The sequence below is a fragment of the Urocampus carinirostris genome, chromosome 13 (genome assembly GCF_059441175.1).
Source record: "Urocampus carinirostris isolate Australia breed hairy pipefish chromosome 13, RoL_Ucar_1.0, whole genome shotgun sequence".
NCBI lineage: Eukaryota > Metazoa > Chordata > Actinopteri > Syngnathiformes > Syngnathidae > Urocampus > Urocampus carinirostris.
This window is the reverse complement of record NC_142361.1, coordinates 1908779-1980867: the sequence shown is the minus strand read 5'-3', so window position 1 is coordinate 1980867 and position 72089 is coordinate 1908779. Positions and strand designations below refer to the sequence as shown.

The 72089-nt window shown below is 41.1% G+C and overlaps 1 protein-coding gene across 1 annotated transcript; it reads left to right on the top strand.

Annotated features, from left to right (window-relative positions):
* Nucleotides 1–24946: 24946 nt before the first annotated feature.
* mrps5 (mitochondrial ribosomal protein S5) lies at nt 24947–64631 on the top strand. The gene is made up of 12 exons (XM_088351411.1): nt 24947–25038; nt 29887–30015; nt 35509–35634; nt 35709–35822; nt 37318–37437; nt 40021–40055; nt 49324–49414; nt 53343–53389; nt 53588–53645; nt 59680–59742; nt 63392–63528; nt 64245–64631. Exons 1-12 carry the CDS (start codon nt 24990–24992, stop codon nt 64467–64469), a joined length of 1194 nt encoding a protein of 397 aa, XP_088207537.1. The 5' UTR covers nt 24947–24989; the 3' UTR covers nt 64470–64631.
* Nucleotides 64632–72089: the final 7458 nt, after the last annotated feature.

Below are 72089 nucleotides of genomic sequence, written 5' to 3'. Positions count from 1 at the left end.
ACAAAGAAAGAGAGAGAGAAAGAGAGAGAAAATCTGAGAAACAAAAGAGATGAAAAGAGAAACAGTGAGGGATGGGGAAGAAAGAGAGAGAAACAAAGAAATCCAAAGAGAAAGAGAAAGATGTCAGGAGGACCAGAACAGAGCAGGAGACCCCAGAGCGTTCGTACAATTCTTGTATTTGGGGAAGTGTAAAGGGTTAGCGGGAGACGCGATGACTGTCGAACGTCAGCAGCAACGCCGTGAAGACAACTCCGGAACACGTAGCCAATCGTAGCGTGGGGCGGAAGCAGGTCGAGTTTACCGGGACTGGAGAGAAGATCGTAGCGTGGGACGGAAGCAGGTCAGATCGGAGGCAGGCAGAATCAGGTAAACAGGTCAAGAAGGCACAGGTAATCGGGAGAGTCATACGGGGTACAGAAGTAATCCTCAGACGAAGAGGTCTCGGCATAGCGTGCTTAAAAAGGGAACATAAACCAATCAGGAAGCGCATTCCAGCGCACCAGATGATTACCCCAGGTGGCTCCACTTAGGTAATCATGACAGAACCCCCCTCCCCCAAGGGACGGCTCCAGAAGTCCCCCAGTAAAAAAAATTAATCCAAGACACGTCACAGGAAAACAGAGGTAATCCAAGGGAACAAAAAGTCATAGGCAAGTCACAAGTAATCCACGAAAAAAAAAAAAATAATACGTCACCGATAATCCAAAATAGTGCGTCCAGTAGTCGTCCGACGAGCCACAGAGCGTTCGTACAATTCTTTTATTTGGGAGACGCGAGACCGTCGAAAGTCAGCAGCAACGCCGTGAAGACAACTTCGGAACACGTAGCCAATCGTATCGTGGGACGGAAGCAGGTCGAGTTTACCAGGACTGGAGAGAAGATCGTAGCGTGGGACGGAAGCAGGTCGGATCAGAGGCAGGCAGAATCAGGTAAACAGGTCAAGAAGGCACAGGTAATCGGGAGAGTCATACGGGGTACAGAAGTAATCCTCAGACGAAGAGGTCTCGGCATAGCGTGCTTAAAAAGGGAACATAAACCAATCAGGAAGCGCATTCCAGCGCACCAGATGATTACCCCAGGTGGCTCCACTTAGGTAATCATGACAGAACCCCCCCCCCCCAAGGGACGGCTCCAGAAGTCCCCCAGTAAAAAAAATTAATCCAAGACACGTCACAGGAAAACAGAGGTAATCCAAGGGAACAAAAAGTCATAGGCAAGTCACAAGTAATCCCCGAAAAAAAAAAAAATAATACGTCACCGATAATCCAAAATAGTGCGTCCAGTAGTCGTCCGACGAGCCACAGAGCGTTCGTACAATTCTTTTATTTGGGAGACGCGAGACCGTCGAAAGTCAGCAGCAACGCCGTGAAGACAACTTCGGAACACGTAGCCAATCGTATCGTGGGACGGAAGCAGGTCGAGTTTACCAGGACTGGAGAGAAGATCGTAGCGTGGGACGGAAGCAGGTCGGATCAGAGGCAGGCAGAATCAGGTAAACAGGTCAAGAAGGCACAGGTAATCGGGAGAGTCATACGGGGTACAGAAGTAATCCTCAGACGAAGAGGTCTCGGCATAGCGTGCTTAAAAAGGGAACATAAACCAATCAGGAAGCGCATTCCAGCGCACCAGATGATTACCCCAGGTGGCTCCACTTAGGTAATCATGACAGAACCCCCCCCCCCAAGGGACGGCTCCAGAAGTCCCCCAGTAAAAAAAATTAATCCAAGACACGTCACAGGAAAACAGAGGTAATCCAAGGGAACAAAAAGTCATAGGCAAGTCACAAGTAATCCCCGAAAAAAAAAAAAATAATACGTCACCGATAATCCAAAATAGTGCGTCCAGTAGTCGTCCGACGAGCCACAGAGCGTTCGTACAATTCTTTTATTTGGGAGACGCGAGACCGTCGAAAGTCAGCAGCAACGCCGTGAAGACAACTTCGGAACACGTAGCCAATCGTATCGTGGGACGGAAGCAGGTCGAGTTTACCAGGACTGGAGAGAAGATCGTAGCGTGGGACGGAAGCAGGTCGGATCAGAGGCAGGCAGAATCAGGTAAACAGGTCAAGAAGGCACAGGTAATCGGGAGAGTCATACGGGGTACAGAAGTAATCCTCAGACGAAGAGGTCTCGGCATAGCGTGCTTAAAAAGGGAACATAAACCAATCAGGAAGCGCATTCCAGCGCACCAGATGATTACCCCAGGTGGCTCCACTTAGGTAATCATGACAGAACCCCCCCCCCCCAAGGGACGGCTCCAGAAGTCCCCCAGTAAAAAAAATTAATCCAAGACACGTCACAGGAAAACAGAGGTAATCCAAGGGAACAAAAAGTCATAGGCAAGTCACAAGTAATCCCCGAAAAAAAAAAAAATAATACGTCACCGATAATCCAAAATAGTGCGTCCAGTAGTCGTCCGACGAGCCACAGAGCGTTCGTACAATTCTTTTATTTGGGAGACGCGAGACCGTCGAAAGTCAGCAGCAACGCCGTGAAGACAACTTCGGAACACGTAGCCAATCGTATCGTGGGACGGAAGCAGGTCGAGTTTACCAGGACTGGAGAGAAGATCGTAGCGTGGGACGGAAGCAGGTCGGATCAGAGGCAGGCAGAATCAGGTAAACAGGTCAAGAAGGCACAGGTAATCGGGAGAGTCATACGGGGTACAGAAGTAATCCTCAGACGAAGAGGTCTCGGCATAGCGTGCTTAAAAAGGGAACATAAACCAATCAGGAAGCGCATTCCAGCGCACCAGATGATTACCCCAGGTGGCTCCACTTAGGTAATCATGACAGAACCCCCCCCCCCAAGGGACGGCTCCAGAAGTCCCCCAGTAAAAAAAATTAATCCAAGACACGTCACAGGAAAACAGAGGTAATCCAAGGGAACAAAAAGTCATAGGCAAGTCACAAGTAATCCCCGAAAAAAAAAAAAATAATACGTCACCGATAATCCAAAATAGTGCGTCCAGTAGTCGTCCGACGAGCCACAGAGCGTTCGTACAATTCTTTTATTTGGGAGACGCGAGACCGTCGAAAGTCAGCAGCAACGCCGTGAAGACAACTTCGGAACACGTAGCCAATCGTATCGTGGGACGGAAGCAGGTCGAGTTTACCAGGACTGGAGAGAAGATCGTAGCGTGGGACGGAAGCAGGTCGGATCAGAGGCAGGCAGAATCAGGTAAACAGGTCAAGAAGGCACAGGTAATCGGGAGAGTCATACGGGGTACAGAAGTAATCCTCAGACGAAGAGGTCTCGGCATAGCGTGCTTAAAAAGGGAACATAAACCAATCAGGAAGCGCATTCCAGCGCGCCAGATGATTACCCCAGGTGGCTCCACTTAGGTAATCATGACAAAAGAGAGAAGGACAGAAAAGAGAAGGAGAGAAAGAGAGAAGAGGAAATGAAGAGAGAGAGAGGGAAAGAGAGAAAAGAGAAAAAGAAAAAGAAGAGAGCAAAAGAAGGTAAAAAGACACAGTGAGAGAAAGAGACAAATAGGAACAAAGAAAGACAAAAAGAGAGAGAGAAAGAGAGAGAGAGAGAGAGAGAGAGAGAGAGAGAGAGAGAGAGAGAGAGAGAGAGAGAGAGAGAGAGAGAGAGAGAGAGAGAGAGAGAGAAAGAAATACAACTACATCGTCTTTGTAAGAGGCACCTGGCTTTAGCAACATCAAGTAAACATATTTCAACCGGCAGCTTATTTTCCTCTTGCACGTCCCTGAGCGTCGTTAGGCGGGCCGGATTAAATTCTTTAGCAGGCCACCTGTTTGACATCCCTGGTTTAACTTGTGTGTGATATAAGCTACTGTGAAAATTAACTGGTCATTTGAGCCACTATTTTCGTCATTTAACTTGCTCACACTAAGGTGTTTTATTTATTACCTACCTGATATGGAGTAGTGTTGTATATGAATTGAAAAAAACACACACAAAAGCTCCAGAAAGTGGCTCACACAATCTACATGTAGCCCGGATCAAAGGAATGTTTTTTTTAGTTGACTTTGACCACTGATATGGACTTTTTGGACTATGTTACAGGCTTGAGGTGTGGTTGCTGTTATGCACTTTCCGGACAAATTTCAACATGTTACCTATTGTTCTCTTGTATTAATATTCATTATGTTTGTATACTGCTACCCAATGCTAAATCTATCCCACCCTGGTCATCCTGGAAGGGTTAGAGTTTTTCCGTTTTTCCTTGCCCACAAGTTGGTTTAACAACATGCGATGGTGTCATTGTAAACATGTGATGAAGGGATATACAAATAAATGTGACTTGACTTGACTGAAAAAAAAGTGCTGCTTGCGCATTAATCATGCTTATTTTATTTGGATCGACGATCTTTTTCTGGCAATCCGCTGGTTTAAGCTGCCATGAAATTCAGCTTTCTGCCTCAACAATGCGCACGCAGCTAGTCCCACTTCACCCCCGGGTCTACTGGCTCCCGCACCCTGATTATAGCTGACTCCATCACGCGTAACATAATGCTTAGCACCCCAGCAACAGTAATATGTATTTCTGGGGCCAGAGTACCCGACATTGAGGCTAACTTGAGGGAGCTGACATGCAAACCTAGATACAAAGACAGAGCTCGCTACACCGATATAGTCATTCACGTCGTCGTCAATGATACTAGGATAGGGTAATATGAGATTAAAAAGAAAAATATTGCTAGGATCTGTAGTCTCGTCAGAAAGATGAGTCTGCATTGAGTAATTGTCTCTGGGCCCGTACCTGCGAGAGGCAATGATGAGAGGTTTAGCAGACTAGTCTTGCTCAACCGGTAGCTGGCAAGTTTCTGTAGTCAGCAGAGATTTAGGTTTGTGGATAACTGGCCCTCTTTCTGGGGCCGACCTGACCTGCTGAGGAGGGATGGCCTTCACCCGAACTGGGAAGGCTGTCTCACTCTTTCTAGGAATATAGATTACTGTTTAAGCCTTCCATGACAGGGCCTGTAACCACGGGTGTGGAGCCTGTAATGTTAGAGCTAACTAGCGCTATGTTAGATTCATGCAATCCACATAGTTTTTTTAGTTTAGAGTCTTCCATTGCCTGCACCACACACCCTGATCGATTCTCGTCTGTAACATCTTCTGTGTTCCTAACCTCCGATTCTCCATTGTTAGGTGATAAGAAAGAAGAAATAACAAATTATTTTCTACTGTTATTCATCCTGTCGACAATATTCCTGTGGAATGTATCCGGGCTGCACCTGCCGCCATTCAAGGCACAAGATCGGTGACTGGCAGAAAAATCCAAAAAGGTTCTTACTTCCTTGTAAGACCCGGGAAAAGAGAGTACGCTGTAAACGCAGCTGAAAATGTGTTTGCCTTTCACACTGTTGAATACCATAACAGTTACAGGTCCAAGGATTGCACGAATGCCTTGTTGAAAACGGCAATTCAAGACTCAAACACTGCCAAAAAGTTCAATAGTGCTTGCACTAAGACCGAAGGCATTGTGAATGCTGTAACAGCGCTCCACTCAGTTGAAGTCGTTCATGAAGCCATCAAAGATATCCTCTACTGTGGTGTTTCTACAGACGGGAGTAAACCTAAAGCTGTGAAAATATTCCCTGTTATAATCCAGTACTTTGACTTGAAGAAGGGTGGTGTACAAGCAAAATTAATTGGAATTAAACACAAACCAAATTCGACAGCAGAAACCATTGTACTGGGAGGTCGGTGGTTCGCGCCCCGGCCGAGTCATTCCTAAGACTTAAAAAGTGGTCGGCGGCGCCCTCTGTTGGCTGCGGCTGCATCGGCTCGCTACAACGGGTCAGGTGCAATCGACATTTCGTTCTGTGTACATTGTTACACAGAATGACAATACAAGGAAATTATTTATTTATTTATTATTATTTACAATAACTCATTGAAACATTGGCAAAAAAAAAGTCTGAAAAATGTATTGTATTTACTGGTGACAATTGCAACACAAATTTCAGAGGAATCCAGTGTGATGAAGGGGGAATGAATGTGTTTGCATGTTTGAAGAGGATGCTGCACAACCAGACTCAGATTGGTGTGCGTTGCCCAGGCCAGCACACATACTCAATTCAAGTCAATTCATGTCATGTTTATTTGTACAGCCCTTAATCACAAGGAGTTTCAAAGGGCTGCGCAGACCTCATATTATTGCAAAGTACAGACTATTATTACACTATCCCCTGATCTAAAATCTGCACAAGGGCAAGGAAAACTAAAAAACCTCAACATGAGGAAAATGAAGAAACCTTGAGAAGGGACCACACATGAGGTAATCCCCCTTCCAGGATGACCAGGCTGCAATGGATGTTGCAATACTAAATAATACACAGATATTGTCAACAGGAAATATAGGTCATTCATAAGCTAGAGAATAGAAGGGTTTTTTAAACCTAGATTTAAACAGTTCCACTGAGATTGCAGATCGAATCTCAGGGGGCAGAGCATTCCACAGCACCGGGCCCCGAATGGAGAATGCTCTCGAACCTCTGGATCTCTTGTTGGCTCTTAGGATCACTAGTAGACCAGCATTTAAGAGCAAAGGCTCCGGACCTGAACATAGGGGGGTATTAAATTTGAAAAATATGAGGAAGCAAGTCCATGCATGATTTTGTAAAATACCAAGAGAGCCTTAAAATCATATTTTAAGCGAACAGGGAGCCAATGCTGGTGAGCTAAAATCGGGGTAATGTGATTAAACTTTCTTGTCTTCATTAAAAGCTCGCTGCAGAATTTTGTACCAGTTGCAGGCTCTTGATTTTGGACTTCAGAAGACCCACGAGTAGTACATTACAGTAACAAATAATTGTGTTCATCATGGGGCAGACACAATAGATGTTGACCTTAAGAATGTCATGTTCAAAATCTACCAGAACTTCCAGATTTACACAGTGCGCACTGAGAACCTGAAGGAGTACTGTGACTTTGTTGACATTAAATACAGATGGATGCCTTCTCACAGCAAGACAAGGTGGCTGACATTCTTCCCAGGCATTGAGAGGATGGTACAGATGTTTCCAGCTTTGTTTTTTTGCACTACTAGGAGTTCTTTATACCTAGCCACTCCTTTGCACATCATACTACACTATCACTATCATACTACAGTGTTATTGTTACTGTAAAGTGACTTGTTTACCTGACTGTCCATTTTGCACATCTGGCTAGCTACTACTCTTGCACTCTTTGCACTATTGCACAATACTTTACATAGCCACAATTATTTAGTATATTATTAGTACTTCAATACTCCAACTCAATACAACATCTTATTTATATATGTACATTCAAGGAAACTGTGCGGGTCAGATGTATCGACATTTCGTTCTGTATACACGTGTACTAGAATGACAATAAAGTATATCTGAATCTGAATCTTTAAAAGCATTCTTTCTGTCTCAGCAAATGCCAACTGTGGTGATCAGGAAGCTTTTTTTAAAAAGACTTCAGTGAGTTCTACCTCCAGCACATGCACTCACTCATGTCTGTGTTCCAGACACACATTTAAGAAATGGAAAAAAGAACAATTCCATTATGGAGTCAAGTCAAGCCAAGTCACAATTATTTGTATAGCCCTTAATCACAAAAATATCTCAAAGGACTGCACAGGATTACAATGACTCCATCGGCTGATCTTAAACCATGGAGGTGAAGAAAATCCTGAACAGCATCCACACCATTCTTCTTGAACTCAAAAACAGCAACTTCTTGTCTCTTGAAGTTAAGGGACTACTAGCACAAAAGCGCAGCAATGGACTTGATATATGCTGTGACCAGTTAATTGCCGATGTGCAAGGCCTGTTGAGTGCATGTCTGGACTATCTGGGGAAGTGGATGACTCCCATGGAAGAGTTCTCAACATTTATGTGGATGGATCTGAGTGAGCCACCAGATTGGAATGATGTGGAGGCTTGCATCCAGTACCTAAGAGAAAAATGGGTTTCAATTGATGATGTGAAGTGTTTTGACCAGACCACCAATCTGAGTTCAGTGGCTTGCAGGTGCACCATAAGTGGAAAAAATATTTTGAGAAGGCCAAAAGCATTGCATGTTAGTCAGAACTCCTGAATAATGCAGTTTGTCTTTGCACTTCCTTCTCAAAATGCCAATGTTGAGAGGGTTTTCTCATTGATACCGAGCCAGAGGACCAATGAGAGGAACAGGCTCTCTGTTGAGTCATTAAAGGGGATTCTATTTGTGCATTAAAAATTTCAAAGACACTTTTTGCAAATACTTTCATACTTATTTGTTTAGCAACTGAAAGCTGCTGGGAAAGATCAGCTCTGTAGCAAAATATGGATGGGCATACAAGGAAGATGAGGAAGAAAGGCAAGAAAAATAAAACAGGGATGAGAATGAAAAATTAAGACTTAGGTGAGGGGTTTTGTTTGTTGATTTAGAATCGTTGTGAGGCCACTGTTTGATTTACATAATTTCACTGAAAAGAACGTTTTGTTTAAAGCTGGATATTCTATAGAAGTTTTATTTACAACATTCATTTTACAGTCAGAATTCAAAAGACAGTTACTATTTTGTTCAAGGTTGGTTGATCTGCTAGAGGAGGAATTATTTTTTATCAGTATTTCATTCCAGTTTTTATACTTTATGATTGTTCTACTATTTTTAAAATAATAAAGTCTGTTGAGGCAGAACGGCGGCGCAGTGGTTAGCGCGTGTGCGGCACAGTTCTGAGGTCGTCGGAACCTCCTGCGTGGGTTCAAATCCAGCTACCGACCTTACTGTGCGGAGTTTGTATGTTCTCCCCGTGCTTGCGTGGGTTTCCTCCGGGCACTCCGGTTTCCTCCCACATTCCAAAGACATGCAATTCAGGTGAATTGGCCGGTCCAAATTGTCCCTAGGTGTGACTGAGCGAGTGAGTTGTCTGTCCCCGTGTGCCCTGTGATTGGCTGGCAACCAGTTCAGGGTGTCCCCTGCCCACTGCCCGGAGATGGTTGGGATGGGCTCCAGCCCCCCCGCGACCCTAATAAGGATAAGCGGTACAGCTGATGAGATGAGATAAAGTCTGTTGAGAAAAATCATTATATGGGTATTATTTTGTTATAAAACTAGTTTCAATCCATATGGAGGAGGCTGACTGTAAATATATTTATGTGATGAGGCATCTTTGAGTGAACTTCAAGTATAACTTAAGTATCCCGAGGCCGGGTTGAGTGTTCTCTTTTTTTGGAAATCAAAGTATGGTCACCCTACTTAATTAGGCTTTAAAGCAACTAATTTAAAGCTGAATCCTAGCTTGAAACTAAAATGGGTTTCAAATCCTCCTTTCATCCAAAACCCTAATTTGAAACCCTAACAGAAGACTCCTGAAGCGTGTTTAAATCCATAATGTCAAGGTAAAACCCTAATTCAAAACTCAAATTTGAAACCCTAGCTGAAAACCTTAAAAAGGCTGTAAAATAACTAATATCGAGCTAAATCCGCGTTTGAAATGATAACCAGAAACCATAAATATGATTTGAAACATACATACGAAGTCAAAAACCCCTAAATTAAAACCCTAGTATCAAAAAATAGCAACCCTGTGTGTATTTATATATCCCCTAAGATTGCGGAAATAATCAGGCTACTGCTATTAAGCACGACTTGGTGCCTGTTACGGTTAGCAGCTAGCCACTACTAGTTATTCAAATGTGTGGACTTGACAAATGGTAACTGCTCTGTATTCCTGAAAAACTAAATCAGCTTTTGCATCTACAGGGAAATTGAACTGTCACATCTGCTAAACTGATGGATTAAAACTGCCCATGTGTGTAATGCAGCATATACGAGGATTTTATGCATGTTGGATCTGTGTGTGCTTACGCTTGTTTCTATAAATGTATCTTGTTCGTATGTTGTTTTAATGTCAAATGGAAGAATGGTGATAACAAAAATTTGATTTATTTCGATTAATGATGCAAGATTAAAAACACTGTATGGATAAAAAACTGTGATTTTCAATTGTTTTCATTAGAACTTCTGAAAATTTTTTTAGTATCCAAGAAACCATGGCTATATAATACTCACCGATGCCATATCACCAAAAAAACACACATTTAAAAAAAAGCTTATGAGAACCTTTGAAAATGTATCCTGCTTAGTATACCAGATATTCTTCAGTAATTTACAGGGATATGTTTTACGATTAGCTTTTTTTTTCATTAAAATTTAAAAAAACCTGTTAAGTTTATTCTTGTATTTTGTAGTTTATCTGTTGATGCACTGAAGTCAATACGTATTTTGAGTTGATATTTTGTTATTTCACGCACGGATTCCAGTTGCTTAGTATAAAATGGTTCCACGTTTAAATGAGTTAAAAGTTCACTGGAGAGTAAAAAATCAAATGCTATTACAATTTAGTAAAATGATGGGTTTTTTTTCATTAGAAAAAAACAATCATTCATTTTGTGCATAATACCACAATATTATTGGTAATATTCTGATCAAGCGACCCCCCAAAATCTGTCTTTTTTTTCTTCTTTTTTGTTGATTTTATCTTCTTTTTTATTTCATCTTTCCTTTTTTCTTCTCTTTTGTGTATTTATTTTCAATTTTTGGGGGTCAATGTTCCCATTAATCTTCCACGGGTCTGAGCATTCACGCAAAGTCTGTGGGCGCCACTTGGAATAACGGTGAGCAACATTAATCCAAAGCGTGGCAACCAAATCGTTAGCAAACACGTCCAAAACCTGAATCAAGGTACACTTTGCTGAGTTTCCGGTAAAGGTAAATTATTTTTCACATTATAATAAATTGGATAATATACTTTGGGAAAGGTTATATGCCCCACAAACATCAGCTGTTTTTTCAACAACATTTACATGATATTTCCATTTTTTAAAAAGTATCTTTTGTCACATAATACTAACTGTTGGAGATTTATTTTGTTTGGTTGCACAATACAAAACTGCATTTAATCACACTTTTTAGTGTAAGTACAATGTTGGCAACAAGATTGATTTTATATATATTTGGAAATTATTTGAACGCAAAACAAGACCAATCAAAGAGACCCCAAAAAACAATTTTTCCTCTCTTTCTTCTGAAATTGGTCATCTTTATTTCCCTGCTTTTTTTTTTTACTTTTTACATGTTTTCCCCTTTTTATGTATTCTTTCCCATTTTATTTATTTATTTTTTCCCCAGAAGATAATAATTCTGAAATCCTTTTTCTAGTAAAAGTATTTTATTTTTTTTATACTGATAACATTTACATAGTAGTTATGATTTTTCCACAACAGAGAGGATCTGTACGATATATTGTATACTTTATATTGGCCGATACTACCTTATGTTTAATCGGTATCTGATCGATACAAAGAATCCCAGTATCGCCAAACCCCTACTGAATACAGCCGCATCACCCACATTAATTTTACTTCCCCTTAACAAAAATGAGGGTGGGTTATCAAAAACCACATTGGTGGACACAGGTTGAAATAATGTATTTCTTACTACCTATTATTGTTTATATCTAAAAATATGATCTTTGAAAAGGGCCGTCGGCTTTTGCAGTTACTATAGACCTCTTTCAGTGTTTGTAAATATGTGTGGCGTAGCCAAGCTGCGAGCGCATTGTTGAGGCAGAAAGCTGAATTTCATTGCAGCCTAAACCAGCGGATTGACAGAAAAGGATCGTCGATCCAAATAAAATAAGCATGATTAATGTGCAAGCAGCACTTTTTTTTCTGTCAAGTCAAGTCACATTTATTTGTATATCCCTTCATCACATGTTTACAATGACACCATCGCATGTTTTTAAACCAACATGCGGGCAAGGAAAAATGGAAAAACTCTAACCCTTCCAGGATGACCAGGGTGGGATAGATTTAGCATTGGGTAACAGTATACAAACATCTCATCTCATCTCATCTCATTAGCCTTACCGCTTATCCTCAGTAGGGTCGCGGGGGGGGGCTGGAGCCCATCCCAGCCATCGCCGGGCAGTGGGCAGGGGACACCCTCAACTGGTTGCCAGCCAATCGCAGGGCACACAGGGACAGACAACTCATTCGCTCATTCACACCTAGGGACAATTTGAACCGGCCAATTCACCTGAAATGCATGTTTTTGGAACGTGGGAGGAAACCGGAGTGCCCGGAGGAAACCCACGCAAGCACGGGGAGAACATACAAACTCCGCACAGGAAGTCTGGAGCTGGATTTGAACCGAAGCAAGAGGTTCCCATGACATGAACTGTGCCGCACAAGCGCTAACCACTGCGAGAACAATAGGTAACATGTTGAAATTTGTCCGGAAAGTGCATAACAGCAACCACACCTCAAGCCTGTAACATAGTCCAAAAATAAATAAAACACCTTCGTGTGAGCAAGTTAAATGACGAAAATAGTGGCTCAAATGACCAGTTAATTTTCACAGTAGCTTAGATCACACACAAGTTAAACCAGGGATGTCAAACAGGTGGCCTGTGGGCCGGATCAGGCACGCTAAGGAATTGAATCCGGCCCGCAAAACAACGCTCAGGGACATGCAAGAGGAAAATAAGCTGCCGATGGAAATATGTCCACTTGGTGTTGCTAAAGCCAGGTGCCTCTAACAAAGACGATGTAGTTGTATTTCTTTCTTTCTCTCTCTCTCTCTCTCTCTCTCTCTCTCTCTCTCTCTCTCTCTCTCTCTCTCTCTCTCTCTCTCTCTCTCTCTCTCTCTCTCTCTCTCTCTCTCTCTCTCTTTCTCACTCTCTACTCTCTCTCTCTTTATCTCTCTCTTTTCTCTCTCTTTTTGTCTTTCTTTGTTCCTCTTTGTCGCTTTCTCTCACTGTGTCTTTTAACCTTCTTTTGCTCTCTTTTCTCTCTTTCTCTCTCTGTCTTGATTTCCTCTTCTCTCTTTCTCCCCTTCTCTCTTTCTCTCCTTCTCTTTTCTGTCCGTCTCTCTTTCTCTTTCTCATTCTCTTTGGATTTCTTTATTTCTCTCTCTTTCTTCCCCATTCCTCACTGTTTCTCTTTTTATCTCTTTTGTTTCTAACATTTTCTCTCTCTTTCTCTCCCTTTCTCTCTTTCTCTTTCTTTGTCCCGCCCTCCCTCTTTTTCTCTCCCTCCCTATTTCTTTCTCTCTCTTTTTTTTCTCTCTAATCTACTAGTCCGGCCCCCAAGAGAATGTGTGTTCCATCGTGTGGTCCCCGAGTTTGACACCCCTACGGACGCCGACTTTTATGCTTCACTGAACGAAGCCACCTTTCCAAACCTACGGAGGACGGCACAAAAGATGCTGGCCTTGTTTGGCTCGACTTATGTATGTGAGCAGACATTCAGCGTTATGAACATGAACAAAACCCGTCACAGATCCAGGATAACTGACCAACACCTCGGATCTATTCTGAGAATCGCCACAACAAAACTTACTCCAGACTTTGATGCACTGACAAAAAAAGGGAGATCAACAACACTGTTCCCACTGAAACTGATGGTGAGTTTTCCTGCTGTGTTTATTCAACTGAAATTAAGTTAATCATTAATCATTAATAGGTCAAATCCTGTATGTAATTTATATAACACTCAATTCATCTGTTCTTGGCTCAGCCCCTCTGTCAAATTTTAGAACACCCCTGATCCAAACCATCCATCCATTATCTGCACTGCTTATCCTCACTAGGGTTGCGGGGGTGCTGGAGCCCATCTCAGCCAAATTCGGGTAGTGGGCAGTGGACGCCCTGAACTGGTTGCCAGCCAGTCGCAGGGCACACAGAGACAGACAACTCACTCGCTCATTTAACTCTAGGGACAATTTGGACCAGCCAATTAACCTGACATGCATGCTCTTTTGGGAATGTGGGAGGAAACCGGAGTGCCCGGAAGAAACACATGCAGGCACGGGGAGAACATGCAAACTCCCCACGGGGAAGCTGCGGTAGCTGGACTTAAACCCTGGATCTCTGCACCATGGGGCTGCATGCTAACCACCCAGCCGCCATGCCGCCTTTTTCTGTCTAAACCAGAAAACACAAAAACAAACCTCAGAAACACTGATAAAACTCACAAAAGGTGATGGTGAAAAACAAAGGTGGAAATGAAAATCACTTGAGACCAAAATGTCCCTAAGAAGGATGAGGCTATTTAGGGACACAACTGTCCCAATTACAAAGTCATTAGGCACCTTCTGGGGGACAGAGGCACGCCAGACCCGAACACATTTCTATAGTAGGCATTGGTAGCAAAACGTTCCCAGACACTTATTGTACTTACATTCACTAAGGCATTCTGCATTCAAGTAAATCCAAACCAGATAGCCACGATAACTTAGCAGATTTGAATGGACACTGCAAAAGCGGAATTTCTTATGATGTCCTCGGCCCAGTCAGTTCTTAGAATGACTTGCAGCTCCTACAGTGCTTTTGAAAATCCCAGATTCCTCTAGGAATTGCAAAACAAGTGTCTGTGATTTTTTTTTCACCCATGAACAGCTGGAAATTTTCTTATGGTAAATTGTGACTCTAAAATAAAATCTTCTTTCACTCTATTCAAACTCATACTCCTTCTGCCTATGTTTTGTGTCAATAATGCGCACACATCTTGTGGTGATCTGGAGATGACGTAGGCAATAAAGTGGTCAATATATACTGTGTTTCTAGATGTGAAAGCACGTACATGATCCCCTGACCAGCTTCCATGGCACTCAGGAGCACGCACCAGTGCCTTTATAAGCAGTTAGTTATGACATTGATTTACAAAGTGGCGCCTGCTCACACACACTCTCCGCAGGCTATTCCGATGGAGAGATCAGCATCATTGCACCAATATCTTCTGTTACTGACTCTTGAAACTGCCCTGAGGGTGAGAAAAGAAGGTACACACACACTCACACACAGGACCACAAATCACACAAACGTGCTATGTGAACAAACACGTGCAAAAAAACACACTACTGTTGCATGGCCTCCTCCTGCACTGATAAAATGATAAACTATGTATCCTGGGAGATTGAATCAATCATGGACATTACCATTCATGCCAACCTTTTGACCCTAAAAATTGTGAAATGCAATCTGTTAGGGTCTGACATACTTCTTACCACGAGAGGGCCCCAACTGGGGTTTGAACAGGGCACAGGTGAGTCTAATTATCACACACCTGTGCCCAATTATTCAGAACCCTTTAAAAGGACGGTTTGAATATTACATTCTGTTGGGTCATTGTCGTTCAATTTCACAACCATGCCAGGTTTGTTTGTGTTTGTTTCTGATGTGTCTTTGTTACTTTGCTCAATGCAGTTTCTGTTTTTGGTTTTGGTCCTTGTTTCTAGTTTAAATGTTGTCAAGTTTGGTTATTGTTTCTAGTTTCTTGTTTGGACATTTTGTTAGTGCTTTGTTACACTTCTTTGTTTGCTACTTTGGTACTGATTTGTTTTTAAATACAACCCCTTGTTTTGAGCACCTCTGCCTCTAGTTTCTGCCTCCTTCACATGGGCCTATTATCCACAAACAAAATGTAACACTATCACGCACTCTATTTTTTACACACGAAATACAATCCGTCTCCAGAATATTAGATAAATAGATAAATAAATACATAACATGTTCTTGTTGAGGCAGCACGGCAGCGCAGTGGTTAGCCCATGTGCGGCACAGTTCTGATGTCATGAGATCGAACCTTCCTGTGTGGAGTTTGCATGTTCTCCCCGTGCTTGCGTGGGTTTCCCCCGGCACTCCGGTTTTTCCCCACATTCCAAAAAAACATGCCTGTTGGGTTAATTGGCTGGTCCAAATTGTCCCTGAGTGCGAATGAGCGAGTGAGTTGTCTGTATTTGTGTGCCCTGCGACTGGCTGGCAACCAGTTCAGGGTGTCCCCTGCCCACTGCCCGAAGATAGCTGGGATGGGCTCCAGCACCCCTGCGTTCCCACTGAGGATAAGCGGTGCAGATAATGAATGAATGAATGTTCTTGTTTAAATCTGGCAATCTTTTCCTAAAACATGCGATTGTTGGAGAAGTTTATTCACACACAAAGAATTAATCTCGCTTTAAGAAAAGCCAGCTTTAGACTAAAATAATAAAGTATATTCAAAATTGTAAATTTAAAAAAAGAAAACGGAAGATTTACAAAAATGAGTAGATGTTATTAAGGACACAGAGGGGTAGTCAGATGTGGGTAGTAAAAATGTTTGCTTTTTCAACAGAAAACTTCCGAATGGCATGTCCCGAAACTGTTGGAGTAGAAGTTCAAGGTTGCGGGCGCTAATGTGTAAATGTGCGATTCAAAGTGAAGAAGAAGGGGCCATAAATCAAAGTGTCACTGCAACTGCCGCCTTCACCTAAAAGCTTTGCAGTCCGAGGAAGCAGGCCACTGGTGTGATTTTCCAGGGAAATTGGAGGTGATGTTGCTTGCTATGCCAGGAAACCTATAGATTGTTTTCTGTATGTTACGGTTACAAATTTAAGGAGAAAAAAACATTACTAAGTGCTAAAAAAATACATTAATCTGTTCACATTAGGTATGAGAGCCAAGATTGTTTAATTATCCTTTAACTACTCTAAAGCTGCCAATTTTGTTTGAGATATTCATAAGCAGATATACTAATCAGGCCTGCTTGATTTGGGAAACAACAATAATTGCAGTTTTTCAGACCAATATTGCAATTATGATGTGATTTTGATGCGAGAGTGATTAGCAACAAGAGTATGAGTATGAGTATGTTGTATGGTGCAGAGACTTGGAGCCTGAACGCAGATTTGAGAAGGAAATTAAACGTTTTTGAGGTGAAGTGTTTGCGGAGTATGTTAGTAGTGACAATATTGGATAGATTGAGAAATGAAATTGTGAGTGACAGAACTGGAGTAGTAGTGGAACTGAGCATGTGGATATAAGAGTACTCGGTTGGTTTGGACACATGGAGAGGATGGATGAGGAGCGAATTTTGAAGAGGATATACAGTGGAAGCTAGAGCTCTTGTTGGTGATAGGAATGAGTGGAGAGGTGTTGTAAAAGGATAGTGGGATGTTTTAAGGGTACCTGTATGAGGTGGCAGGGGTAAACCAGTGAAAGCTGTCGGGCCCTGCTGTTGAACAGAAGAGTGTGTTGTGTCACCCTGACCCAAGTGACATGGCCGCTTTCTTGTGTCCCGTTTCATCTGGAGGGACGAAAGCATGACCGACATGGGTGCTGAGGTGCTTAACTTGTTTGGGTGTTTGGGCATTTGGGTTGGCCATGGTCCAAAAGCGTTTGTGTGTGTTTTTTGCTCCTTTTTCCCATTTTTTATTTTCTTTGTTTTTGTATGTATTTGTCTTGCTGTCGGTCACCCCTCTCGAGGGATATAACCAGGGTAGATAAATAGATAAATGATGCGATTTGCGATTTTAAAAGAAAAGTGCATTTTCCATAATAGTTTTTCTTTGTGAGTTCTTAACCCTTGGATGCATCACCTTCTAGTACATATACTCTTCCATGAGTTGAGTTGAAAAATTTAGTGGGGGGAAATAAAAATACGTCATAAACTTGGTTTATAAGGAATATCTGGAAGATGACAATTTAAAACTTTTTTTTATTTTTAAAGATGTTGAAGAATAAGATACCATGAGGTCATTTTTGATCTGACTTATGCATCCTAGTATTATTACTAGTGACATACTTTAACCTGTTAACCTTCCGTAGCCGAGGCGTCAGACTTTTAAGAAGCAAAGAGGTATCTGTATGATGTCACAAGTAACTGGTCCTTTCTGAGTTTCCAAATGGCCACTTTTCAAAACACCCAGACATGTGCTTAAAAAAAATGTGTAAAACCCTCGAGGTCAGTTTTTCAGAATGTTATCAACTTTGACCTGGGACCAGGTAAGGCTGTTTTCAAACTAAGATGCGCATGCTACACTCAACTGCAGGCGTGTGGATGCCAAAGGAAAAAAAATAGGTGAGAAAAACAACCTTCCTTTTCTGTGTTTTCCAACTTAGATTACTCAATGTTAAAAGTACTTATTTCAGTTGGAGGCCAAACTTCAGAGTGTTAGCTTTCAAAATAAACCAAAACTGTAGAGTTTCTCCAAATGGATAAAAAACAGCATTAAATTTATTTAGGTACGTCTTGGATTGGGATTCTAGGTGAACTTTACAGTATCATTAATGTGTTTAAACTTAAGTAAACAGCACTCTCTTCTGGGGAGCTTTGTTAGGGTTGCTGTCTATATATAATGCCTTGTAAAAACTGTTTTCACAATTACCATAAAATTCTGATCATGGAGCGTACCTGATTATAAGCCGCACCAAGTACATTTTTAAGGGAAAAAAACATTTGTACACACATGAGTTGCACCTGATTATAAGCCGCATTTGCCAACATTGAAACATGAGATATTTACAAAGAAAGACAGAACACAGAAAGTGTTTTATTAATACATGATTGCTTAATCCCTTAAGATTCCTACAGCCCACCAGTGGGCCGCCGGCCTATTGATAAACAAAAACTTGTCTCTACGATGTCACCTGTTACTGAAATATGTCATGCCACATATAATTGAAAACCTTAAACTCTTGGGATTCAAGATATAATTAAAACTCACTCATAAGCGAAACATCACAATCAGTGTGAAACAAGATAGCTGAAAACTATGAAGCCGGTGTAACTCACCATTACCTCCCCTGGCCGTCTATAGCTTCTTTGAATATCCTAAAAATGGTTTCCTTGCATCAAGGACACTCCATAGATTCCAAGCACGTAAAATATGTATTCCCAAAAACATGATAACACCGACAGATAACTAGAAATCCGCCTAAAATATTTTTGCTATGCTGGACGTTGCTTCTTGTAATGCGTTCGTTTCGCCACATTTTTTCCTTTTGCAAATAAACACTCGTAAAATTATTCCCAATATGATAGTTAGGGCTCCCCATTTCGATTGACCCCTTTTCAATGATGGGCATCTGTTCATGCTAGTTTTATTCACGCACAAAGGGCAAAGTTACAATAAACTTGCGTCTTTCTCAAACACATCTTCCATGTGTCTTACTCTTACACTGCTCGAGCGCCCCTGGCGGCCGTTAGAAAGAAAATGCATAAATTAGCAGCATCATTGCATAATCTGCAGGGTTGAAAGCTTGGGAGAAAATCGGTTTACAGTCCGAATTCTACGGTATAGAATTGCTCTATGTCACATCACATAATCGATTAAATTTTGGTTAATCGTACTGCCTTAGTACGAGTGATTGTATTGCATTGTACAAACATGCGCAAAAAAACGTAGTTAGAAAGATAAATTAATAACACTTATTTGGCCAAGAGAGTAATGATCCTCGGCTTTGGTTAATTTGGCCCCAAAGTCCGTTTTTATTAACAGAAACCTTCAAAATAGATTTAGCTTTAAATGTGCTGAGCTGGAGCTGCTCATACAACAAGAGTCGATCAGGAAAATGTATCACAGCTGCACCTTTAGTCGCCTGGCCAGTAAAATAAAATACACAATGCCCTGCTTGAGGAAAATGGATCGCACCCGAACAAGTGCAGGTAAATTTCCGACTGAAAAACTTCAGTTTCCCGGCACGCCCTAAAAGTGCTAACAAATAGAACTGGGGAAAAATGAACGCAGGCGCATAGGTGCTGGTCATTTGCGCCTGGTTCAGAAAGGTAAACTTAAAGGAGCTGTCTGCAGGGTTCGTATGGGTGCTTGAAATGCCTGAAAATGTTGCCATCGCCGTGAAGGGCTGCAGTTTGACGCTATAGACCACGCAATAAATGAAGAAAAAAAAATGTGTGAAAATGACCCCGACACGACTGCTCTGGTGACTGGTCATTATGGTGTTGTCATGTGAAGCGTCACCATCCCCTACTGGTTGCACCAAAGAGGGCACCTCATTTTTAAAAAATGACTTTTTTTGCACCCCAAAAACTCAACCCAACAGATTTTTTTTTTTTTTAAGAGATATATTATAAATAAATAAAGAATATTATACACCAAAATATTTAGCAATTTGTCATTTAATATTTTTTTAGCAGGGGATCCCTGAAAAACACATAAAATATCAATTAAAATATTCACAAATCTACAAAAATATTTGTAAAATACAAAACAATTCTAGCTTTCTACACACCGAACAGTTTTAAAGTTGAACACAAACACAGAATCCCCGAAAATGCAAAACAATTGTATTAAAATTTGAAATATGAATTCTTCAGTGCTCTAAATAAATGATAAAATCCCCAAAAAAAGACCATTTACAATTATATTTAAACCAATTTAGACCCAGATACTCTGAAAAAACACATAAAATAAACCATAAATGTAAATATGTAATACAAAAAGCAAAAGATCAGGAGTCTCGAAAGTTGAAAGGTTAAATGCACTCTGCTTCTGAGACATCAATATATACCATTAGAATGAGTCCAAAATTGGCTCATTTTTTCTGCTTTTTATACAGATAGTATTTTTTTTTGTATTGAACTCCATTATTACCCAACACCTATAGAACCCTTTCCGTTTTTGTCGACTAATGCGAGGTATTGAAGCTGTGCTTGAATTGTTGAAGCAGAATGGCAGAATTCATGTCAGTTTATAGCGGCCCATGGACAAAAAAAATTGTAGATCATAGGTAGGTGCACCACAAAATATTACAAAGTACGTGCTAGCAGGAAGATAGTGATCAAAGTCATCAAAGCCAACAACAACAACAATCGCGGACCGTCAACGATGGGCAGTTGGATCCGAATTCGCGGAACTCGTAACACAACCGAAGCGTTCCATGTCGTTCCTAAAGATCATCTTTAGACGACTTGAAGCGATCTAACAACAACAACAACAACAAAAACATTATTTTGACCGGTGCTGGATTATTTTCATTGACGGTACTGGAAAAATTTAAATATTGGGCTTGAAAGTGCTTAAAAAGTGCTTGAATTTGGCCATAAAAAAGTGTACGAACCCTGTATTCAAATGCAGATGAATTTTGCACTGGAAAACCTTGGTTGCCCGGCACACTTTATTATGCACCCAGTGCTCACAAATAGACCTGGGGGAAAAGGATCGCAGGTGCATGAGTGAATGCAATTTTCTCCTGGTTCAGTATGACAAAATCAAAGCAGCTTTCCAGATTTTGTAACTTTTTTACTCTTTGCCATTTTCTCCTGGCTTGCAGCCTCAGCCAGCTCATTCATGATGCGTGTGGAAGTGAATGCATAGATGGTAGGGCGCCCGCTTTGAGACTGGGAGGTCGCTGGTTCGCGCCTCGGCCGAGTCATACCTAAGACTTATAACATTGGTAAAATGGCGGCGCCCTCTGTTGGCTGCGGCTGCATCGGCTCGCTGCTCGCTACAACGGGTCAGGTGTATCGACATTTCGTTCTGTGTACATTGTTACAAGAATGACAATACAAAGGAAATTATTATTATTATTATTATTATTATTATTATTAGATGCGCTCTGATAAACTCTTTTTTTATGTATATCTTTCTTGAGATTTGCTTTGGTGTTTGGACTCCACTTGAATCAGGCTTTCTTACTTTCACCATTTTTATGCTGACAGATATGAGCATTGAGCATGATGTCACTCTATGGTACTCCCCCCAGCCCCCATTACTCAAACTTAAAGTGTTCCGCCCCAAACGGCACTGCTTAGAGTAAAATATAACCAAATAAGCGCAGTGGAAAATAAAGCATTAGGGCTCTTTTAATTCAGTTAGGCACTGTTAACACATACTTAACCCACCCCTTGTGTTAGGGTCACCACTAAACCATTTTTAAGGCTTGTTGATGTAACCATTTTTCACTGCATGGGCTGCCTGCACACTTTAAAGGTCTGTGTTGTGTTCTGGGTCGATGTTGGTAGTGTGGAGAAAACAGGCCCAGAGATCAAAATAAGGCTGCATTTCTATAGCACTTTTCAAATTACTTCCCTTGACAAATCAAAAAAGAAACATTGCTTACATCTTTGACAAATAATGAACAAACAAAAACGCCTAACGTTCTTAGCTCAATTTACACAACAGGACATGTCAACATTGCTTAGCAGCACAAAATTATTAACATAAATTGGACTGCAATTGGCGCCGGTCATTGAGTTTGAGAACACCGTTTTAAATGGTTCACCTCACAATTTTCACTATCAAAACTTAATTTAAACATTCAGCAAATGTTTAGCAGTCCTTATGGCTGCATTGTGGTTGTGTTAAAACACTACTAACCTGTTTTTACAGGGTGAATAAGAGATCAAAGTCATGTCTTGTGTTCTCAATGGCAGCTGATAGTTGTTTGAAAGTATTATAGCGCTGCATACCATTGACGGGTGACATGATATCTTTAGCAGTCAAGTTTGCGACCTGCACAATCCAATCAATCAAATTGGCATCTTCGTAATACAAAAAAAAAAAATCACAAAAAATAAGACATTCAAATTCATGACCAGAAACAAAAATGTTTTAGGCATCACACTGTCAGCCAACTGCGACACACATAGATGTACTGTTTACAATGATGGATATTAAGTCTATGAATAACCTTTGTAATTTTTGTTTGTCGTTGTTTAATTTTTCATAATGCGGCAGTAAAAAGAGTAATTGGGTATAAATAAAACTTACACAGACACTTAATAAATCTATTCTACAATTAAAACTAAAATTGGTCGGTCGGTCGCTCAGTTGGTTATTTGGTTGGATCCCTTGACCACTACGGTTATAGGTGTAACCGCGGTGTGCTTGTCCCACCAAAGATCCACATTCACGCTGGACTGGATGATGAGGTTTTTATTACAGTTACTGCAAATGAATGAGTCACAAGATTAGCTTTTCTGCTGGCTTTGATCTCTTTGATCTCAGTAGCAGTTCTCTCTGAAGACTACCCAACAAAGCATATCAAAGAGCTTTCTTTTCAATTTGCATGAAATACATTTTAGAATATCACAATACATTTTTACATCCATTTTAACAGGATACTTTTAACCAGAGATCGTATAGTAGATTTTTAACGTTTACAATGAATTCAACATATTTTTCTTTAGTCTGAATTTTAACCAACATCATCCTTTTTAATATATATGAGAAAATAGAAATAAGAACAATAATGAGTATAAAAACTGGTACAATTTACCTGCAAATGAATGAGTCACAACATTAGCTTTTCTGCTGGCTTTGATCTCTTTGATCTCTACAAGGGGAATTACATTTTAGTAAAACAAAAACAAAACGAAAATAAATCTAAACAGCTTGACAATATCAATCACATTACTGTGCATGTTGAGAGATTTGTCAGCTGGGGTTATAATGTTTAAAATTAACTTCTTTTGTGGAGCACCAAAAGATGTGTCTTACCAGTAGCAGTCCTCTCTGAAGACTGCCAACAAACCCCGCCTCCCGGTCACATGTCAGAAGCCAAAACCAAACCCCACCCCATACCAGCAGGTGACACTGTTGGACTCATCCTTGCAGGACACTTACCAAAAACTATACACATATTTCAGCAGGAATTTCAATGAAACAAAAGTTAATATTACACCCGTTACATAGGGGCACCATTTCCTGTGGTGTGTCTTGCGAAAGTATAGCCTGGTGGTGCCCATCCCTCTCCAGGTCAACATATGTTTCTACTAAAACTTCATTTTCTTAAAGGCGAAACTGTGTTTGATTAAGCACCTCATAGTAGTAAAAGAAAAACTTATTTCATTTTCTCTGACTATCTCTCTTTACCTCTTTTCTCTTTCTCCCATTCTCTTTTCTCTTTGTCTTTTCTCTTGCTTTCTAGCTCTCTCTGCCCTCAAAGATCTGATTGACAAACTCAGTGAAACCTTTTGAAATCTAATCTTAAATTAAAACACACTTATATTCTATAGCTTATGAATGACCTATATTTCATGTTGAAGATATCTGTTTATTGTTTGTCGATACCCTTGCAACATCTATTGCAGGCTGGTCATCCTGGAAGGGGAAATAGCTCATGTGCGGTCCCTTTTTAAGGTTTCTTAATTTCCTCATGCTGAGGTTTTGAGTTTTTCCTTGCTTGAGGATTCAGATAGTCTGTAAAGCCCTTTGAGAACTATTGTGATTAAGGGCTATACAAATAAACATGACTTGACTAAAAAAATGTTGATGAATAGTAAGCCAAAATATATATGTAAACCATCATATAAACATGAATTATTTTGAATATTTTCGGTCGAAAAATATGTATTCATTTTACGTGTCATGAGGCTTACCTAGAGGGGGCAGACATTATTGTCAGCCATCTTGCTGCTAAGCGTACCCCAAAAAAAAAAAAGCTTGTGAAAGGCTGCGCAATTAAATTGGAAAAAGAATGATGCGGCCTGTTTATTTTGAGTCTCCGTAGTTTGTATTTTTCGTATCATTCTGAAGCACATATTTTGAGTTGCATTTATTAATTACACATTCACACTATAGGGACATCTTGTGGTCACCCTTTAAAATAATTCAAACAATTATCATAATTCTGAGACATTGTTTTTTCTCAATAAAGAATTAAATTATGATTAAGTTACTGTCGAGTTACAAAATAGTACGGTAATATGAAAATTGAATATAGTGAATAAAACGATAAACTGTATTTTTTAAACCGGCACTTAACTTTCGGGTTTTGAGGAACCCCTCAGAAAGCCAACATTACAGCCAGTAATATTTATGTATTTCTGTATTCATGTTTTTATGGATTTTGTTTTTATTTGTTTGTTTTTCATTGTCAATGTCAACTTTTTTTGTCAAATATGCTTTATGCATAACATACAGCACAAATGAAATTACTTCCTCTCACCCCGCGTAAAAACATTAAATAAATAACAACTACGATTAAAAAAGTGCGCGGATAAAAATGTGTACGTTTTACAATAAAAAGTGTGCAACGTACAAATCATAAGTATGTCTTGTGTGATTGTTTGTTAGTTTATCCCCATTATATCAACACTTACCATAATTCATAATTTAGTTGTGTGAGATAAATATTAAAATATCGTAATAAATTACGATTATCAAAATGAAAATTCAAGTAAGTTCATAAAATAAGCAGGCATTGACAACTTTTAAACAGGCGAATCAGAGCCACCTTCCCTCCGCCCTAAGTGGACCTGTCAGAAATCCAGCATGGCGGTGGCCGTACGCGTTTGTAGTGCCCTCCGCGGCGTAGTTGGGGGTAAAGTATTTCTCGTACATGTTATTTTGGAATTCTTGCAGATCATTTTTCTTATTTATTTTATGATTGCGTTTTGGGTTCGCAGATATGACGGCTGGTTTTTGATAATCTCAAATACTGTATTTTAAATCAGCATACCAGTCAACCTCAGCCAATTGCTTCCGTTGTAAATGATCGCAATCCCCCCTGTTGAGCGATAATAAACCTATCAAACACCACCCAGCACCTATATACTCACAGTTGCACCGAAAATGTAGAATTCCACGGCGATATTAACAATTTCCGATGACGTTATCGATTGCTACCCGTGACCGAGAAGATTCAGATTTTAACCTAAATGGGCATGACGAAATCGGTCTGACAAAAATACTATCGATAATTATTTTATGCCCGTTCAAAAATTGTTTTACGACGTACCCAATTTGAAATGTTCCCAAAAATATGGGTAAACGTATAAATTGAATGGTATGAATCAGTCTGGACTTGCAACTTAACTGTCTTCTGTCTGGATCCACATTATTCTCCTCGTCATTAATCTCAAATGATAAGGAAGCTTTTCACACTGCTACTTGTTATAGATTATTATGTGATTCATACTGCATGTAATACCGTGTTTTAATCCTCTGATTGCATGATTTGATTACTGTGAAAAGTGTTTGGACTGTCAAAGGGACAGGATTTAGATCGGCTCTGGATTTTTCCTTTCAGCCCAGTTTTTCCTTCTGTTTTGTCCATAGTTTATCAAAGTTGTTGATTTTGAATTCATTGTAACATCCGGTTTGAACAAATGTATTGATGCTAATAACATAAAACAAACGGTGTGAGGTTTGAACAACCCCTCTTGACAATCTCAACAGCAATCAAGCACATTCACAATATTATATTTCAATATGACGTTTAACAGCAAACACAATGTGAGGTTTGAACAACCATCTTAACAGCCAAGCATATTCACAATTCCGTCATGTTCGGCAACACGACGTTTTAACATTTTTTCTGACATTTTTAACATCTTTGTTAGTGTCTTTTTTTGGTATGAACAAATGTATTGACACTAATAGGAGCAAACAAACAATGTGAGGTTTGAACAACCCTTCTCGAAAATCTTAATAGCAATCAAGCATATTCACAATTTCGTTATATAACATCTTTGTTAGTGTCAATAGATCCGTCCAGGCCAAAGTCGATTGTTTTTTGGTCTGAACAAATCCACCGACACCAACAGCAGCAAAACAAACACGACAATCTCAATAACAAACAAGCATATTCACAATTTTGTTATATCTGACTATATGACGTGACAATATGATGATTTAACATTTTTTCCTGACATTTTCAACATCAATTAAACAATTTCAGAGTTATTATCTTTTAACAATAGTTAACCAACGTGTAAAGGGCAATACTATTGTGCAAGGGCATAGCTCTGCCATCCCACACTCCCAAGCAGCATCCTCCAGTCCTCTGTGTGGGTCCTCTCCCTTCTTACTTCTACTTTCCACAACCCGGCCGTTGCTGCTGCTGCTAGATCGCTTCAAGTCGTCTAAAGATGATCTTTAGGAACGACATGGAACGCTTCGGTCGTGCTACGAGTTCCGCGAATTCGGATCCAACTGCCCATCGTTGACGGTCCGCGATGAAGGCGGGGCAATCGACCCATAGGTGTTCGGCCGATTCCTCACTCTCCCCACAAAGTCGACAGATGTCGGTGGCCGACTTGCGGAGGAGGAATTGCCAGCGTCGGAGCAGCGGATGGTGGCCGCTCCGAAAGCGGATGAGGTCTGTGCGTTCAGCTTTGGGCAGGGATTGTTCCTCTGTTAGGTTTTGTAGCACATTCAGGAATGAGCGGAGGCGAGGATGGCTGGGAGCAGTAGGTATGTAGCTATGTGTTATGAGAGCCCTCGTAGTGTGTTGGTCCAGCGGGTGGTTCGGTTGTGGGAGGCTGGAGCCTAGGGAGGCCTCTGCATCGGCTCGTTCATTGCCAGGCAGTCCGCAATGTCCTGGGATCCACAATAGCTGTATTCTTTTCCTCTGGGAGAGGGTCGCAATTAGATGCTGTGGATCGTAGATGTCTGCATCTGTCGAATGCGGGTTGCCTAATGCCTCAAGTAGTGAGCGCGAGTCACTGGCGACGGTAGCAGACGTCCAGGGGCGATCTGTAAGTTCGGTCAACCATTTTATGGCTGCATGCAGGGCCGTCCTCTCGGCTTGGAACGAGCTAGCCCATTTACCAGTCGGTGAGTGCCATCGTCTGATGAGTTCATTCTCTGCAGTATATACCACTATTCCTGCTCCACCATTTTTTTAGCCCTCCACAGCTGAACCATCAGTGTAGATGATTAAGTCTGATGTGGGTAAGTCTTTAAAGGCTTGGTTGGCTTTCGTAAGTTGCTGTTCCAGTGGATCCGATTTCTGGGTGTTGGTGAAACGGACCTCTAGTGGTTGGAACTGTAGCCAAGGCGGGGCTCGTCTAGTGGTGTTTAGCATCGGTGAGATTTGTAGGCGTTGCAGTTCGGGGATGACTTTTGATCGCCAATCTCCACGTTGTAGTCTCTGGTGTACTTTAGTTTCCAGTAGGTGTCGTCTTGGGTCTGAGTCAGGCAGGGCTTGCCATTTCTCTGCCATGAGCGTGCTAAGTTGGTCGAAACGGTATTTTATTGGGGGTACTTTGGCTTCATATCGGACGATGTCTGCAGGGGTCGAGTATAGTTGTCTTGTGATTGCCCTGACGGCATGTAATTGGGCAGCTTCCAGTTTATCTAAGCCTGACTGTGCCAACCATGGTGTCCAGGCTGGGGCGGCATATTCTGCTATGCTACGGACTAGCGCGAGGTATAGTGTGCGTAGGTCTTCGGGATACCAGCCCCAGGAGCTTCCACCTACCATTCGGAGGAGGTTTGATTTTCGTCTCATATTAAGTGTGACTTTTTGGGCGTGTGCCCCGAATGTGAGGCGTTGATCATACTGAACTCCCAGGAAAACTGCTTCCTTTGATGTCGGGATAGGAAGGCCATCGATGCGAATGTCAGGCTGCCAGTTTGTTTCGGCTGAGTCCAGAGTGAACAGTACCGATTGGCATTTGGCTGTATTAAGATGCAGTAGGGCGCTTTTGCTCCAGGTGACTACCTTCTCCACTTCCCCTTGAACCCTTTGTACTACTTCTTCTTTGCGACGGCCCAGACAGGCAATAGCCAGGTCGTCTGCGTAGGCGCTGACTAATGTGTTGGTGTCGAAGCGGCCTAGTAGGTCGTCGATGTAGATGACGAAGAGGAGCGGTGATAGGACTGAACCTTGTGGTAGGCCTTCTTTGAAGCAGCGAGTGCGGCCGGTGGCTCCGTTAAGTCTGACCTTTGCAATACGATTTGTCAGCCAGGTAGAGACCCACTCGATGAAACGCCAGGGAAGGCCGAGGCGCAGCATCTTGTGTGTCAATTGTGTTCGGTTGACTGTGTCGTACGCCTTTGAGAAATCAAACAGTGTTAGGATAGTCCTCTCTCGGGCTTTCGATTGCATACCGTCGCTGATGAATTGTGACAGTCGTAGACATTGGTCTGTGGTGCATCGACCTTTACGGAAGCCTGCTTGCCATGGACTCAAAAGTTCTTGGTCTTCGAGCGTCCAGCTGAGGCGGTTTACAATCATGCGCTCCGTTAGTTTAGATAGAGAGGAGGTGAGGGCGATTGGTCGGTATGAGGACACATCTTTGGGGTCTTTACCCTTTTTAAGGAAGGGTACGATAGTTGCTCTTCGCCACGACTGTGGACACCAGCTCTCTATCCAACTATAATTGATGATGTTGAGGAGGACGGGCATGATTTCATTAGGTATGTGTCGGAGATGATCGGGGGCCACTTTGTCTGGTCCCCCTGCTTTGCTTGCCTTTATCATTTTGATAGCCGATTGTAGCTCCGGGAGTGTAAAGGGTACTTCCGAAGCCTGCCTAGGTGTTCTTCGTAGGGCATTTAATTGTCTGCGGACCTGCTTTTTCATCACCCTTATTTTTCTGTCCGTTGCTGCCGGGACCCCCACAGTGTAGCTCCGGTTCCCCCCTCCGGGTGGGTGCAGACAATTCTTCTTTAAGGCTGCGTCCTAGGCCCGCCGCTCGCAGATTGTATGGTATCTGCAGCCATTTGGAGCACAGCCACGGGGGGGATCTGCCTGCACCTCCATACGAGCAGGTTTCTGGAGGTCCAGATGGCGTCCTTGATGGCGGCGAGAGTGAGCCAGTCCCTGGCAAAGTCATTTCGTGACCTCCTCGACCGACTCACCCCGTAAAGCACGTACTGTGCGTCAGGGACCTCCCCTGCTGGCAAGTCCGGGAATTTTCCTAGTTGGTCGGCCATTGTCCACAAGTCCTCGGCAGCGCTGCACTCACAAAAAAGGTGCCCCACCGACTCCTGGGCGCCACAGCCAGGTCGAGGTCATGTCGAAGTCGCTGACATTCCTCGGTGGTGCATTACGGCTCTGACTGGGAGAACCTCATGAGCCACCATCCATGACAAGTCTCATAGTCTGTTTGGGAGGGCAGGATGATTCACGTTGCTCCAAACCGTTGTAGGTTTGCCAAATGCAAGCCCCCGCACAGGACTCACTGTTGCTCGCTCTTGCACAATAGCAATAAGGGCCCTGTGGTTTTGTAAAGTGTGACATTCTTGTGTTTCTAAGTCAAACTTCTTTAAAAAATCCCGAATAAAGAGATGTGTTGATGGCAAGCTAAATGAAACTGGAATCAAACGATTGTTTGGTTCAAGCTTAACATTGTCTCTGACGGTTTGTGGGAAAAATGCAAATGTAAAAATAAAGTTGCACACGTGCACTTATGTTCGTATAATGTCTGCTTTTCTCCAGGTTTGGTTCCCTTCCGGCCTGTAGGGGGCGTCTTCCATGGATCTCAGCTACTCGGCCGGGCAATACCCGCTCTTCATGGACCTGAAAGGTTCAGGCAGCCAAGCAGACATGGCAGCTTCTTCAACAAGCGTAAGGTCAAAAGTCCTGTTTTACTCTATGATGAATAAAGCTGCAACGGATGACTACTGATCTATTCCTGTCAACTGCACCCAAAAACTCCCCTTATTAATGATTGCAATTCCCCCTATTAAGTGATAATAAACCTTAAAGACATAACCATGCACTTTTTTTCTCACTGACAGACGGATTATGTATAGTGAAACAAAAATAATTTATGAAAATAGTTAAGTTTGTTAACTCAATAAACAACACAAAAATTCTTTCAGAACATTTCATACAAAAAAAACGCCCTATTTAGAACCAAATAGGCACAGTACTCGGTTAGTGGAGACATCCATAAATAAACCATTGTCCCATTGTTTAGCCATTGGAAACTATGTCATGAATTAAAATCAAGTAAACAATTTGTTTTATCCCTGTAAACCATGAACAGACTCACTAGCAGCAAAATAACAGTAAATAAAAAATGTATTATGTGCATTTTGTTAAGTACATTCAGTGATCACTTGCCAAGTTTGTAACAAAAGCCCTAATGATGAGTCCCCAAGTTCACTGTGCAGTAGAGGTAAGATTGGGCCTAAAAAAAAATGCTGCCCGACCCGGCCCGCGGGTATATAAGCCCGAAACCGGCCGAACCGGACTGAAAGCTTGGTTTGAGGGGCCGAGCCTGGAGTAATCCCAGGTCCTAAACACGGTCCTTACCTAACACCTCCACATCTTTGAGATAGGAGGAGGTTACAGAGCGTTCTTTTAAAATGTCATTCCTGATTAGTCTAATCTTTTTATTAAAAAATTCCATAATGTCATTAGCAGAATAAGTAGAACTATTTGGGTTAAGTTGTTGTCTGGTAAGTTTCGCCATTGTGTCTAACAAAAATTTCAGATTATTCTTATGTTTAACAATAATCTTAGAGAAAATCGATTTTTTTAGCTGAGGCAAGAGCTACTTTATATTTCAGCAAGCTGTTACACCAGGCCAGTCGGAGGACCTCCAGCCTTGTAGTGCGCCATTTTCGTTCAAGTTTTTTGCAACTTTGTTTGAGTGACCTCGTTTCTTCAGTAAACCAAGGTGTATGCTTCTTAGGTCGAAATCTATGCCTTAGGGGCCCCACAGAACCAAGAACATTAACCAAAGCAGTATTAAAGTGGTTTGTAAGTGAGTCAACAAACCCAGTGTACAAAGAGAAGACTGCAGTTACCGTTTAAAGCCAATGCCGTGTAGGGCGGATATTTCGACTGCTAAAGCCTAAATTTTCCTTATTACATTAAACAGCACCTCACACTTAACAAGATAGTGATCAGAGATGGCATTAGGATACGGTAACACTGTAACATTTGAGGCTACTACGCCACGGGTCAGAACAAGATCTAGAGTGCTCCCAACTTTATGAGTGGGCACATCAACTATTTGATTGAAGCCAAATGTATCAATCAGTGACTTAAAAGCAATTGCAAGTGAATTTGATGGGGAGTTTATGTGAACATTAAAATCACCAATAATTACAACATTGTCCGCATAAGTTACTAAGTCTGTTAACATTTCTGAAAATTTATCCCAAAAATTTGTGTATGGTCGAGGTGGGCGATACACAACAACTACATAAATTAGTGTCGACATTAAGGACCTCATAACAAGTGCTTCAAATGTTTTCGTGCGAACTCACAAAGTTCCCCCAAAGTTAGGGGGAGAAGCCTCATTTAACACTACAAACTCATTTGGTTTTGACCAGGTCTCACAAAGGCCAATAAGGTTAAGATTGTGTTCATTAATAAGGTCATTGACAAGTAAAGCTTTGGAGGCTAGTGATCTAATATTCAGAAGGCCAAGCTTCAGCACTATGGACTGAGCTGAACCCTTTCCAGAGTTTTGAACCTTAATGGCAACCTCAGTGGTAACCTCCACAGGATTATACTGCCAGTCCCGGGTCTTGTGCCTTGCATGACGGCAGATGCGGCCCGAATTCCATACCACAGGAATATTGTTGACAGGTGGAGTAGCAGGATGACTAGTGGTAGAAAAATATTGTTATTTCTTCTCCCTCCTCACCTAACAAGGGAGAATCAGAGGTAAGAAGCACAGAAGAAGATGCTATAGAAGAGTAGAGATAAGGGTGTGTGGTGCAGGCAATGGAACACTATACTACAAAAACTATGTGAATTGCATAAATCTAGCATATCACTAGTTAGGTCTAGCATTACAGACTCCAGTGCTATATTTTGTATGTTTAAGGTTCGTATAAGTAACCTGTTTTGTTTTGGACTTAAAATTTAACATTTCATAAAATAATGTGCTCGATAAAGATAAATAAAGTTAAGTATCACTGACTTTTGGAAGATAAGCATCAAGAGGTCTTCCTCCGTGTTAGAGATTGGCCGAAAAAAAACGATCCAACCATTTTCTCAACCGAATCAAGCTTTCTTATTCCACTTTTGTTTCAAAAGAAACGGCTCGCCTCTTCTATACACTCTACACCAGGGGTCAGCAACCTTTTTGGTTTGGAGTGCCACTCTCAAATTTCCGTGTAAATCAGTGTGCCACGCCTAGATTAATGACTCGCTCAACTTTTTTTTATATAACTAACAGAGATGTAATTTTACACCAGTCCAAATATACAACATGAAATACATACATTGAGGAAAGCACGGCGGTCGAGTGGTTAGCGCATCCACGGCACAGTTCTAAAGTCATGGGATCAAATCCAGCTACCAGCCTTCCCGTGTGGAGTTGCATGTTCTCCCTATGCTTGCGTGGGTTTCCTCCAGGTACCCCGGTAACCACATTCCCAAAAATATGCATGTCAGGTTTATTTTGAAATCGAACCTGTGTGGAGTTAGCTTGTTCTCCCCGTACTGGTGTGGGTTTCCTCCGGGCTCTCTGGTTTACTCCCACATTCTAAAAACATGCATGTCAGGTTAATTGGCTGGTCCAAATTGTACCTCGGTGTGAATGAATGAATGAATGAGTGAGTAAATTGTCTGTCTTTGTGTGCCCTGCGACTGGCTGGCAACTGGTTCAGGGTGTCCCCTGCGCACTGCCGGAAAATAGTTGGGATGGGCTCCAGCACCCCCGCGAGCCTACTGAGGATAAGCGGTGAAGATATTGGATGGATGGATGGATGGATTGAAATCGTATAACCGACCAATTTATCCTTCACTATTCTTGTTCATCAATAAACTAAAAAATGAATGTGAGCAACATGTGGAAAGGCCTGTAGACATCCATGGCTTCAACTTTTTACCACAAGAATCTACCATTCTTCATTAACAATGAATTACAATCAATAAACAAGTAAGATGGACAGCTACCATACCATTCATCAATGAAATCTTATTGCAGAAGAAATCAAAATTTGAAACAACAACAACAGCAGCAAGGCAATACGTGCAACAGAAATAACCACTGAACAGCATCACGCGCGTACGTACGCACCCACACACGTGCGCTTCTTTAATATATTCGCCATCAGTAAATGGTTTTCAGTGCTTTGCCATTCAGTGAGCAATGTGATAACTTGTGTTTTTAGCAGTGAAAAAGGTTTTCAGGGTTTGCTTGCCGTACCTGGACACAGCGCATGTTAATGTCTCCTCGTCAGACTCATCCTTGAATTCATGTTTCGTCTCGTAATGACGTTTAGCACTTGGCGTGCGAGGTACAACGCTCTCGAGGCAGCGGCAGTAGCTCAGGAGGTAGAGCGCTCGTCTTGGGATCAAGGGATCCCAGTTCGAATCCCGGCTCGTCCGTGTTACATGTCGAAGTGTCCTTGGGTAAGACGCTGAACCCCTAATACCCCCAATAAGCAGGTTAGCGCCTTACATGGCTGCAAGGCCGCTATTGGGAAATGTGGAGCACATTGTAAAGCTCTTTGGAAAGTCATTGACTTGAAAAGCGCTATATAAATGCGGATCATTTCATTTAATGCACAAATGGCACGGTCATTTTTGGGGGAAAAAACCCCAGTCATCCGTCCAAGCTGGTTGGAAAGGCCAATTTTTTTTTCCGCTGGAGGAGTTGTCATTATTCATTCTTTTATCGCACGCCGATGTTTCTGTGGCTGGGTTAAAACACGGATCCCTCTTCTGCGAGGCGCCGCGCAGGCACACACGAAGCAGAGGAGGAGGGGCGCTACAGTAAAGCCCCTAAACAACACGCCGCGCAACTGAAAATGTCTAACTATTTAGGTAAAAACTTGCATTCTTTAAAATCGTCATTATTTTTATTATTTTGCTGTGCGCTCGCTTGCCACTGGTTAACCCCTCGCGCGCCACTGCTGGAACGCGTGTCATAGGTTGCCGACCCCTGCTCTACACCAACCATATTGAATGGAATAACGAGATATTAAACAATAAAAATTTCAAAGTTCTTAGCGCGCTGGAGATAGTATAGACATTGTATAGACAGTATAGAATGTTTACACACGAACTAGAAAGAGGAAGCGGATTTTTTTTCTTCTGGGTGAATGCTGGGTGACTTCTCACAACGCCACACGACAGAAAGAAGCACTACAGTAGCGTCCTGTAATCAGAAAAAGCTGCACACAATACAAAATCTAACTTACAGCAACGTCCGGATATTTTTCGACTTACCGAAAAAGGTGTTCGTATCTACCATTTTTCGTCAGTCGAACGGTCGTAAGTAGAGGAGCGTATGTACTGTTTCTTCAGAAAAATATTGCTCAAGTAGAAGTAAAAATCAGTCACTTATGATTAAGTGCATGCTGTGCAGATAATCCGTGATGGGGGAAAAAGTTAGTGAGAGAAGCCTGGCCCGTCCTGACTTAATGATGCCCTGTGCAGTGTTACAAAAATGTTCTAGGGCTGAAACTAACGATTATTTTAACAATTGATGAATCAGTCCATTAATTTTTCGATGAATCCGAATTTTAGAAGCCCTTTTTAATTGCATCCTTAAAAAAATAGGGCGCGAATACAAGAGAATATTCTACAAGATAAAACAATATTAAGTGGAGAATATACGAGCTATGGACTATTATCTCAAAAACAAAGCCACAGAAGTTAAACGTTGTGGATTTAATTAAAATTAAGTTAATTGGGGAATACAGTTATTACTTGAGGTCGTTTTGGTTATGCTGATTATTTTTTAAATGAATACTGTATTTCTGTTCTTTCAATCAATTTGAGATGTGTTTTTTTTCTTTAATTATTATTTGTAGTGGAGCTTGTAATTTGTGTATGATGGTGGGTTCTGATGTCAGACCAGTTGAAAACCACTTATCTGTGTGCATCAAAATAAAAGTCATGGAGCTCCCTGTGCCAGACCAAACTGCCCACCAAAGAGGAACTTCAATGCTCTTTCATTTGCTTTGAATTACCGTGCTAAGTAAAAATAAATCCGCGCTACACAACAAATCCATGATTAATCTGATTGCCAAAGCTTTTAATAATCAATTTTAATTGATTGTATCGATTAAATGTTGCAGACCTAAAAAAATTTCATAAATCCATTGGCTGAATAAATGCCTGCCATATCTGCATTCTACTCAGTGACAGCTGAAGAGCTCTGGAGAGGCGTGTTGGCCGAGTCGGGGGCCGGTGGCAGAAAGGGCAGAGGAAAGAGAACCAAGAACAAGCTGAGACGGGACCTGAACCGTGGCCAGACTATAGGCGAAGGTGAGGAATTAATATTTGACCTCTGAATTGTTTAAAAGGGTTCTTCAAAAAACTTCTTTTACTTGATTGCATAGGTCAAGGAGGCTTCATGTGGCCGGGCCTGAATGCGCCAATGTTAAAAGACGGCACAGTGCAGAGTATGAGCCGCAGAGGCCAAGCTGAACAGGTAGAAGTGCAAGCGGAACTAGGTAAGCGCAACAAAAAACAGATACAGCTTGCAATGTTTTTTACATGCACACAAGCCACACACAATTATGTTCTTGATATAAGAAATAATTAATGTGGGTGTTGTTGTTATTTTATGTGGTTTCCACCCTTAAAGGATACTCAAATTCTAAAACATACACATTTTGGAAAAATAGTACATCAATATATTTATATATTTTATTGGTATATACTAATTATCTTCCAAGATAAGGCATTTGAAGACTCATCTTTGACTTCCTGAGCTGTGATGTCATGTGAAGAACACCAACACCCTAGCAAGCCAGTCACCATGTTTGTTTACATGTTAATTAGTAGAAAAGGTTTTGAGTGTTAAATACAACGTTTTAGTAGTTTTTGTGGGGAATACCTAGGCGTTGTGTTGCGAGTGATTGCAGCACTGATACAGCAAATGGCAGACAGACAAAATGGGTCGAACTGGCAAAAATGACACAGAGAGCTAACTGGGGCAAAACCAGCCAGGACACAGCAGGTAAGCCGGCTGCAAAAAAGGCTAATCGGGACAGATCGTTAGAAAAACGGGAGGCTGGCTTACCAAAAGTGTATAGTAAGCAGCCAGGATAACCAGGAGCCAACAACAACAGAACGGCCACGGCAACAAACGCCAACCCATCTGTAAATATACCATATGATAACGGCAGGCTAGCCAGCTAGTTGACTGATAACGGGGCTAACCTGGACCAAACAAAATGAAATGATCTGAAATGATCTGCATTTATATAGCGCTTTTCAAGTCAATGACTTCCCAAAGCGCTTTACATTGTGCTTCACATTTCCCAATAGCAGCCGTGATCTGTGCAGCCATGTAAGGCGCTAACCTGCTTATTGGGGCTTCAATGTCTTACCCAAGGACACTTCGACATGTAACACGGACAAGCCGGGATTCGAACTGGGATCCCTTAATCTTAAGACAATCGCTCTACCTCCTGAGCTACTGCCGCCCCGATAAAAAAATAGGGCGCGAATACAAGAGAATATTCTACAATATAAAGCAATATAAAGTGGAGACTGTAAGTCTTAGCCTAGGCGCTAACAAGGAGCTATCTGGACAATATTATATTAAGAACAAGACACGCTTCAAAAACACAATCATCTACCTAAAAGGAGGCGAAGGCAAAAACAACACGCTGTTCACAACGGCAGGTGAACTTACCCCACGCAGCTTTTGATGATCAAACAACCCTACTCGGACAAAACAGTCCCCCAGTGAAACGGTAACCAATGTTCCAATTTCTCCATTGCAAAAATGAGTGCTATGCAATCGCTGTTTACTACAACTGCCGTCTGTTTTTATTTACTGGGAGTCGGTGTTGTCATCCGGTGACGTCACAGCTCAACGGGATGTGACCCAAATCGGTCAACTTTGAGACGAAATTGCAACATATCTGCATCATTGTGTGATGGAACACGACACATTCTGCCCTAAAATAATTGTTTTTAAAAATTGGCCTTTAACAGTGCGTCAGCGTGATGAGTGGGAGAGGAGGAGAAAAATGAAGGTGAAGCGGGAGCGAGGCTGGACTGGAAGTTCCTGGGGCGGCATTAGTCTGGGCCCCCCTGATCCTGGGCCAAATGGAGGTAATGGTCATTTTTTTTGTGGGGGGGAGTTCTCCATTAGTACAGACGCTGTCCTACCTACGGACGATTGTTCGTAAGTTGAATTTGTTCGTAGGTTGCTTCAGTGCTATATTTTGTATGTTTAAGGTTTTTATAAGCAACCTGTATTGTTTTGTACTAAAAAAATAAACATTTCATAAAATAGTATGCTCTATAAAGATAAATAAAGTTTATCTTAACTAACTTTTGGAAGATGGGCTTCAAGAGGTCCTCCGTGGTAGGGAGTGGACGAAAAAAAAAGCCATCCAATCATTTTCTCAACCGCATCAAAGTTCTCTTATTCCACTTTCATTTCAAAAGAAACTGCTCGCCTCTCCCTTGCACTTTACACCAGTGGTTCTCAAAGTGGGCGGTACCACCCCCCTAGTGGAAAGATCTGAGTGGGTGGTGAGGAAGGGGCGGTAGGGGAGCAACAGTCTGAAGTCAGAAGTTTGAACGTTTGACGATTTCTACACAACTTGTTGCTGCACGATTAACCGAGATCGAATCGACATCGCAATGTGACGTAGTGCGGTTTTGAAACCGCAAAGCACTGTGGTTTTTTTCATGGTCTTGTAGTGAGTGATGGAGTTTTGGCCAACCACAATTGTTACTGTTCGAGTTTTAAAAGCGCCGACCAATCAGAGGCAAGTTTTAATAATGGCAAAAGCCAATAAAGGCGATTCAAAGTTTGCAATCACCACACTATGCCACACCCACCATGTGATCTCATTGAGTGTCATGGCGGACTCTGTAAACATGGATTTTTTTTTTAATTAATGCAAGTTAATAAGTGAAATGTTATAATAAAAGTAATGGTTGTAGCAGTAGTGTTAATAAGTTAGCGGGAATGGTGGGTTTGAATTAATACTTGAATATATTTCTTGTACTGATGAACATGCTGCAGTAAATGGTAAATTTTATATTACACTAATTGCAGACATGTCATGTTCACAGCCTTAAAAGTAAGTGGATTATTTTTAGTCTGCAATGTTAACCTTTTATAGTGTGCACAATTTATTTGTGTTGTTGTTTACTTTGTTTGGTGTGGGTTACTTAAAGATTTTAATTTTATCTTGTGCAAATGTTCTTGTTTTTTTGTTTGTTTTTTTTTAAGAGTTCATCATTTCCTTTTTTCAAATGTTTTATGTGTGATGTTGACTTTGTTTGGTTATGAAGTGCTATCTCGTGCAATTTATAGGTGGGTATGTACTTCTATCGATTGAGGAATTAAAAAGCTAAAATTAGTCAACAGAAAGCAACCCTAAAGAAGCTCGCCAGAATATAGTGCTGTTTTCTCTAGGTTTAGCATTTCAATATGGTTGAGTATTAACAAAAAGAAAACGAGCATAGAAAATGTCATTAAGGAATTCACTTGGGAGCCAAGGGGGCGCTAGCCTGCAAAAGTTTGGGAACCATTGCTTTACACCAACCATATTGAATGGATGCCCGAGATTTTAAACAATAAAGATGCCAAAGATATCTTAGTGTGAACTAGGAAGTGGAGGCCGGGTGACCTCTCACAGTGCCACCACACACCGGTAGGGGCACTACAGTACGGTCCTGTACCCGGAAAAAGGGGCTCACAATACAAAAATGTCTGGATATTTTTCGTCATCCCGAAAAAAATGTTTGTATCTAATTTTTTTTTCGTGAGTTAAATTGTTGCAAGTAGGGGAGCGTCTGTAAAGACATGAATCCATAAGTAAGTATCTTTCAATTTTTTATGGAAAGGCAAATAAATAATAAATTAAAATCAAGTTCACATTTTGTATCCCTGTAAACCAAGAAGAGGCTCATTAGCAGCAGTAGAACAGTAAATTTAACAAAATAACCTAAATAACTTTAGGGATTCTCAACAATAATGGTTTAAATAACTGACGTTTTCAATGTTTTAATAACTAGCGTTTGTACTTTGGACATGTGCATTTAATTTCAAATACGTTTGTTAGGCACAGTCTGCTGAGACAAGTCAGACTCTCCGATGTGCTCCTTGAACATTCGCGCGTCACCAAACTACTGCCATGATATGTAACGTCTGCTTGTAAATGTTGCAGGTAGTCTTTTTATTCGCCGCATCCAGGATAAAATGTTCCAAAACTTTTGAACTTTTGGTACAAGTACTTAGTTTTGACGGCGCCATTTCTGAACGTTTATGCTAACGCACAAGGCAGAGACGCTATGTGCATGCATAACTCTCAGATGAGATTATTTTCCTGTAGCGATGCGTTTCAAAAACGTGTCTGGTAACAGTGAAGATCATTGTCACCTATTTTTATTATCTACTTTTATCGACAACTTGAACTAATCTTTGCAGCCCTAGTGCAGGGATGGAAGACACTCTGCTTAGCTCACTTTCTTCCAAAAATATTGTGTATGTGCTTCTGTCTTGTTATTCCAATATTGTTTTCACAAGTACAATCTTGTGTGATATTATTTAAAACTGCTGTATAGCTGAAAGAAATCCCATTTTGGACATCAATCAGAATGATGAGATTTTTGGTTGTTCCAGCTTGTTTTATTTTTGGCATTAACGTTTTTCTTCGATCCTGTTTTTATTTTTAGAAAAATATGAAGACTTCGACTCTCGTGTTATAGAGGTGAGTGTTATTCATCATATGGCGTCATACAAGATGGTAAAATTTTCAAATCAAATGATGAAAAGGGTATTCATTGCTATAAAATAAATGCATTCGGTATTGTGAATGGACATCCTTATGTGTTTGTGTGGGTTTAGAAACTAAACACAGTGCGTGTGTCAATATAAAGATAATCAGGGTTTGTACGGCTGCTTGAAATCCGTATAAACGCTTGAATTTCAATTGTCTGTTCTCAAGCTCAGGAAAATTCTTGCATTTTGGGTGAAGTGCTTGAAAATGCTTGAAATTCTTGCCATTTTTCTCTGCAGTCTGACTCGATAGACCACAAATTAAACGAAGCAAATGAAAAAATATTAAAACAATAGAGTTGGCAGCTGTGATTGCATGCCTTTTTCATGTAAAGTGCCATCTCCCTCTCCGTGTGCGTTAGGACAGGTGCATCAAAGAGTGCAGAAGACAGATTTCCATATGTTTCACAATATAATATGCACCCGATTATAAGATGCCACCTAAAAAGTAGTAGGTTTTTTTTTTTTCAAATATTTATTTAATTCTTAAGGTCTACCTAGCCGCTAGGTCCTAGCGCATGGAATCCAGAGTAGTGTCAGAGCTCCGGTCGCACATAAAATAAAGGTCTGTATTGCCGCATTGATTGAACAGTCGGCATTTATCACTGATAAATATTTTATACAATTGCATAACATTGGATGCAACTGAAAGGGAAGCAATATCGCGGCGTGGAGTGCGCCGGACCTCATCCACTAGACCAGGGGTTGTAAATTTAATCTAGCTTGGGGGCCACAATGTGGGCGCCACATGATAGAAAAAAAGTCACGAGGGGGAGATGACTCGATGAGAGAGAGGGGGGGAGAGGAGAGAGAGAGAATTAGAAAGAAGAAAGAAAAAAAAGAGTGCAAGAGAGAGTGAGTAAGGCAGAATGAACGAGAGAGACGTAAAGAAATAGAGAAACGACAGAGAGTAAAAGAAAGTAACAGAGAAAAAAGAGTGAAAGAGCAAAAATAAAGAGAGAAAAGGAGAGATGGATTGAAAAGAGACCAAGAAACATAAAGAAAGGGAAGAGAGTAATAGAAAAAGACTCTGAAAGAGTGAAAAAGAGAGAAAGTAAAATAGCGCCATTTGCTTTGCGAGTGACACCTGTTTTTTTTTAAAGTTAAAGTGGTCGTATTTCAAACTGCAGCTGATTATTCTTTTGTGCTTCCCTGTAGTAAGAAGCAGATGCTTATTTTTACTACCCGTTCCTCTTCACTTTTAAGTACATTTTACAGCTTCTCTTCTCCTCTTGTGTCTAATATAACAAAGTCTCATGGATAAAAATATTACATAGGTCAGTTATCAATAATTAAAATAATAACAATTACCCGCGACCCTAATGAGGATAAGCGGTACGGATAATGGATAGATGGATGATTACAATTGTCACATATTTTATACACTAATCTTCGTAGTACCCATCCCTCAATGTCATAATGCCACGAGTCACCAAACATCACTGCGGCACCAACGATAACAACAATAGTAATAATGTTAATAATAACAGTTATGATATAGATAGAGATAGATACTGTAGATAGATACTTTATTCATCCCCGTAGGGAAATTCACACTTCCTTGTTGGATACTCTGAACACCTCTTGCTCAGTCGATACATCCAGTCAAGGAAGTCAGCACATCCCCGAACAAGATGTTGACCATACTGCAAGTGAAAATACGGAAAGCCCATCACGGTGCTCTGAAAACATGATCCCTTTGGGTATGGGCCCACCAGACACTGTCCTCCCAGACGAGACCACATTGAACACTGACCATCCGGACACCGTCTCCCCTGATACTGACTGTTTAGACTTGACTGTCCTAGACCCTCAAGCTCAGGTTATTTGTACTCAACCTAGCCGTTATGATCTTAGGGTCCGCCAGTCCATCAGGCCTCCGAGTCGTCTTATTTGTCAGCTGAATGACCAATTTGTAGGTGACAATTCGCAATATCTGTTAGTTCCTTGTTTAAGTTCTTTAGAGATGCACTTTCAGTTTGAGTAACAAAGCTTGAGCAAGAAACACGAATTGTGCCTATGTGAGCACTTAAAACTACAGGAACAATGTTTGATACTTCAGAGATGTAACGGGCATCTTTGAGTCTGTGCTTAGTTAGGAGTTTGATTGCCTCCTTTCTTTTCACACTCCTTTTTGGGAGAGTTTTAGAACTGACATGCACTTCAGTTTGTTCCTTGTAATACTGTACCAGTTGTCGGGTCCTTTTTTTCATCAGTATTTGCACTTTTGGCATGTGATTTTTTTCTGTTTAGTGTAGCACTCCCATATTTAGCAGAATTACACGGGGGTTTATGTAACGGGTGTAGTAATAACTTTTGTTTTATTGAAATTCCTCCTGGAATATGTGTATAGTTTTTGGTAAATGTCCTGCAATGATGAGTCCAACAGTGCCATCTGCTGGTATGGGGTGGGGTTTGGTTTTGGCTTTTGACATGTGACCGGGAGGCGGGGTTTGTTGGCAGTCTTACCAGAGAGAACTGCAATGGTAAGACACATCTTTTGGTGCTCCACAAAAGAAGTTAATTTTAAACATTATAACCCCAGCTGACAAATCTCTCAACATGCACAAGTAATGTGATTGATATTGTCAAGCTGTTTAGGTTTATTTTCGTTTTGTTTCTGTTTTACTAAATATTAATTCCCCTTGTAGAGATCAAAGCCAGCAGAATAGCTAATGTTGTGACTCATCCATTTGCAGGTAAATTGTACCCGTTTTTTATACTCATTATTGTTTTTATTTCTATTTTCTCCTATACATTAAAAAGGATGATGTTGGTTAAAATTCAGACGAAAGAAAAATATGTTGAATCCATTGTAAACGTTAAAAATCCACTATACGATCTCTTGTTAAAAGTATCTTGTTAAAATGGATGTAAAAATGTATTGTGATATTCTAAAATGTATTTTATGTAAAGTGAAAAGAAAGCTCTTTGATATGCTTTGTTGGCAGTCTTACCAGAGAGAACTGCAATGAGATCCGAGATTTAGTACGGAAATCTATTATAATCTCCTTAGTTTTACCTACATTCAATAACAGATTACTCTCATGACACCAGGTGGAAAGTGAATCAATTTCTGCTCGGTATTCAGTTTCGTCTCCATTTGAAATAAAGCCAGTAACCGTGGTGTCGTCTGCATATTTAGCGAATAGTGAATGATCAGAATTGGGTTGACAATCCTGTGTGAATAGGGAAAACAAAGTTGGAGACAATGAACAGCCCTGAGGCGTACCAGTGTTGAGGACAATAGAACATGAATCTCTCTCTCTGGACTGTTCTCTATTGAGAAGGAAATCTAAAATTTAATTTGATAGTAAAACGGGAAAATTGAGGTCATGAACAAGTTTAAAATGAAGTTTAGAAGTTATGATAGTGTTGAAAGCCAAACTAAAATCAATGAATAAAACCCTAACATATGAATTCCTATGCTCAAGATCACTTACGATCTCATGAATACAAATTGAAACGGCATCATCTACACCATATTGACTTTCATTAATCAATTTATGTTTATCGATAAATTTTTCTAGTCTATCATTGTAAAGTATATTTTAGATAACTGAGGGAGCAGAAATACCGGTCTACAGTTTGTAAAAATGTGTTTTTCTATTTTTGTATATTGGTATATCTTTTGTTATTTTCATTTGATTTTGATTTGCCTGTTAGAAATGATAGATTATATATGTATGTCAATGGTTTCACAATGCTATTTATTATTTGCTTAACTAATACCATATCGATGTCAAAACAATCCATAAACGTTTTGTTTTTACAGTTGTTTACCACGTCTAAGATCTCTGATTCCGTAACCCAGATAAAAACATGGTCTTGGAGTTAATTTTTATCAGTGACTCAAATAGCTTACTACTGCACTCTGGGATATTTGCAGCCAGCTCTGGTCCACCATTTACAAAATAACTATTGAAATTCTCCACAACTTAATTTAAATTATAATTTTCACTGTTCTTATCAATAAAATAGTTTGGATATGCATTACTTACATTCTTTCCTTTTATTATCCTATTTAATATATTCCAAATACCTTTAATATGACTTTTCTTATTATGTAATTAATTGATATAGTATAATTTCTTGATTTCTCTTATTATTCTTGTCAATTTGTGTTTATACGTTTTATATCAGGATTCGGCTTCCTCAGTTCTTAGTTTAATACATTTTCTATATAAGGTGTTTTTTTTTCTTACAAGCATTATATAAACCATTAGTTATCCATGGATGCTTTACAGATTTATTCTTATTAGTTTTTCTCATTGGGCAGTTTTTTTATGCTTGTTGGTAAATATTTCCAAAAATATGTCAAACGCACAGTCCACATCATCTGTACCATGTATAGCATTCCAGTTTTGATTACCTCAGTCCTCATAGAGTGATATAATAGTCTCTTCAGTTCTAACTCGTTTGTAAACATATTCCATAGTTGATTTTTGTCTTGTAACCTTTTCATCGTACACTGTAAATACTGGTAGGTGATCAGAAATGTCACAAACCAGTAATCCGCTGACGTCTGTAAATTCAATATTATTGGTAAATATATTGTCAATGAGTGTTGCACTGTGTGAAGTAATTCTACTAGGCTTAACATAGTTGGGTAATAACTCATACTGTGCATTATGTTAATATAGTCATCAATGTTTGTATGTTTGTTTGGATTCATTAAATCTATGTTGAAATCTCCACACTATTTTTAGTCCTGGTACCAAATTGTCAGACATTAACCCGGTCTGTGGTATAGGCGACTCTTAAAGTCTTGACGAAAACCACAAGACTCTGAACTGAATAGCGGGAAAAAACATTGTGGGAAGTAATTTGGTTGTTTTAAACTGAATAAAGTTAACGGCATTGTGTGAAGTAATTCGTCCATCCTAAATGATATAAACAAACGCAAGGCTCCATGTATTCATTATGTATAGAGTGGGCTCCTTAGGACAATGACATCATCATGTAACAACTGAATACAGACGGCAAAGATTGGGGAAGAGAGACAAATCAAGAGAGAGAGGGAGGAAGAGAGAGAGGGGTGGTGACACAGGAAAACGAGATGGAGGAGGCAAATGGGCAGGAGAAAAGAGGTGAAGGATTGTGACAAGTGAAAAGGGATTCAGGGAGTGCAATAAAATTGGGGTGATATTAAAAAAAAAAATACGATTGAAGCGACGACCTTGCCGGTCGCCTCTTCTTGCTTCTGTTTGTTCCATTTTTGTGTTATATAATATTCCTTTGTCAGTGGAATGTGCAACCTTGAAAGTGGTGTTGCCTCAACAAAATAGTTGAATGAAAGACAGTCTACTAAACAACCCTGAATGAAATTAGATGAGAGTTGATGCTCATTCACTTAAAAAGTAATGCAGTTTGATAGTTGGTATTTGAAACAATGGAGAAAGTGCAACCTTTTTAGCATCTATGTTAGGGATCGACCGATATGGGTATTTCAGGGCCGATACCTATTATTAGTATTAAGAGGAGTCCGGTAATTGGCGTAAGAATTTTTTAATAATGCAAAAATGAAGAATATTTGCAGTCTTTGAAATAACGCTTGTAGGGACGCCCGCGGCGTGCATCTTTTACTTCGGGCGTACAACTTTGTCAACATCTCTGCCCAGGTGGCCGACAACCTTTTCAAGGAAAAAAAAAATCAAACGTTTGTTTTATTCCGATTTCGAAATCTTCTTTCGGTTTGGAAATTTCAGAATTTCGGTTCGTTTAGCAATTTGCATACTCTGCAGCCGATCAGAAGACATCGAATAACTTCGATATTGAGGTTCAGGCTTTAAGCATATTTAGATAGATAGATCGATACTTTAATTATCCCCGCAGGGAAATTCACATTTCCAGCAGCATCCCTGAGCTGAGAACAATACAATAATAAAGCAAAAAGAATACAATATACAAATACCCAATGGGACGTGCAAATGCCCACTGTAGCGTGTTATATAGAATATCTAAATAGTGCTACACAGAATACATATTGCAATAAAATTCGGTAATATGCAATGTAGGGGGTGTGGTTTAATGTGGGCTTTTACTCTGTCGGGTAGAGTTAAAGACCCTCATGGCATGAGGAAGAAAAGATCTCTTCAGTCTGTCCGTAGTACAAGACAGTGACAGCAGTCTGTCGCTGAAACTTCTCTTCTGTCTGGAGATAATGCTGTGTAGTGGATGCGATGGATTGTCCATGATTGACCGTAGCTTTTCCAGTGCCCGTCTCTCAGCTACTGTTGTCAGGCTGTCCAGCTCTGTGCCCACAACAGAGCTCACTTTCCTCACCAGTTTGAGACGAGAGGCATCCTTCTTGACGCTGCCTCCCCAACACGCTGTCGCATAGAAGAGGGCGCTTGCCACAACTGTCTCATAGAATATTTTCAGGAGCTTTTTGCAGATTTTGAAGGAGGCCAGCCTTCTGAGGAAGTAAAGTCTGCTTTGGCCTTTCCTACATAGAGCTTCTGTGTTGGCAGTCCATTTTTATTCCATTTATTCCTCAAGCACAACAAGAACATGGCTCCATTCAATACAACATGGCAATCAACAATAGCAAAACGAAATATGGTGCGTATGTAATAACGTCACACAATGGAAAACGTTTTACCGCAATATCACGGGTAAGCGCGCTATTAAATTGAAAAATCTTAGCAAAAGTGGACAAACAGAGAACACAAGAAAAATGGATAAGTTGGGAATCAAGCCAAATCCTCAGCCCCAGAATAAATATTCAAAGGAAGCAAATTTTATGTCGCTACAAAACGTAAACGTACATTGAAGCATCGTGGAAAGAGGATTTCACGTGGCTTGTAGCAAACATTGCATGAATGAAGATGAGTATGTATGTTTTTGCCGTACTAAGTACGTTTATTATGCATTTTAAGACCTGTACGACGTACAAGAAAATCTCTACGGAAAAACGCAAATTTGTCAATTATTGATACCATCCGGTATACACAGACTACCACCAAATGGCAAATCAATCAAGTCAAACGAGTTTGCCGCGATAGCTTCTATCTCGGTATCGTTTTTTTGTTGCAAACGAAGCGAGCGCTTTGATCATACTGCCCGCATGCGTCTGCCGTCTGGGCCAAATGGCCAAACCTGAATTAAAACGCCGTAAGTCATTCTGATCTGAAAACAACAGGCGGGGTTGATTGAGTAAATTTGAAATACATGTGGTCTTAAAAAACATAAGAGTTTCATGTGGTAGTTATGTAGTGAAAGGAAGTCAGTCTCTTTTTAGAGAAACTGCTTTTTTGGCACAACTCATTAAAGAGAACCGGCTCTCAAACGGGTCACTTGCTTTGATGCATTATATTACGAATTATTATGTTGTATAATGAAGTTAAGAAAAAAAGGAAGTATAAAAGGAGAAAATGGAAAAAAGACAGGTTTGTGGTTATCCCTTTAATCAGTAAATTACCAACAATAATTTAATGCAGAAAATGAATTAATAATTTAAATAAGAAAATGTATTATTCTACTTAATTATATTTGCATGTATTTTTCCTTCTACAGTAAATGTCCAAGCTACTTAATTTTTGACCTTTTTCATAATAAACCTCATTCATGTCGAGCAACTCAGTATCTCACAACAAAATGGTAATTAACAATATATATGATATAACGAAACACATGTACAATATAACATGTTAAACTACATAAACACGTTTGAAAAAAAAATATGGTGTAAGATTATTTTGTCTTTTGTAAGGGCTAAGACGACAGTTTGTAAGGGCATGGAGCCGTGGAGTTTGACAGGTATGGTAAATACAGATACATACTGATGGCAGATGGAAAATAGCGATGTCATATACATCCAATGAATGTTATAAGTAGATTTGAAATAAACTTAAAGTGTTCTGTAATGTATTCTGATTCTCAATCCTTAATACTTTGCAACAATTTTTTTTGCACTTAGTCGTCTTATTGTGTTTCAAGTTGTGAAAAATGGGGCAGGCAACTTTATGGCTGGGCAGGCAACTTTTCAGAGTTGTCTGCCCTGGTGTCCGGTAACTTTTTTTCACGAGTTTCAGACACTGATGTTTGTTATAAATTCAAATAAAACTTTAATAGCTTTCTGAAACCTTTTACACTTAATACATTAGAATTTCAACCCAACTAACATGACAAATCTTTCTCTTAAACCAAAACAAACTGTGCAGGAAATGAAATTATGTTTAGCAGAAACTTTTATAAAGGTACATACAACCATTATCTGCACCGCTTATCCTCAGTAGGATCGCAGGGGGTGCTGGAGCCCATCCCATCACAGCTATCTTCGGGCAGTGGGCATGGGAGATCGTGAACTGGTTGCTATCCAGTCGCTTTGCACAAAGGAACAGACAACTCACTCGCTCAATCAAACTTGTCAATTATACTGGCATGCATGTTTTTGGAACGTGGTAGGAAACCAGAGTAAACCCACGCAAGCACGGGGAGAACATGCTAACTCTCCATAGGAGGGAAGGTAGCTGGATTTGAACCCATGACCTCAAAACTGTTCCACGGATGCACTAACCACAGTGCTAGTAGGAGAGAGGAGGAGGTGGGGTGAGGAGTAGGAGCAAAGGGAGTCTCTGCTGCATGAGGTTCAATAATCGGCCCGTCGAATGAAAAACTGTATTACCGTATTTGTGTAATAATTAATCAATCAAAAAACATTTCTGACCAAAATCCTAAAACAATTTATGCGCTGGGAATTGTTACGTGGGTCATGGCGGTACCACAATCTAACCACTAGTGATACAGATGACAAATTTTGGAGAACGGAGAAAACAAAGTCGTATTGAAAGATATAAATAAATGCAGTCATATACATCATAGTTGCTTCATCGGTAAAAATAGTGTCATAATGATATACAATCTAATGCTTCTTCGTTATCTGTATCACTAGTGGTCTATTGGTTAGGTCTAGACGCTCTCACCTGAATTTGATTTCTATATCATGCAATGTTTTGTTTAGTGAGCAACAATTTTTGACTGATTAATCATTGCACTAATATATACTGTAAGTGTGTAAGATATGCAACGGTTACACACAAACAAATTTGGTAGTTCTTACTGTAATTTTAATTCCATGTGTCTTATAGTCCAGTGCGTCTTGTATATTAAAAGTTTATGTCAAAAAGACTAAGGGGGTGCGCCTGATAATCTCTCTTAGAGCCTTATGGTGTTTTTTTGTTGTTTTTGTGCTGCAGGTGAAGAGCGTTTTCAACATGACAGCAAAAGATGGCAGGAAGCGGTCCATCAGTTGTTTGGTCGCCGTGGGTAATGGTGAAGGCGCCGCAGGTACTGTATATAAACTCTCATTTTCCAATAATAAAAAACAAAAATATCAAGAGAACAGCGAAAACGGAGAAGATCAGCGGTTGAAGTTATTTATAATAGTTTAGTAGACACTCTAAGTACCGTAAATTCCAGACTATAAGCCGCTACTTTTTTTCCCTCACGTCCAACCCTGCGGCTTATTCAGTGATGCGGCCAATTTATGTAATTTTTCTAACGGCCGCCAGCGGCACTAGAGTACAAAAGGTAAGATTTAGAACGGTGGAATATATGCGCAGAGGAAGACTGCAACTTCTTGGCTTGTGGATAAATTAAATTAGCGTAAACATACCCTCATCATGCAAAATGCAAAAAGAAATGCACATCAAAAAATCCACCATCACCAACGTGTTCCGAAAAGCCAGTCTGCTGCTAACGGAGAAGAGGGCACAGAATCAGGAGTGGATGAGACTTCCAGCGACAGTGACAGCGCGAGTGAGGCTGCGGGAGCGTAGGACGACGTCTATATGACAAAGTTTCTTTCCGACACTGAGGAAGACGACTTTGATGGCTTCAGTTCTAAGAAGGGAGATGAGGACGGTTTACCGTGATTTTTACAAGTACAGTATGTTTTTTTAACAGACCCGTTTACTGTGTTGCGAGCGTGTTGCTACCATTAACTGCCCTGTCACAGGCACCCTTTGGGATGAATGTTATATTATTATTATTATTACTATTATTAAAGCTTTGAAAACTCTCTCGGTGTACCGTCTTTCTTTGTAAATATGTGTAACTGTCAGGTCGAACCCCCAACACTTTTTAATAAAAACCTTTCAACAGGTTGGTGATAACCTTTTGTGGTAAAACTCACTTCTACCTTTTCAGGTGGAGTTTTCTTGCCTACATGCATCCACAAAGGCTCACCATTTATTCCCTGTTGCTTTGGTATAATATACAATTACCTAGTGGTAATAGTATTCACTTTCACACTCACTTTCACTTTTATTTGAAGAACAAAGAACTTCCCTTGAGTTCTTTTTGAACAGAGAGGAACCCTTGTCCTTTGACGTAAGACTTCACTGTCTTATCTTTTAACGCTTCACCATGTAAAGAACTTCCCTTGAGTTCTTTTTGAAACGGAGAGGAACCTTTGCCCTCTTACTTAAGACTTAACTGTGTCTTAAAGATTTTCCCTTGAGTTCTTTTTGAAACTGAGAGGAACCCTTGCCCTCTTACTTAAGACTTCACTGTGTCTTAAGGCTCACTGGCCACGTTTCTCTTTTACCTAATAGTGCCTAGGATTTATTTTCTTAACTCTGTTTTGAATTCTTCACACTCATACCCTTTTACTTTAGTCACATGCTTTCCTTTTTAAAATAAAAGTTTTACTCACAATTCTCTGAGTCCTTGGACTTTCCGTCAACCTTCGGATCCCAACTTGTAAGGAAAGGACCAGTCCCGAAAAGAGTCTTAATGCTGTGGCCACAGACTTGCCTGGATCTTTTCTCACACGCTGGGATCGTCGGGTATCTTGGAATCCGGCTCTCGAAGGACCAAATAAATGTCAGGTCGAACCCCAACACTTTTTAATAAAAACCTGTATACAAAAAGGACAGAGAGAATTATTTATGATTATCTGCAGGGAAGCAAACAAGAGACTGTTTTTTATCACAGTGCCTCCAGCTCACTTCAAAGCAGTCTCTCGCCATCCTGCCTTTTATTCAAGAGAAAGGCATTTCCTAATTACAAGGTTGTTTCGGACTGCTAAACAGGAATGCATTTGAAAGTTAACTGTCCAGTCAAAACCAGTTTTCGTGCAAACACTTATTTGAAATGTGAATGATTAACTCTGTTTAATTACTCAAGGAGAGATCCGTGCCTCTTTGGGTAAAATCTGTAACTTATTCACACCATTGGTTCTCTACAGTGCAGTGGGAAACTTTGCTTGTGAGAACATACTATTTTGTAAGCACAATATTTCAAGCAAACATATAACACACATAAATGATAGTGAAATTGAATAACTTATGTACATTATTCCAACAGTAACCATGTATAATATGTATTTGCAACTGTATATTTCTGTATTGTATTTATTTGAGACACTTATTCTGATATGTTTTGCACGGGCGAATAAAAAAGAAGGGGCGAACAAACGCGGGGCTGACGGGAAGTGGGGTAAAGGTGAGACCTGTTTGTGGACGCGGCGGACAATAGTGGATATATATTTTTCCCACCCTTACCTTGGGAAATATACACTCTTTTCCTTGGATTACTGTCAACGGGACCCGGAGTCAGCAGGTCTGCATCAAACCTTAAGTACCGGTATAATTTTCCGTTCATTTTGGACTGTGATTTTTGGACTGTTTACTTTAATGAAGGACATTCAGTTTCAATCGCGGGACTTAAAGTTGGGTTTGGGTTAATTTTGTGTTTGTGTTACATTTTTTTTATGTGGGCGCATGCGGCTTATATACAGGTGCGGCTTGTGTAAGTACAAAATCGGTTTTCCTCTTAAAATGTGGTGGGTGCGACTTAAAATCAGGTGCGCTCCATAGTCCGTAATTTACGGTAAATAGAAAAACATAAATTAACTTGGAACCTAAAAAGAGAATAATAGAGGACTGGACAAAAAATCCTAACAATCTAAAACTGTAAATCTGTTTCAAAAGCCCTCCTCTAAGCCCTTAATTGTTCTTTTGGAAAAAAAGGTGAATATATTCTATCTTTTGTTTCAATCAGCAGAATCCTTTCCGTGGATGAATTTGAGAAGTGGAAATTTTTCTTTATTTTGGTCACAGCTTCTTATTAAGGTGGAATGATGGGCCCTCAAGTCAGACTAGTTAAGAACCAGTGTTTTAAAGTATTTTACTTTATAAAAATCATTTTTATTGAACATTGCATTATTACAAACAAAATTGACATGAAACAGTCAAACACTACAATTTAACACAGGAACAGAAAGTGCTGCAGAAAATTAATTAAATATATTGGGTAAAAGGGGGGTGAGTGGTTAGCGCGTCCCCGGCACAGTTCTAAAGTCATGGGATCAAATCCAGCTACCAGCCTTCCCATGTGGAGTTGCATGTTCTCCCTATGCTTGCGTGGGTTTCCTCCAGGTACCCCGGTAACTACATTCCCAAAAATATGCATGTCAGGTTTATTTTCCCTAGGTGTGAATAAGCGAGTGAGTTGTCTGTCCCTCTGTGCCCTGCAACTGGATGGCAACCAGTTCAGGGTGTCCCCTGCCCACTGCTCGAAGATGGCTGGGATGGGCTCCAGCACCCCCCGCAACCCTACAAGAGGATAAGTGGTGCACATAATGGATGGATGAATAAAGCCAAAAGAAAAGTAATAATTCCTACACAAGGGGTAGTCTTTTAAGCCTATTGTATATTTTTACACATTGGTAATGTTGATCATATTCAAAGATTTAACCCAAGAAAACATTCGTTGACAACAGTTTTAAAAGTGGGTAGAATATTTGATATTTTTTGGCAGATACAAGTTTTACTACACATAAAAATTGAATGTATTACACTTTCGTCATTTTTCAGTTGTGTGTGCTAAGTCTAAATGTAATGTGATCTTTGGATAAGGTAGTAGGAAAGATTTTTGCACATTTGCAGGTGGAGAGCATATGTATATTTGTATGTTTGTTTACTGTTCTTTGTCACTTTTTTATTGTTTTACATTATAAAATATTCTGTTGTGCACTATTTTTTCTGTCCAAAACTTCAATACTTGAATAAAGTCGGAAATTAAATATGTATCTTTTAAAAATCAGATTAATCGAAAGAATAATAGACCAATTCTACGGATATTAAAATAATTGTTAGTTTCAGCCGTATGAGGATTTACGGAAGAGAGTTAAGTAAAGATTTGTTTTGAGGAATGGTTTTCCTTTTTAATTTAGCTAGTTCTGAATGTGGGAACTGTTATTTGTGCGCAGGTTTTGCCTTGGGTAAGGCGGCAGACAGAAACACAGCTTTGAGGAAGGTAAGAGAAATGACAAATAGTTGACATTATGAATGCCTTCAGTGCCTGTCTTTGAAACACTAAAAGACATTAGTAGAATAATTCAAGGCGGAATTTTCCATGCAGCTTTTGCATAATAGGTCTCATTTTGTACATATTGCCTTGCTTGTATTTTGTTGACATATAGGCATCATTATTTGTACTTTTGTGTCTACAAAGGCAAAAAATCGAGCCATTCACTACTTGTACTACATAGAGAGATACAACAACCACACCAGTAAGTACCAGGGTTTGGACAGGTAATTGAAATCCTTGAAACTGCTTAAATTTTATTGCTTTTTCAAGGCCAGGAAAACTTTTGTGTGAAATGCTTGAAATTATTTCAATTGCCGTGCTTCCTGGCAGTCCGATTCGATAAACCACGATTTTAAATGAAGTCCATAAAAATGTCGCCGATGGTGGCTCCAGTCCTCATTATTGAGTTGTCGTGTGAACCGGTACCGTCCCCAACTGTCTCATTCAAGAGGGCAGGAATCTCAGACTAGTCATTGAAATTCCTGCTCCTTTTTTGAAGCGGCTATTTTGGCTCGGCCCAGAAACGGCTCCTCAGATTTTTTTTCCATGATATGTTATTAATAACAAGAAAATGTTACACACAAAATTATTAAGTAATTCGTTATTTCACGTGTTTTGCAAGGGATATCCACAGATCTACAAAAACAATTGTAAAATACAAAACAATTTTATCGTTTTGCACACTGAACAGATATAAATTCGAACGACTAGTTAAAAACAGCTCATATTGGGGCAGGGGCCTCAAACTATCATCCTGGGATCCGCAATTGGTTTGAGACCCCTGGTGTAAAGTTGAACGTGTCCTTAATCGATACAGTTGTGCTATAATGCGGCAAGACCATTTTCAGAGTTAGAAATTTCCAGTACAGAGATTACTTGTCAAAAAAAAAACGTTTTTTGAGTACTTTTATTTGCCAAACAAATACTTGAGCCCATACATTGTGTTTGTTCTTGAGCAATAAATAGATACATAAAGGTTACTACTTTGCAGGTTTAGAATATTGTGGGAAATTTTTGGAACGCAACAACCACGGAAAACGAGGGATTACTTTAAAAATATCAAACAAATGTTGTCAATTCAACTGCAATACTTGTCCTTTTTATTTATTACCTTTACAGAGAATTAATAAATATTTGCCTATGTCATATGAGCTAGTTTGAATAATCATGGGACTACTAGAGTTATTTCAAAAAACACCCTCAGGATGTTTTGAAGTTTGTGGTTTTGCAATTGAAAATAGAACAGTGTACACCAGGGGTCTCCCCCTCAAAGATTTTGACTATGTAACCCTATTTTTAATGAACCTGGGAATATAGTAACATCATAGTAATAACATGATAATTTGATGTTATTTTAGAAATTCAAATAAATAAATTCCAGTTCAAGGGCTTCAAGGACAAAAAAAAATCAAGTATTGATAATTATTTTCTAGCAATTATGAGAATAAGGTCAAAATCTGTTATGTATAAAGCAAATTTACTCAGCTTTATTGATATGTTTTATAATATAAAACAAATTTAAATTCCAACTTATGGGTTTTATAAAGCAAATGACCAAACAAATGCAGGTTTTTTTGCTAGCTATCTGTCATGATTACTGATGCTGGGCACGCGAGTCTGCTCCGTTTGCGCCAACAGCCATGAATGCTGATTGGCTGCTGACCTCTTTTTAAACCCCTGCCTTCCTATCAACAATTGTCAGTTCGGCTGCAAACCTCAGCTCTACGCTAGGCAAGCCCTTTTTGACTCCTGACTCATTCCTGCCTTGTTTCCCATTTGAGTCCCGGCGCCGACCTCTTTTCTGAACTCCTTTACGTCTCTGCTCCTCCCTCCCGGGCATCAACCTGTTTTTTCCCCGCTCTCGACACTGCCTTTGCTCGCCACGGATGTTCCACTGCCACATTCCAAGCGATCTGCTACCCGTGACCAACGATCACCGGATCGTGGGTGCAAGCCCTTTCCTCTTTCTAAATAAAGCCGAGTAAAACGAAAGCAATTGGGTCCCGTCTCCGTTTCATGTCCATGACAGTACGAACTGACCAGCAAAGGACCTGGCGGACGTTTCTCCAAGCGGGGATCGAGGCAACTCAGGGAAGTGGATCGCGCATCGCTATCCGTCGGGGAACGTCAACAGCGATTCTCCGAGGGTCTCTGTCTGTAGTGTGATGGAAAAGGACACTTCGTGCCCGTTAAAAGAGAAAGCTCGTCTGACATCGGAGGCGTCCGATTGAGCTCAGCCCTAATCCCGACCTTCAGAACCCCGAGACCCATCCTTGAAGCTCGTCTCCTGATTTCCGGCTCCCCCAGACTCTTATCGGCGCTGGTGGATTCCGGCGCAGAGGCCAATATACTCGACCCCGCCCTTGCCCGTCAGCTGGGGATGCAACTTGCTCCTCTTCCGACCCCAGTATCTGCCAGAGCTTTGGACGGTCATCTGTTGGGCACAGTCACGCAAATTATAGAGCCGGTGGAGATGAGGTTGTCCGGCAATCACCGGGAGTGGATACGCTTACACCTGCCCCCCGGTCAACGCTCGTCCTGGGACACCCGTGGTTGGTGCAGCACAACCCCCACCTCGTTTGGCGCTCGGGGTGGTTCTGGAATGGGGGGTCGAGTGTCACAGGACCTGCCTGCGCGCCGCCTCTCATCCCTACCGGCATGTGGCCTTAAACTCCACCAGACCTGTCCAAGGTTCCCGCCTGCTACCACCACCTAAGGGGGATCTTCAGTAAAGCCAAGGCCACCTCTCTGCTATAGACCTCCTGCCAGGCTCAACTCCTCCCCGGGGCCGTCTCTACTCCCTTTCAGCACCCGAGAGACAGGTCATGGAGGAGTATATCTCTCACGCCTTGGCAGCGAGCATCATACGGCCATCATCGTCGCCCGCAGGAGCGGGGTTCTTCTTCGTGGGGAAGAATGACACAACCTTACGCCCCTGCATCGATTACCGAGGTCTGAATGAGATCACGGTAAAGAATCTGTACCCCTTACCTTTGCTCTCCTCTGCCTTCGAACTGCTTCAGGGTTTTCACCAAACTGGACCACCGCAAAGCCTATCATCTGGTTCGTATCCGGGATGGTGACGAGTGGAAGACGGCATTCAACACCCTTACATGGCACTAAGAGTATTTGGTCATGCCCTTCGGCTTGACCAATGCCCCAGCCGTCTTCCAGTCCTTCGTCAACGACATGCTCCGTGACGCACTTAACCTGTTAGTGTTCGTTTACCTGGATGACGTCCTGATTTTCTCCAAGTCCCTGGAAGAACACACGCAGCACTTCCAGCTCGTCATTCGTAGCCTCCTAGAGAACTCGCTCTTCGTAAAGGCTTAAAAATCTGCGTTCCACGCCAAGACCGTGGCCTTCCTGGGATATATCTTGACGGAGGGTAGGCTTCAAATGGACCCCGCCAAGGTATCGGCAGTCACCTCCTGGCTCGTCCCCGACTGCCGGAAGAAACTCCAGCAGTTTCTCGGGTTTGCCAACTTCTACCACTGGTTCATTAGAAACTACAGTTCGGTGGCAGCCCCCCTCACGGCTCTATTACCAAGGAGCCGTTCCGATTGTCTACAGTGGCCAATGACGCCTTCACCGCCCTCAAGGCCCACTTCTCCACGGCTCCCATTCTCCAGGTGCCTGACCCCGAATGTCAACTCGTGGTAGAAGTGGATGCCTCGGATGTCGGGGTTGGTGCGGTCTTGTCCAAAAGGTCGGCTGAGGACCACAAGATGCACCCCTGTGCCTTCTTTTCACGGCGCTTGTCCCCTGCAGAGTGCAACTACGACATGGAAGACCTGTTGGCCATAAAACCGGTGGAGGGGGTTTCGGTTCCGTTCCTGGTATGGACTGATCACAAGAACCTACAATACATCCGCTCGGCAAAGCGCCTGAATCTGCGACAATCCCATTGGTCCTTGTTCTTCGCCCGGTTCAACTTCACCATTTCCTACCGCCCGCGGTCCCGTAATGTCAGGCCCGATGCCCTCTCCCGTCAGTTCCAGAAGGAGGACAATCTACCCCGGGGCCCGGCCATCCTCCCTGCTTCCCGTGTGGTAGCTACGCTCACCTGGGACATCCAGGACAGGGTCAGGGAGGCGCTCCGGGATCAAGCAGGCACCATTACCTGTCCTGAGGGGCGACTGTTCGTCCCGGAGGGCCTACGATCAGAGGTTTTCCAATGGGGACATGACTCCCGCCTGTCCTGCCACCCGGGGGCAGATCAGACCAGTAGTGTCTTTTCCTGACGCTTCTGCTGGCCATCCTTGGCGAAGGATGATCGAAAATATGTTAAGGCCCGTCAGACCTGCTCCAGAAACAAGTCATCTAATCGACCTCCCGCCGGCCTGCTTCAGCCCTTGCCTGTTCCCAATCGTCCCTGGTCTTAAATCTCGATAGACTTTGTGACTGAGCTGCCTGCTTCGGAGGGGATGACGACCATTCTCACGATTGTGGATCGATTCAGTAAGATGTTCCACTTGGATTTCATCCCCAGTCAAACGGCCAGTCACAGCGGATTACCCAGGAACTGGAGACGGCCCTCCGCTGCATGGTCTCCCGGGAACCTCTTTCCTGGGCTTGCAACTGGTGTGGGTGGAATATGCCCACAACTCACTGGTCAGCTCATCTACCGGCATGTTTCCATTTCAGTGCGTCTACGGCTATCAACCCAGCCTCTTTTCCAGCCAAGAGGAAGAGGTCTCCTGCCCTTCGGCGCTCTCTAACACCCGTCGCTGCACTTGGGCCCGGGCTCGCGCCGCTCTACTTCGGGCCGTCGATGCCTACTCAGTCGGGGCTAACCGTCGGAGGACACCTGGTCCCGTCTACCAAGTGGGCTAGAGGGTCTGGTTGGATTCCCACCCAGCAGATTCTGGACCGTTCCTGGATAACGGAGTTCCACCGTCAGCATCCCGACCAGCCTGCTCTCTGCCGAGGTCGCCTTCAGGGCACCCGCTCGTCAGCCCAGTTTCCTCCGGATCCTGCTTCTGCCACGCCCCCTGATGCTGACGATGGAGCCTCGGTCCATTCAGAGGAATTTTGATTTTTAGTATTCATCATCCAGTGGATGACTTTTGTTTTTGGTGTTTCTTTTTTTTCTGGGACCCCTGGTGCCACCTGTAAAGTTGGCTGTTTTGATATATGTGCATTTCTTAGAATTATTTAATATATAGCTCTTACAGCACCCCGTGATGCTGTTAATGGGGCGTCGACTCATTGGTGGATTACTTTTTTTTGTTTATTGTGTTCCTACTCGGTGGATTACTTTTGTTTTTAGGTGTTGGTACTTTTTTGTTTTTCTTTTTGGACTTCTAATGCCGTCCCTTGAGGGGGGGGTTCTGTCATGACTACTGATGCGGGGCACCTGAGTCTGCGCCATTGCCGCCAACAGCCACGGATGCTGATTGGCTGCTGACCTCTTTTTAAACCCCCGCCTTCCTATCAACAATTGTCAGTTCGGCTGCGAACCTCAGCTCTACGCTAGGCTAGCCCTTTTTGACTCCTGACGCATTTCCTGTCCTGTTTCCTGTTTGATTCCCGGCGCCGACATCTTTTCTGAACTCGTTTACGTCTCTGCTCCTCCATCCCGGCCATCGACCTGTTTTATCCCCGCTCTCGACACAGCCTTCGCTCGCCACAGAAGTGCCACTTCCACATTCCAAGCGAGTTGCTACCCATGACCGACGATCACCGTATTGTGGGTGCAAGCCCTTTCCTCCTTCTAAATAAAGCTGAGTAAAACAAACGCAATGGGGTCCGTCTCCGTTTCTGGTTACCTTTTTAGCAAGCTACATCTCTTTACATCATTTTTTCTGGTATCTAGCTAACATTTGATCTTTTTTGCTAGATATCAAGGTCGATTTTGGCCTCCTTTCTAGCTAGCTTTGTAGCTTTTTTATACCCTTTCTATCTGGCTATTTAGTTGTTGTTTTATTCTTTTCGCTAGCTATCTAGTTCCCTTTTAGTTTTTAGCTTGTTTACCTTTCTACCTAAATATCAAGCTATCCTCTGCAGTCCTTTGATTGTGATTAAGGGCTATACAAATAAATGTGACTTGACTTGACTTTAAGCTTATTTAGCAAGCCATCTAGCTAAGTTTCTGGTTAAGAAATTTATATTAAAGTGGTTGCCCTTTGCGCTGATTATTAACCAAAAGTATCTCTCAGTTTGGAGACCCCTGGTATACACCGTAATAGTTGTGTGAGAAAGTTGATAGCACCATTTTGTTTTGTAATCAACAGTTTATCATGACATCGAATCAAAGTTCAAAAGGACAAGTCTTCATATGAAAAAACAGAATGAAGGTACGCATTATTTTGTCACTACATTGGAAATGATTTTTATAAGGGTTTGTACAGGTGCTTGAAATCCTTGAAAAGGTTCAAATTTTAATGTTGCGTCTTCAAGGTCAGGAAATGCTTGAATTTTAGGTGAGGTGCTTGAAAATGCTTAACATTGTTACCATCGTCATGTTTTTGAGCAGTTTGACGCTATAGACCAGTGACTTTCTATCACTGTGCCGCGACACACTAGTGTGCCGTGAGAGATCGTCCGGATTTGCCGTGAGAAACTATCCAATGTCACTTTTTAAAATTTAAAATTTTATAAAACATTTATGAATCATTATCTGCAAATATTATGTCATCGTCAAGTATCTGTGTTGTAAAAACCGGGGGTATTATAAATTATATTGTAATTAAACATACTGTACAGTGTCATTTTATAACATTTTTGGTTAGTGGTGTGCTGCAAAATGTAAAAAACATGGCCTGGCTCAAAAAAGGTTGAAAAACACTGCGATAGACCACGCATTAAATGAAGGAAAATTAAAAAGTGTGTGAAAATGACATTGACATGCCTTCTGGTGGCTTGTAATTATGGCTTTATCATGTTTAGCATCACTGGTCGCCACCGTCTTTTTTGGCTTGGCTCTCTGACAAAAAAAGTGAATTGATTGGCGGTGTCCCTTATATCTAGATTGGGTGATGCTTAATGGCATTCAGTCCACGAAGTAAACATCAAGTCACAGTAGCAGTGTCTGAAATAACGTCTGCCCGGACGCGCGGGGCATGCATCTTTTGGGTTGGGCGTACAACTTACAAAACGTTTGCTTTATTCTGATTTCAAAATATTTGTTCAGTTTGGAAATTTCCGTTCGTTTGGCAAGTTGCGTACTCTGCAGCCATTCTGAAGTCTTCATCGAATAACTTCGTGCTTCCCGACTTTCCCGAGCGTTATAGGGTCGTGCATTTGCATATCATTTTCCAAGGTAGGCGCAAAGAGGACACAAGAAGTGGTTGGGAATCAAGCCAAAACCTCAGCCCCATAAGAAAGTTCAAACGAAGCTAACAAAATTTACGACACTACTAAAATTAAAAGTATCATGGAAAGGAGTTCAGGTGGCTTGCAGCAGATGACGCAACCCAAACATTGCATGAATGAAGATGAGTAAATACAGGTACATACTGATGGCAGAGGGAAAACAGCGATGTCATATCCATGCAATGAATGTTATAAGTAGATTTATAATAAACCTTTTATCCGGCTCCTCTGATTTTTTTTTTTTGGGTGGGGGTAATACAGGGAGTGCAGAATTATTAGGCAAGTTGTATTTTTGAGGATTAATTTTATTATTGAACAACAACTATGTTCTTAATGAACCCAAAAGTCTCATTAATATCAAAGCTGAATATTTTGGAAGTTGGAGTGGGGCTTTTTTAGTTTTAGCTATTTTAGGAGGATATCTGTGTGTGCAGGTGACTATTACTGTGCATAATTATTAGGCAACTTAACAAAAAACAAATGTATACCCATTTCAATTATTTATTTTCATCAGGGAAACCAATATAACAGCTCAATATTCACAAATATACATTTCTGACATTCAAAAACAAAACAAAAACAAATCAGTGACCAATATAGCCACCTTTCTTTGCAAGGACACTCAAAAGCCTGCCATCCATAGATTCTGTCAGTGCTTTGATCTGTTCACGATCAACATTGCGTGCAGCAGCAACCACAGCCTCCCAGACACTGTTCAGAGAGGTGTACTGTTTTCCCTCCTTGTAAATCTCACATTTGATGAGGGACCACAGGTTCTCTATGGGGTTCAGATCAGGTGAACAAGGAGGCCATGTCATTAGTTTTTCTTCTTTTAGACCCTTTCTTGCCAGCCACGCTGTGGAGTACTTGGATGCGTGTGATGGAGCGTTGTCCTGCATGAAAATCATGTTTTTCTTGAAGGATGCGGACTTCTTCCTGTACCACTGCTTGAAGAAGGTGTCTTCCAGAAACTGGCAGTAGGACTGGGAGTTGAGCTTGAGTCCATCCTCAACCCGAAAAGGCCCCACAAGCTCATCTTTGATGATACCAGCCCAAACCAGTACCCCACCTCCACCCTGCTGGCGTCTGAGGCGGACTGGAGCTCTCTGCCCTTTACCGATCCAGCCACGGGCCCATCCATCTGGCCCATCAAGACTCACTCTCATTTCATCAGTCCATAAAACCTTAGAAAAATCCGTCTTGAGATTTTTCTTGGCCCAGTCTTGACGTTTCAGCTTGTGTGTCTTGTTCAGTGGTGGTCGTTTTTCAGCCTTTCTTACCTTGGCCATGTCTCTGAGTATTGCACACCTTGTGCTTTTGGGCACTCCAGTGATGTTGCAGCTCTGAAATATGGCAAAACTGATGGCAAGTGGCATCTTGGCAGTTGTACGCTTGACTTTTCTCAGTTCACGGGCAGTTATTTTGCGCCTTGGTTTTTCTACACGCTTCTTGCGACCCTGTTGACTATTTTGAATGTAACGCTTGATTGTTCGATGATCACGCTTCAGAAGCTTGGCAATTTTAAGAGTGCTGCATCCCTCTGCAAGATATCTCACTATTTTTGACTTTTCAGAGCCTGTCAAGTCCCTCTTCTGACCCATTTTGCCAAAGGAAAGGAAGTTGCCTAATAATTATGCACACCTGATATAGGGTGTTGATGTCATTAGACCACACCCCTTCTCATTACAGAGATGCACATCACCTGATATGCTTAATTGGTAGTAGGCTTTCGAGCCTATACAGCTTGGAGTAAGACAACATGCATAAAGAGGATGATGTGGTCAAAATACTCATTTGCCTAATAATTCTGCACTCCCTGTATTATCAACAATAATAAAACATAATGCACCCAATTATTTTGTAATCTAATGTGTTTTGTAGGGGATCCCTGAAATACACATGAAATATAAGTTAGAATATTCACAGATCCACACAAAAAAAATATCTTTAGCTACTTACAACAGATTTAAAGTCAAACCTCAACACAAAATCCCTGAAAATGCAAAACAATAAAATCAAAATGAAAATATTTCCTCTTCAATGCTATAAATAAATGATAAAATACAAAACACCATTTATAATTGTATTCTAACCAATTTAGACACAGATAATCTGAAAAACATGAAAAATATATACATTAAAATAAGTAAGACAAAAATCAAACGATCAGCGGTCTGTAAGATTAAAACATTGAATGCACTCTTTTAGATGATATTGATTGTTCGGAACAGAGTCCTAGTTTGTCTCATTTTTTTTTTGTTTATATACTGTACATACAGTACTTTCTTGTTTTTTTGTTCTTCTGTATTTGATCATAAGTATTACCCAACACCTATAGAGCCCTTTCTGTGTTTGTAAACAAGTGTGACATATTGAAGCTGCACATGTATTGCAAAATGGCAGCGTTCACGTCAGTTTATAGCAGCCCATTTACACAAAAAGATTGTATATCATAAATAGGAAGAGTGCAAAATAGCATAAGGTATGTGCTTGATTATCAATGTCATCAAAATGTTTTTTATTTTGATTGCCACCAGATTCCTTCATTTGAAGGTACTGAAAAATTTGAAAAATTGGCTTTGAAAGTGCTTGAATTTTGTCATGAAAAGATTGTGCGAACCCTTCTTTCAGGTCACGGCCTTCACTGCCACCGCGCCATCATCACGCTGTGCAAGCTGATCGGCTTGAAGGACATGTACTGTAAAGTGAAAGGCTCTGTCAACCTGCTCAACATCACCAGGGCACTCTTCTCTGGCCTGGCCAAACAGGTAAGTTATCCTACTGCTCTTTTGGGCAGTTAATTATTTTAAAATGTATCCCATAAATTCCGGACTACAGAGCACACTTGATAAACCCTACAGCGGGCTGCTGGACTTTTGATAAACAATTACCTGTCTTTACAACGTCACCAGTCACTAAAATATGTCTTTCCACATAGCTTAGAAAAGATTAAATTCTTGGGATTTAGGCTATGATGACCATTTTAAAATACACTCATCACAGAAACATCTCGATCAGTCTGAGACAGGATAGCTGAAAACCATAAATGTAGCGTAACTTACCATTACAGTCCATCGTCAACTTCTTTGAATGTCAGCAAAAACTGTTACATCGAGGACAATCTGTGGTATGCAACCGTGTATTTACTCCAAAACACACGATTATGCCAACAGATAGGTAGGAATCCGCCTTAAAAATGTTTGCTTTGTTGGACGTTGCTTCTTGTAATTTGTTTGTTTCTCCACATTATTGTTAAATTATTCCCAATATGATAGTTAGAGCTCCCCTTTTTATTGACCCCTTTTCCATGATGAGGGCCAAATCGCAAAGTTACAATAAACTTGGTCTTCCTCAACACATTCCACATACCTCACTCTTACTGCTTGGGGGGCCCCTGGTGGCCATACGAAAAAATGCATAAATTGGCTGCATCGTCGCATAACGTTGAAGGGTTGAAAGCTCACCTCTGTCATTCATCTCTTAGGATACCCACCAGATGCTAGCAGACAAAAAGCACCTGCATGTGGTGGAGTTCCGGCAGGAGCGAGGTCCACTGCCCATGGTGGTAGCCTCTCCCAAAGGGGGAGCGAGGGCCGAGCCGGAACCTGCGGATGACATCCCAGACACACGACTGCACTGGAATGACGTGCGTGCCAACCAGGGACTCAAACGCTCCCCCTGGACTGGCGTAAAGCGCTCCATCTGGTAGAAAATCCTTTCATATGAAAAGCTCATTTTTGTTATTATTTTGTCATCTTGTGAATGAATTGTATAATATAGTAATCATGATTAAATATCACAAGGCCAACATTATAGCTTATGTGTATTTGATTTTGATTTGCATTTAAATAAAATGTAACTAGTAAAATAACTCATGATTGTTTCTTTGTTTTTTTAAATGAGACTCAGAAAATCAGCATACAAAATTTGTCTTTGTTGTTGGAGTAACCCAGCCGTGTCAAACATGCAGGATCATTCAATCCGGCCCACTGTGAATTTCTGAGTATGTCAAAAAAAGTAGAAATTCTTTAGGTCATACCTATTGATAGTTATGATTTTCTAATAAATACAAGCTGGGGCAAATATGAGAAGTTAATAAATTATTCTAACAAGCAATTTATTGAACAATTGAATTAAAGAGCAGAGTTTATTTCAAAACTCGTCTCGCCTTTTTGGAGCACCTCATACGTTTTTAGATTACTATGCCAGGAAAACGGATAGAAAACCTTGTTTAGTTATTCTAAAGGGTGGCTACACACACTTAAGGTGAATTATTTTTTGATCATTCAATATACTTTAATCAAGACACACACACACACACACTTGGAATTATGGACTTTTCTTTTACTAATCATCTACTGTAGAAGCTTGAAGAGAACACAAAACACTAGTAATAAAACAAAATAAAGAAAGTGAGAACTTAGACTGGCACCATTTGGATAGACAACATGGGCTTGATTATAACGTTATGGTATTTTGATAAAGTTGCCCATTTCACGTCACACCAATACAATACCTAGCATAAATAAGATGTTTTGCTTAGATGAAGATGACGGCCCAGTGTTTCATGTCCTCTGCTGCAGAGCGATGAGGAATCCTCGTAGGCTTGAAAGCCGGTTGGGACGAGGATCGCAGGATGCAGTGTTAAAGGAGAGATTGACTGCTGGTGGCTTGAGGCTTCTCTGAGGTTGCTGGCTTTGTCCTACTGGTTTGGCCTCTACCTTGGTCAAGCTTCATTGCTGATTTGGCAAGGTTCTCTGGCTGCTTGCTGAGCTGAGACTTGGTCAGGACCGGCCAGGATTTTGATCCAGTTATTCTTGTTAGGATATGCCCTGTTGCCTTCTGGCTGGCCATATTCAGACTGCCCTTGCATGGTGAGACGTGTACCAGCCCTCAGTTCCCGTCTCCTGGGAGGGCCGGACTCCCCGGTGGTGGAGTTGTTATGGCAAACTTTATTGCGCAAATGCAAGCAAATGTCCCCCTCTCCAACCTCACATTATGCCAGTGTCAGTCAGATAACAAATCTATGTGATTAAATTAAAACACAGAATTCACTTCACATGTTTTGGGCTGATGTCCAGTAATGGTTTCTATCCATGTTTGGAACTACTGTGGTAAACAATAATAATAATAAAAAAAGCGCTCAAGGTTAACGAACAAACAATTGAAATACATTGCTTAATGTGCTGCTATTCAGCGCTTGACACCTGACATTGATGCACTTGAAAAGCCAAAAAGTTTTCAGGAGCCGAGCCAGCAGCGAGTAGACTGCAGGAGTGCTATGTGAGAGCGGGGAAAAAGGTGTAATTGCACAACATTTGTTGACACTGTTAGATAAGGTCCCTCAGATATTAGATAAAAGACATGAGCTAAACTGCTAGGTTGCTGTGATTTTTTTTTTCCCCTTGGTGTACCCCCAAATCATTCTTGCACACATTCTCCAGTTTCGAACCCGTAAAGACCATTGAGTCTCAGATAAGCACATTAAAAAGGCTGAATCGCCCCCCAAGTAAGAAGTATGAAAAAGGCTGTGTATTAAATCATTCTGGCATCCAGTAAATAAGAATTTGCGGTCTTCTTATTTCTAATACTGTATGGCGAGTATATAAGATAAAATAACTGGCTGAGGTCCAGGCGAACTTTGTTGTGGAAAATAGACTTGCATTTGTAGAATAGAGTTGCATACATTTAGAAATGTAGAAAGACTTGCTTACATTGCTTACAGTAGTGAGGGAATGTTGACATCATTCGAGAAGATCCTTGGCAAGACAAGGACTCTCTGAGCAAACTGAGGCGAACAACATGCCTAATTAGGGTACGACTGCGTCTTCCTTGTTGATTACTGAGGACTAGGGCCGCCTTTTGGGTTGTACTCAAACTGAAGCTATAAAAGCATTGTTATGTCTGGAGTTCTTTGAGTTCTTTTGGGATGACGAAATAAAAGGCTCCCCCTCATGGCTGGTTCCCGATGTACTTAATTCAATCACGAAAGAAGACTTAAAAGATTATCGAACCTACATTTTCTCCTACACGTGGTTTTTGGCTCAAATTGACTTCTTGTCGTGAATGCTGCCCCGACGAGCGGTTGAGGTAAGGACAAGGTTTCTCTTTCCTTATTTCGGTTTGCTTGTCGGGGTAAGTGAAGTGCATTGGGGCCTGTGACGTGAGGGCTAAATTATGGAAATGCGTGCACGTGGATAATCCGTCTGTAGTCCGGCAACAAGTTGGACGGATTGTATGAGTTGATATGAGATTTTTGGCCGGCAACAATCTTGTGCTCAGGGATTGTTGTGATGTTTTTTTTGGTCGGGCTCCGGGGAGTCTGGATGAAGTAACGGCTGTAATCTGCCGGTCCGTGGCGATGTTAAAGGAGATCTCGTCTAGAAGGCGATGATAAGACTTCATCAGTTGCTGATATTTTCGGTGACAGAAAGTAGACGATCTATTAATGGTCCTACGGAGGTGTGTTTTTTATGTGGAGAGTTATACCGGCAGAGGTTAATGAGCAGATGTTCAGATGTTGTACTATTGAGATGGCTTCGCGTATACACAGCGATGGAGGAGCTGTGTGTGTACTGACGTTTTTTTTTTCGCTCTGAGCGTTATCTCGCTCGGGAATGTGGGCTGTTGGTGTGTGCGTGAGTTGTTTGGTGTGCGTCTTTGCCTTTTGCGGTCTTGTGTGTATCTTTCGCGCGTCTGAATGCGTGTTAGGGATGGGAGTGTGTTTGAGACAGTTGTAATCGAACTTTGTGTGTGGGGGTGTGTGCCAGCTGGCGATACTTGTGCGTGTGTCTCTCTGTATGTGGATGTGTGTTCTGTTCGGTTCGGTTTCTCCTCCGCCAGACCCCGCCCGCCTGAGTGAGTGTGTGCAGATGATTTCTTAACTGTTTAAGGTCTGGGACGACGCTGTGCGGAGGAGAACCTTTGTTTCTTTTTGTCTGTTTTGTTTTTCGTTTTGTTTGGCGTTGGGAGGGGAGTTAAGGGCGTCTGGATGAAAGATGGAGTGACTGCTTATTCTCGCGGGTGAGGACACAGTGGTAGTAGAGAGTGGTTTAACGGCATGAGGGGTTTTGGGAAGCAGTGAAACAGGGATGAGAAAATATTGCGCGATTGGTGTGTGAGATAAGTGTAAGATACTTACGTTACTGGGGAATACATTGGGATGAATGATTCGTCCAGCACTTCGTCTGCGTGTGGCCTTTTAATTTGTGGGATCTTGTTCCGTTAAACGTGATATGTAAAGTTTGGGTAAATTAAGAAAGCGATTTGTCAAGCGTTTTCAAAAGACAATAAAGAGCAGATTACTCGATCTTGAGGAAGAGCATGAAAAATTTAAGAATTTAATTGCTAAGGTGATGTCTTCATGGTCATTTAACCTAGACTAAACATCCGAGTTTGTAAACATGACCGATTTAACAGGATTCTGAAGTCAAACGGACTGTTGAAAAGGGCTGAAGATGGACAGAAAAACAAGCAAAGAACAAACAAAGACGTTCACTCATCCGTTGTCTGCGCCGCTTGTCTACAGCAGGGTCGTGGGGACACTGGAGCACATCCAGGCTGTCCTCAAACAGTGAGCAGGGGGCAATCTGAACTGATTGCAGCCAGTTTCGAGGAGAAAGAGGAGGAAAACTGGGCTCGACCAAGGTCAGTGATAAGGCTCATGGACACATTCCTGCAGCGGATTGCGGTGGAACGTCACAATGGACTGAGCCAGACGGCCAAGGCCGTCGACGGGGCGGTGATAACGAACGACACGAGTCTGCATTGAATTACGTTAGGATCTTGTTGATTGACGTAGTGTTTACAAATCTGAGGAGTATTGATACATTTGGATTGTAAATTATTAGGGGAGGTTGTAAAATAGCTGGAGAAATAAGGTTACAGGTCTCCGTATTTACAGGCCACGGTAGGCGAAGTGCTCAACCAGTATATGAAATCTGTGCAGAGAATAATATCAGGAGCAGTTCCATCAAAAGATCTAGGTGCGGAAACAGTAATAAAGTTTTTGATCAGAAAAGTTATTCCGCGATTTGGTATACCGTCTGAAATAAGCTCAGATGGTCGTAATAAGCATTAGTTCAAAAGGTCGTGGAAAGAGTAAATGGAATATTAAAATCAAAGATGAACAAGATCTGTGTGAGTACTAGGCTCAACTGAGGGGATGCGCTACAGTTAGCGCTGATGAGTTTTCGCATGCAAACTCATTGGATCACGCATTTAACACCGCATGAAATGCTAACAGGCAGACCAGCGCCGCATCTGGGAGGTCCCTACAAGGGACCGCCACTTGAGCAACTACAAACTGAACTGAGAGACTGAATGAGACAATTGACGGCTGTCATCTACCGGCTGGTTAAGAGACGAGGGTCCAAGGTCGAACAACCATTGGGGAAGAAGGTGGTCCCAGGGGATCTCGTCTACATCAAGGTTTCGACGAGAGTGGAACCAACCGAGGCGTAAGGGACAGTACACAGTCGTGAGGGCAACGCCGACCGCAGTCCAGGTCGAGGGCAGCTCAACCTGGTACCATCTGAACCACTGTACCGAGGCTCACGCTGCCACCGTCAATGGGATCAACCAAGATCAACAGGGCAGTAATGTTAAATTAGGAAAACAAGATGTGTATGATAAAGTGGTGTGTGGTAATAAGTTGTTTGATATGGTTGTTACTAGGAGCAGAGCTCGAGAAATCGCAACGGCGAATGGAAATCGCGGGTCCGGAAGTGCAGACCTTGACGCATCAAAAAGACAGCAGCCCGGTTAAGTGTGACACTACTGTACAACATGCCAAAACGGTTGAGAATTTGGAAAGTACAAGTACATTTTACCTCATGAAGGGCTCATTGGCCCAGAGGTATGGAAGCTCGAAAGTACCAAAATTAAATTATTACAGGAAAAAAGAAAAAAAAAAGAAAATGTGAGATAAGACGAAAACGTGTAAAATATAATGTGTAAAATATGGTGTCATGAGAAACTTGCACTCAAAACATTTTAAAGGGACAGTGGGTATAAATTGACCCCAAGATGTCTCTGCATTGTGTAGTGCAACCGAAATAAAAGTGCTTAACAGGATAAAAAAGGAGAGTCACAGTGCCCAAAGAAGCACTATTTTCTTCTAATTATTGTGTCATATCCACTGCCTCTAGGTGATGCTCATGTTATGGAAAACTCCAGTAACTCCAGTTTACAGTCACGTTGTCACACCAGCAGTCCCTGTTTTGGATGTAAACTACTAAAAATACTTTATAAGAAAGCTGATTAAACGACTTAGGTTCACTATCGAGACATTTTTGATAGAAACTCACAGGAAAAAACTTTAACCCAAAACAAACGTTAACTGTTTATCCAGAAGCTGTAGCAAAGCAACTCAAACAATGTTGATTGGGTGGGTGTTAGGAACTATAAACAGGACATGCGCATTTTACTCCATTGCCCAGCGCATGTGCTAAAAGTAAATACTAAGTATCTTCAGTTTTAGGAATTTTTGACATTTTCACAAAATTAACTTTGAGACAAAATGACAGACAAAATGAGCCTCAGCACTCATAAGTGACGGCGGGAGGGAGTCGAATTTTAAGTCCTACACCTCTATTGATATGGAACACTCAAACGTCACACAGTGAAATTAAATTCGCTGAAGGAAAAATACCGTAGAAGTACTACGACAGTAATACGGTAATGCAGAAATGCCACTAGTGATATACTAAACATTATCACAAAACTAACGATTCAATATAGTGCTTTAAAACAAAGACATAGTACACTACATCAATTAAAAATAAATGACTACAAGACTAAATACCAAGTTAAGTACAAGCCGGATCTCTTCAATGAATTGAGAAAAAAGCCGTTTTGTCTAATGAAAAAAGACTAAACCAATTACCAACAACAATGACGTAATCTCGAAGCGACGAGATCTCATTAGCTAAGATCGGCGTGCAGAAAAATAAAAACTCATACAGCAAAACCAAAATAACAATAAGTCTTGTAATGCGTTAAATCTTTGTTAAAAAGGAATTAAATGATAATGACAATTTAAAGGAAAAGGTTGCGTCCCCAGCATAAATGCTGCATCTAGGACACAGGTACATGGGAAAATGAAAACACTGAGTGTATAATACAATAGTTTTATAGTGGAATTGTTTAAAAAGGAAGAATGTTTAAGTAACAAAACTAATCATCTCTCGTTGAATATGCGAATGGAAAAAGGGCGGCAGTAGCTCAGGAGGTAGAGCGATCGTCTTAGGATTAAGGCATCCCAGTTCGAATCCCGACTTGTCCGTGTTGCATGTCGAAGTGTCCTTGGGTAAGACACTGAACCCCCAATACCCCCAATGAGCAGGTTAGCGCCTTACATGGCTGCACAGATCACGGCCGCTATTGGGAAATGTGAAGCACACTGTAAAGCGCTTTGGGAAGTCATTGACTTGAAAAGCGCTATATAAATGCAGATCATTTCAGATCATTTCATTTCAACATTTGATACGTGTAGTTTTGCTCCTAATAAAGCAAGGACGAGTAAAGCAAAGAGGACGACATATTAGTATACGACATATTAACATTCAACATAAGTTATTTAAATAAGAATAATTTGCTGAAAATTGTGTATGGAAAACTGGCGACAAAAGTATGAAAAAACAACACATTATGTAGTGATTTTGGAGTTCCTCAGGGTCTTGAAAAGCACTATATAAATGCAGACCATTTATGATAGAATAGAATATACCTTTACGAACATAGTTACGGAACGGGATAACATAGTGTAACTGACAATTAAATTTGACATGACACTCCATCTTCAAAGTGAGGTAAAGGAACGGAAAAGATAAGGTTTAATACAGTATTTACAAAAAACACAAATACATACCACACAATACATAAAAATTGTATTATAAAAAGAAAGGTGCTGAGCACGGGGGTAAACAAGTTAATCGAACACATTTTTCCACAATTGGGTCAGAATTAAACCTCTAGGGTTTAATCCGGCTATTCGTTTGCAGTTAACCAAAAGGGATCAAGAAATGAGATGGCAAAGTATTACAATAATATAAATGGAATTACTAGGAAACGAAATATGGAGCTTACAAACAGGAACATAGTATATGGTGTAGCTATAATTCTAAAAAGACCAACTACAGAAATCCTGCAAGAATACTGCTACAAAACTACAACAGCATTAATACTAGCACTACTAAAGAAATCCTTCAAACATAAAGCCTCAGGTGTACTACAACCTACTTCGAAAATATTACAGAATCTTATTTTGTAAATATTATAAAATACTACTGCAGGAATGGTTGAGTTAAGTGCAGACTGGACCAGAACT

Excerpts from the sequence above, each read along its gene's own strand:
- mrps5 (XM_088351411.1), top strand. The coding sequence starts at position 24,990 with ATGGCGGTGGCCGTACGCGTTTGTAGTGCCCTCCGCGGCGTAGTTGGG. Across the intron at positions 37,438-40,020 it reads TGATCCTGGGCCAAATGGAG|AAAAATATGAAGACTTCGAC; the intron begins GTAATGGTCATT and ends TTTTATTTTTAG. Across the intron at positions 63,529-64,244 it reads TCTCTGGCCTGGCCAAACAG|GATACCCACCAGATGCTAGC; the intron begins GTAAGTTATCCT and ends TTCATCTCTTAG.